General features: G+C 38.1%; 9 protein-coding genes and 1 long non-coding RNA gene across 29 annotated transcripts in view; 6 read left to right on the top strand and 4 right to left on the bottom strand.

The window, feature by feature from the left end:
* LOC108810096 (uncharacterized) overlaps positions 1–2,735 on the bottom strand; it is a 15,370-nt gene extending 12,635 nt beyond the window's left edge. For 10 of the 16 annotated variants that reach the window (XR_008934855.1, XR_008934858.1, XR_008934857.1 and 7 more), the window contains exons 1-9: positions 2,607–2,735; positions 1,863–1,931; positions 1,473–1,698; positions 1,184–1,320; positions 1,019–1,095; positions 863–931; positions 731–780; positions 581–652; positions 1–459 (exon numbers count right to left, since the gene is read on the bottom strand). The exon at positions 1–459 is cut by the window's left edge. This is a non-coding gene — a long non-coding RNA (uncharacterized LOC108810096). Of the gene's footprint in view, positions 460–580; positions 653–730; positions 781–862; positions 932–1,018; positions 1,096–1,183; positions 1,321–1,472; positions 1,832–1,862; positions 1,932–2,606 lie in introns of those variants that run through there. The other 6 variants (XR_001942962.2, XR_001942963.2, XR_001942965.2 and 3 more) reach the window with 4 other exon arrangements.
* A 9,387-nt stretch (positions 2,736–12,122) lies between these two features.
* LOC108847412 (uncharacterized) lies at positions 12,123–13,418 on the top strand. The gene has a single exon (XM_018620655.1). It carries the CDS (start codon positions 12,123–12,125, stop codon positions 13,416–13,418), a length of 1,296 nt encoding a protein of 431 aa, XP_018476157.1.
* A 10,413-nt stretch (positions 13,419–23,831) lies between these two features.
* Positions 23,832–26,022, top strand: LOC108806373 (ABSCISIC ACID-INSENSITIVE 5-like protein 5). Of its 4 annotated transcripts, none has more exons than XM_018578478.2 (5): positions 23,832–23,967; positions 24,227–25,180; positions 25,478–25,549; positions 25,655–25,684; positions 25,799–26,022. In XM_018578478.2, the coding sequence occupies exons 2-5, from the start codon at positions 24,254–24,256 to the stop codon at positions 25,868–25,870; spliced, it is 1,101 nt and encodes a 366-aa protein (XP_018433980.1). In that variant the 5' UTR covers positions 23,832–23,967; positions 24,227–24,253; the 3' UTR covers positions 25,871–26,022. The 4 variants fall into 4 exon arrangements, 3 of the variants coding, with proteins under 3 accessions (XP_018433980.1, XP_018433972.1, XP_018434005.1); XM_018578470.2 differs by having other exon boundaries at positions 24,221–25,180; XR_001942535.2 differs by lacking the exons at positions 23,832–23,967; positions 25,799–26,022 and adding an exon at positions 25,244–25,308 and having other exon boundaries at positions 24,003–25,180; positions 25,655–25,690.
* Positions 26,023–26,820: 798 nt separating this feature from the next.
* On the bottom strand, positions 26,821–28,575 carry LOC108806363 (THO complex subunit 5A). Its single transcript, XM_018578458.2, has 4 exons — positions 28,308–28,575; positions 27,635–28,232; positions 27,285–27,556; positions 26,821–27,190 (listed from the first exon to the last, which is right to left on the bottom strand). Exons 1-4 carry the CDS (start codon positions 28,485–28,487, stop codon positions 26,966–26,968), a joined length of 1,275 nt encoding a protein of 424 aa, XP_018433960.1. The 5' UTR covers positions 28,488–28,575; the 3' UTR covers positions 26,821–26,965.
* A 4,633-nt stretch (positions 28,576–33,208) lies between these two features.
* On the top strand, positions 33,209–36,188 carry LOC108806352 (uncharacterized). Of its 2 annotated transcripts, none has more exons than XM_018578447.2 (11): positions 33,209–33,348; positions 33,436–33,485; positions 33,575–33,654; positions 33,746–34,135; positions 34,237–34,367; positions 34,702–34,820; positions 34,896–35,112; positions 35,177–35,312; positions 35,397–35,491; positions 35,586–35,709; positions 35,900–36,188. In XM_018578447.2, exons 1-11 carry the CDS (start codon positions 33,254–33,256, stop codon positions 35,969–35,971), a joined length of 1,509 nt encoding a protein of 502 aa, XP_018433949.1. In that variant the 5' UTR covers positions 33,209–33,253; the 3' UTR covers positions 35,972–36,188. The 2 variants fall into 2 exon arrangements, with proteins under 2 accessions (XP_018433949.1, XP_056843330.1); XM_056987350.1 differs by having other exon boundaries at positions 35,586–35,713; positions 35,904–36,188.
* Positions 36,189–38,942: 2,754 nt separating this feature from the next.
* Positions 38,943–40,636, top strand: LOC108847420 (uncharacterized protein At3g43530-like). Its single transcript, XM_056990380.1, has 5 exons — positions 38,943–38,952; positions 39,072–39,142; positions 39,270–39,974; positions 40,139–40,207; positions 40,304–40,636. Exons 1-5 carry the CDS (start codon positions 38,943–38,945, stop codon positions 40,634–40,636), a joined length of 1,188 nt encoding a protein of 395 aa, XP_056846360.1.
* Positions 40,637–40,681: 45 nt separating this feature from the next.
* Positions 40,682–41,894, top strand: LOC130497512 (uncharacterized). The gene is made up of 3 exons (XM_056990373.1): positions 40,682–40,970; positions 41,051–41,343; positions 41,616–41,894. Exons 1-3 carry the CDS (start codon positions 40,682–40,684, stop codon positions 41,892–41,894), a joined length of 861 nt encoding a protein of 286 aa, XP_056846353.1.
* Positions 41,895–43,874: 1,980 nt separating this feature from the next.
* Positions 43,875–46,137, bottom strand: LOC108847439 (uncharacterized). Its single transcript, XM_018620684.1, has 4 exons — positions 45,900–46,137; positions 45,373–45,836; positions 44,973–45,317; positions 43,875–44,075 (listed from the first exon to the last, which is right to left on the bottom strand). Exons 1-4 carry the CDS (start codon positions 46,135–46,137, stop codon positions 43,875–43,877), a joined length of 1,248 nt encoding a protein of 415 aa, XP_018476186.1.
* Positions 46,138–51,776: 5,639 nt separating this feature from the next.
* On the top strand, positions 51,777–53,785 carry LOC108813108 (glycine-rich cell wall structural protein). The gene has a single exon (XM_018585598.2). It carries the CDS (start codon positions 51,917–51,919, stop codon positions 53,612–53,614), a length of 1,698 nt encoding a protein of 565 aa, XP_018441100.1. The 5' UTR covers positions 51,777–51,916; the 3' UTR covers positions 53,615–53,785.
* Positions 53,786–65,655: 11,870 nt separating this feature from the next.
* LOC108847361 (meiosis-specific protein ASY2-like) lies at positions 65,656–68,173 on the bottom strand. The gene is made up of 4 exons (XM_018620585.2): positions 67,486–68,173; positions 67,224–67,397; positions 66,577–67,142; positions 65,656–66,501 (listed from the first exon to the last, which is right to left on the bottom strand). Exons 1-4 carry the CDS (start codon positions 68,171–68,173, stop codon positions 65,656–65,658), a joined length of 2,274 nt encoding a protein of 757 aa, XP_018476087.2.
* Between the last annotated feature and the right edge of the window lie 327 nt (positions 68,174–68,500).

Here is a 68,500-nt window from a genome sequence, read left to right as displayed (position 1 = left end):
CCTTCCATCCAAATAATCAAAAAACAGATCTTTCTTAAGCCGTGGGTTATATGTTTCATTTAGGGGCAGCGAAGGGACAATGTTCCCAAAATAAGAATATGACAGAACACTATAAAATTAGTGTCTGTTTAAGATCTTTTTGGGGGTCTGAAGTGGAAAACCAATACATCAAAACAAAAACAATCGATCTTAGGGTTTTGAAAAAACCATAAAATTAAAGGCTTTTTGAAATCTTCTTGTTGTTGATCAAAATCATCAAGACATAAGTAGTTTAAAATAAAGAAAGAAACTCAAGACTGATGGGGAATCTGTAGCATAGAAAGAGTTATTTACCTTACAGGAAAGGTTTGCAAAAAACATTCTGCTGCTATAAAACCCATGTATGTTGTTGTTCCGCCTTTTCAGCTCTTCCCTCTCTCTCTCTCTCTCGTCACACTGTTTCTTCTCGTGTGAAGCTCACTGAAACAGTAGTAAGATACACCATAACCACAAATTATGACCACTAAAATAAAACAAAAAGAATAAACAATGAAATTATTAGCTAAGAAGTTGGAAACAACAAAAATTCGCACTAACTAACCCCTTCATATGCAGTTTCTCAAGAATAGAGATCGCTTCAACTGCAATACACGCCACCATGTTTGGAGGCATCCTACACATATGACAACAAAATTAGAATATCTGCATGAGCATGCATGAGATGAAAATAAATAATGATTAAAATGCTTACGATTGAGCTATAAAGAATTCCAAACATCCCAGAGGCCATATGTCCATGACCTGAAATTATTATAAATGGTTCTTCATGAAAGATACCTTATTAATCTCAACGTGTAATCAGGCTCTCGTACTTAAAGCTTACCAGAATGTAAAAATCTCCTTGACGACCCTTGTGATGTACAGCAGGAATTCGATAACAGCTATGAGCGTACTTTACAGCAGAAAAAAAAAAGAACAGATAAGTAGAGACAAATAAGGAGAAGAGAAACTAAGGACATGTAGAACATGCAAGTCTTACTTGTACACTTGCCACTCGTATAGGTGGGCCGAAATTGCATCCTTTACTATTTGGGTGTGTTCAAGTGTCAGAGCTACCTGAAAAGGAAGAGAAAAAAACGTTTTCAAACTATCACTCTTTTGGTCTAACCCCTATGATTTTATACAGTTTTTTTTTCTACTATACCTCAACTGCATCTGCTACGATCCTATCACTGCCACCACTCATCCTTCATCCAACATAAACTTGACCAAAGCCACCCTAAATGAGTTTCCTCTCGGTCTTATAAACAGGAGAATTTCCAAGTTCCAACTTGTACGTACCTATAAAAAAAATAAAGTCAGTAAATTAATTAGCATAGCTCCCACACCACATACCGACAAAAGATCTAAAGAGTTTCCAAGATGATGAATGAAGGTGGAAAAAATAATATCCTAAAGTTTCGCATGGATGTCATAAGGTTAACAAAAGTTACCCTTTCAGTGACGGGACCCATGCTAGAATCTTCTTCCATGCCTTCGCAGCAATATTCTGATCAGCTGCCTATCCAACTCGGTTTAAAGCAGCAGCTGGACGAACCTCCAAAGGTTCAGGCTCTAAGTCAGTCAACCTGATACCCCTCTTCCCCTACCGGCACCTTTGGCTAAAGCAGCATTCCCATTAACTAACGACATGGCTTGTGATGTGATGTGATGTGAGACCTAATAACACAAGAATAAGAATTTGAGGAGATAACAGAGAAGCTAATGAAAGAGTACAACAAAACATGGGTTTTCTATCGATTCTTAATAGAGAGTTTAGTACCAAAAACCAAACAAATCAGGATCGAATCTAATAGCTTAATAACCCTCACGTGAAGATGTACCTGATGCAGAGGTATGGTGCTGTCATAAGCTACATCAATACGGTTCTGCAAACTCTGCAAGCATTCCTCCTGCAAGTTCCAACCAACAGTAGTAGAAGTTATTAGCACTTAACATATGACAAACACTTAACAGTATTTCAAGCAACAAAAATCCAATGCCAAACTCAGAAAAAAAAACAGAGGAGAGAAAATATACTAAGGCTTAGTAACTGCATCACTACTCTAATAAGTGTATTAGACGAAATATTAAGATCATCCAGAAACCAAAAGCTCAATCGCATTTACATTTATCTCTATGAAACGCCTAGTGATTTGATTTGATTTACCAGATGACTAATTGTAAACGCTTCCACGTTCGAGACCCTAACATAGAGCGAGAAACCCCAAATCAATTGGAACAAATTTAACGAGAACGAAACCCTAAATCAAAAGTACCATCCAACTGTAAAGGAACAAGACATCAATCGACTACAGAGGAACAAGGCAATCAATCGAGAAACCCCAAATCAAAGCGGACGGAATCTAAAGAGAAAGAAACCCTAAATCAAAATTGCCATCGAACTATGAAGGAACAAGAAAATCAATCGAACAAGAAAGATTCACACGAAGCCCTAACATAGAGCGAGAAACCCCAAACCAATCGCGACGGAATCTAAAGAAAACGAAACCCTAGAAACAAAATCGCGATCGAAAATCCTCAGAGAAATTAATGATTTACAGAGAGAGAGAGAGAGAAACACTTACTATGTTAATGAATTGGATCCGTTTGTGTAAAATTTGGAAGAGATCGAAACACTTTCAAAGGTTGAGAGTTCTTCAAAGATTTTTTTTTTCTTTTTTTGATTTAGGAGAAAATGTTTGAGTCGATATCTTCTGAAATCAAACTGCCTTCACCACTTAAACCGAACCGGTTCTTTTCCACGACGTATAGCTTATTACGCCGTCGTTTCCATGTCTCGTAATTTGTTTGGCAATTTCCATTATTTTTCCTTTTTTGTAATTAAAAGTGGAGATAAGAGCTATGTTTTGCCCAAAAACAAATATTTTTGGATAAATATTATTTCAGTTTTTATCTATTTTCTTATTTAGATACAGCCACATCAGAAAGTCTTACAGATTAAATTTTACATGAAATTTATTCAACTACAATTCAACCAATCATTTTCATCATATCAAATTTTCAGAAAATATTATACTTATTTTAAAAGTTTTTCTTAAACTCAACTTCAACAAGATATGATATACAGTCATAAATATTTTCTTAAACTTTCTAAAGAAAATTTTTATCTAAAACTTTTTGAAAAGAAAAATTCAAATAAATTTTTTCAATTTTTTTAAATTATGTTAAATTTTTATTTGAACATTTATTTTATATATCAATAGAACAAAGTATAATTGTTATTTACCTCTTCATGAAACATTTTTTATCATTTTGACATTCGAATACTTGTTTAAAAGTTGTCGGAAAAAAGAATGATATAGGGTTTGATTGAAATATTTTATTCCATAAACGAGAGATTTGCTGTCAAGAAAAAAAGAATGATATAGGAGTTGATTGGAATTAATTGTAGTTTTATATTTGTTGTTGTAAAATTAAACCATTGAGAAGTTTGTGAAATAACTGCTGCGGTGACCGAATACTTGGGTTTTACTGGTGCACATAGTTTTATATATTTCCAAATGCACTAAACTCTACCTTGACAAAATATCTCTACAAAACTCTTTATATCGTCTATCTTCAGGGGGTAACCTCCTTTACTTCATAGATTCGACCAATATGCAGCAAATTCAAGCAATGCTTGATATTGATTTCCTTTTTATTTTGCAAAGAAACATTTTTTGAAATTTTTGAAATTTTTGAAAATAATAAGTAAACGGTGATTTGGCATATTTCTTGGTTAAAAAAATAATATGTGGACATTCTCATGATTTATTGCACCGACTCATATGTAGTATTATATTATTTGTGAATATTTTCCATATCATAAAACCTAAATTTAAAATCACATGTTTTAGATTTATATAGTTATAATTGTTTGAAAGTCTTGAATTTTTAAATTAATAATTATTTTTTCTAGTTATTTTATGTTAATTTCAAAAATCTATTATTTGCTAAGTTAAATGGTATATAATGTTTTTACTTTTGTAAGTCTATCTTATTTGATAGTACGTTCTATTTTATTTTGAAAAACAAGTTTAGGAAATATGGACATTTTTTGAAATAGCAAATTAGTAGAAAATGATTTGTCTATAGTATATATTATTTTGTTAATATATCAATAGCACATAACCTCAACTTTAAAATCACATATTTTAGATTTATATAGTTATAATTGTTAAAAAGTTTTGCATTTTTAAATTAAGTTTTATCTTTTTAGTTATTTTATGTTAATTTTCGAAAATCTATTGTTTGTTAAGTAAACGTATTAATGTTTTTACTTTTGTAAGTTTACCTTATCTGATATTACATTCTATTTTATTTCGAGAAAAAAAATCTAGGTAATATGTACATTTTAAATAGAAAATGATTTGTCATATTTTGATGATTGTTTTAAATCACATAACTCTTAATGGCTTATATCATCATATAGATTTATATATTAAGTTAACTTTTAGTTTTTTACTTTTGTAAATTTACAATACAACTATAGAGTCTTAAAGACTATATATAAATATAACTATACTTGTGAAGTGAAGAACCATGTTAAATAAAGTTACTTGTCATTTAATAGAGACAGCAACATTAGATCAGACTACCATAGTAGAGAGTCTAGAGACCAATGCCAACAACAGTTTACCAAGAAGCATTTTGAATTAGAAAAAGATAACCAAACATGGCAGGGAATTATCACCTATATTACATTATCACTGATCAAATCCGGATAAACTTAAATCGAATAAGACTCTCTAAAAGGAAATGATAAAGATTTATGTTGAGACTTGAGATCTTTCTCTGGGTGTAAGAGAAAGTGCTTCTCACTGTGAGTTGCTGATGTCATTGGCTACTGTTACCATCATCTGATCAGCCTCAAGATCTGCATTCTGCAAAGAGAGATCCGTAGGTCTTATCAAAACTGTAAGCACAAAAACATTTTGGTCAACACAAATGATGGTTGCTTACTTCATTCTTATTTACCGCAAGATTTTGGGCAGTTTGAGGAGCTCCTCTGGATAAATCTCTAAGAGCACCCTAAACATTATCAGTGTTGTCATTCAGACAGAAACATCAATGAATCAAAAGAGCTATAGTAAGCAAGACAGAGCGAGAGTTGATCAATAAGCTCCTCTTGCCTTGTTGGAGCTATTCTGAAGAGGAACGATGAAGTGTTACACGAGTGGTTTGGTATGTGAGATACCAGATAAAAGAGTGTTACACAGATGGTTTGGTTTGTGAAGTACCGGTTTAAGTTAGTTACAAACTGGTGACGTGGCATAGAGAGAAGCTTTGGAGATAAGCTTCACGAAGATTTGAGACTAGCAAGATCGTGACTTGGGAGATAAGTCTTGGAAGATCAACTGATGACGTGATATCAGGAACGAGAGATTGCGTCTCAAATATATAAGGAATGAGAGGCTGGTTGCTTCATTACGGGTTTTAGAGTTTTAGAAAGCGAGTGCTAGAGGTTTGTTCTGCACAGCGCATTAGGGTATTGGAGACAGGGGGAGAGTAGCTCGACCTGTCCTTGGGTAGCTTAAGAATTGGTTCGTGTCAAGTCAAGGTTGACGTTGTGTAAAACGAATTAGACAGATCAGTTGAGATTGTCTAAGCGATTCTTAATAAAACAAGAGGATTTGTTTTGGAAGTTTCCTTTGTTATACTTTGTGGTATCCACCTGAACTTTCATTTGGTATCAGAGCAGGTCACCTCTGTAGACTCCAAAAGTCTACTTACAGGTTGAGATCCTGCGTTCATCATGGAGACCATGAAGGAACTGGTTGCTCTTCATAAACCAGTTATGTTAGATGAAGGTAACTTTGGACATTGGAAAGCGAGAATGCGACACATCATCAGAGGCATAGATGAGGATGCATGGACGGCTGTTGAGCAAGGATGGACTGCCCCTACCATGATTATGGATGATAAGTCTACTGCACCAAAACCAAAAGAGAGGTGGACTGACTCTGAGAAAGCCGCATCCAAGTTCAACTCAAAGGCTCTTACTACTATTTTCTCCTCTGTAGATCTGGATCAGTTCAAGATCATACAAGGCTGTGAATCTGCTAAAGAGGCATGGGACACTCTTATCAATCATTTTGAAGGTAACACGAGTGTTAGACGGACGAGAATTGATCATCTGGCTTCAAAGTTTGAGAACTTACGAATGGAAGATGATGAATCGATTGGGAGCTTTATCACCAAGCTCAGCTCAATTGCTAATGAAGCTTCGGTCCTTGGGAAGAAGTATAATGACAAGAAGCTAGTCAAGAAACTGTTAAGATGTCTTCCTTCTCGATTTGAGGCTTACAAAGCTGTCTTGAAAATTGCTGTTAACACTGATGAGATGAAGTTTGATCAACTCGCTGGTATTCTTAAAGTTCATGATCTGGAACGAGTGGAAGAACTTCCTAAGGGACAGAAAGGAGTTGCCTTTGCTGCTGAGTCCAAGGAAGAAGATCGAGTGAAAAGAATTGAAGACAACATGGTTCTGATTGCTAAGAACTTTAACAAGATGCTGAAAAGGGTTGAGAAAGGACAGAACAGGTCAAGCAATCGTTATCAACCTCGAGATGGAGAAAGATCTTCAAATGGTAATTCTAGGACCGATTCTGGACGAGGGAACAGAAGAAAAGAGCTTCGGTGTCATGAATGCAAAGGCTTTGGACATTTTCGTAATGAGTGCCCTCTTATAAAGAGAAAGGAGCTGAAATGCATAGAGTGCAAAGGGTATGGTCACACGAGAACTGAATGTCCTAACAATCTGAAGAAGGATAAGTCTCTGTTGTGTTTCAGTGACACAGAGTCTGATAGTGACAGTGATGGTGAAGAACTCATTCTGAATTTCGTTACTTGAATTGATGAAGATAACTCCAAAGAAAGCTTATCTAGCTCAGAATCTGACACTGATGAAGAACCTGAACAAGCTAAGGTTGATGAAAATTTTAAAGCTGAGTATAAGTGTCTGTTTGATAAGTTCACTGAGCTTAGTCTTGAAAATCTTCAGTTAATCAAAGACAGAGCTACGCTGAAAGCTCAAGTAAACATTCTGGGATTGGAACTACCTGAGTCGAAAGCTGAGTTATCTGATTCAAGAACTACCGATGATAAGAAGATGGACCTATCGACTTTGGAGAAAACTATCTCTGAGCAGGCTTACAACTTGAAGAATGTTCAGACACAGTTTGATCAAGCCAAACAACTGCTCAGTGATGAATTGGACAAGAATCGTCTGCTGCAAAGAGAACTCAGTGAAAACTACAAAAAACTAAGGATGCTTAACACTGGATCTGATAAGTTAGATCAAATTTTATCAGTTGGACAACCTCCGAAGGTCAACTGGGGTTTAGGCTATCAGGGGACAACATCTCAGACGTCTGATCTCACTGAAGGAGTTAAATTTGTGAAGAGCTCTACGCCTGCAAAACCAACTAAACCAAAGGTTGCCAGTGCTGTAACAACAACTCATGCTCCAAGAAACAGAGGCTATCGAAGCAATGCATGTCTTTTTTGCTGCAAATCAGGACATCGAGTTTCTAATTGCTATTTTCGAAGAGATCAATTTCGACGGGCCTGGAATTTGAGCCGATGCTACATGGAGCCAAGCAGAGTTGGATGTGTATGGGTAGCAAAGATCGATCTTTACCCAAACTTTAGAAACAGAGTGTCAGCTCTGAAGGTTACACTTGAAGAAGACAGAGTGTCAAGCAAATTACCTCAAAGATCTGGCAAGGAAATTATGTGCAACATGGCATCTGTTCAAGAGATTGACTCGACTATTGAAGATTCAGAGTCACACTCAGACTCAGATGTGTTACACTTCAGCAACCTCAATGAGAACAACTTTATGTGCAACATGGCATTCATTCAAGAGATTGACTCAACTGATGAAGATTCAGAGTCACTCTCTGACTCAGATGTGTCACTCCTCAGCAACTTTGATCAGAACGAGCTTACAGAGTGTGTCGGAAATGTGGCTTATACTACTGCTGAGACCACTGACTATCCTGATATCCATTGGTACTTTGATAGCGGATGCTCACGACACATGACTGGTTCGCTTGAATGTCTGGATGAAATGATTGAATTCAAAGGTGGCAAGGTTACATTTGGCGATGGAGGACAAGGAAGAGTTAGAGGAGTTGGAAAGGTGAACCAAGAGAACCTACCTAAGCTCGTGAATGTCTACTATGTTGATGGCTTAAAAGCAAACCTGATCAGCGTTAGTCAGCTCTGCGATGAAGGACTACAAGTCATTTTCTCCAAAACCGAGTGTAAGGCTGTTGATGAAAAAGGCAATGAGGTTCTCAGAGGCTTTCGTTCTGGTAACAACTGTTATATGTGGTGTCCAAACACTCAATGCTTGTCCGCTAAGGAATTGCAGATTGATCTGTGGCACAAGAAGCTTGGTCATATGAACACCCATGGGTTATCCAGATTGGTGCGCGCTGAGGTCGTTAGAGGCGTACCTCCTTTGGAAGATCAGACAGACACCGTGTGTGAAGCCTGCTGTAAAGGTAAGCAGATTAAGGTTCAACACAAACAGGTTACTCAGATTAACTCCAAACGTGTTCTTGAATTAATACATATGGATCTTATGGGTCCGATCTCACCTGAAAGTGTTGCTGGAAAGCGATACATCTTTGTGTTGGTTGATGATTTTTCCAGGTTACTTGGGTGAGGTTTCTGAGAAACAAATCAGACGCATTTGGAAGCTTTCGAATTCTTGCTCTACAACTCAAACAAGAGAAAGGTGGGATCATACAGATTCGAAGTGATCATGGTGGAGAGTTTCAGAATGAACTCTTTGATAAATTCTGTCAAGATCAAGGAATTCAACATCAATATGCTGCACCACGAACCCCTCAGCAAAATGGAGTGGTGGAAAGAAAAAACAGAACATTGCAGGAAATGGCAAGAGTTATGCTAGCTGCAAATCAGGTTCCATCTGGTTTCTGGGCAGAGGCTGTGAATACAGCGTGCTATATCATCAATAGAGTCTATGTGAAGCCTAAAACTAAGACCACTCCATATGAGATCTTCAAAGGGAAGACTCCCAACCTTGCGTACTGTCATGTGTTCGGTTGTCTATGTTACATCCTTAACGACAAAGATCACCTTGGGAAGTTTGATGCTAAGAGTGATGTTGGTATGTTCCTTGGATATTCCACAAACAGCTCATCATACCGTGTGTACAACTCAAGAACTAAGTTGATTGATGACAAGGTCAATGTCGTGTTTGATGATCGAGTTGGGTACTACCAGGACGGTGTGGCACAACGAAATGTGAATGTGACACATGAAATCGCTCATGAGGAAGCTGAAGCTTCAGAACATGAAGAAGTTTCAGATATTGAGGATCAGATTCTTCCACCTACGGTCAAAGTTCACAAAAATCACTCTCCTGACGATGTGATTGGAGGTGTGTTTGATGAAAGAGTGACTCGCAAGAAAGAAATCAACTTCAAAGAGATGGCTAAACTAGCTTGTTTTCTTGTTGAGATGGCTAAGTTTGATTGTTATGTCTCTCTGATAGAACCGAAAAACATTCAGGAAGCTCTTGATGATGAGTTCTGGACTGAGTCGATGCATGAAGAAATGGAACAGTTTGAGCGCCTACAAGTCTGGAGCTTGGTCCCAAACCCTGACGATGGTAATGTGGTTGGTACTCGTTGGCTATACAAGAACAAGACAGACGAGAATGGTAACGTGGTCAGAAATAAATCAAGACTCATTGCTCAAGGCTATTCACAGATTGAGGGCATTGATTTTGATGAAACCTTTGCACCAGTTGCTCGGCTTGAATCAATCCGACTTCTGCTTGGAATGGCTTGCAAACTGCGTATCAAACTCTACCAGATGGATGTTAAGAGTGCTTTCTTAAATGGTGTTCTTCAGGAAGAAGTGTTCGTAGCTCAGCCTAAGGGATTTGAAGACCCACACTTTCCTGATCATGTGTACAAACTCAACAAAGCATTGTATGGCCTAAAACAAGCTCCCAGAGCATGGTATGAAAGACTGACTCAATTCCTTCTAGCTGCTGGTTTCAAACGTGGAGGAGTTGATAAAACATTGTTCGTAGCTGACATTGATGATGATCTACTGGTGGTTCAAGTGTATGTGGATGACATCATATTTGGGAGTACTTCTAAACATCTTGTCAATGAGTTTGTGAAGACTATGACCAAAGAGTTTGAAATGAGTATGGTTGGAGAGCTCAGCTACTTCCTGGGTCTGCAAATTAAGCAAATGAAGGATGGGATCTTCGTTACTCAGAGCACCTATGCAAAGAACTTGGTGAAGCGGTTTGGAATGCAGACTAGCAAAGTGGCTAGAACTCCCATGAGTACCACTACGAAACTGTCACGAGATGAAAATGGCAAAAAAGTAGACGAGAAGTTATACCGAGCTATGATAGGAAGTTTGCTCTACCTTACAGCCAGCAGACCAGATTTGTGTCTCAGTGTGGGAATCTGTGCTCGTTATCAAGCCTCTCTTAGAGAGTCTCATTTGAATGCTGTCAAGCGTGTGATCAAATATGTGAAAGGTACTCTCGACCTTGGGTTGCATTATTCTTTTGAAACTAATGTGAATCTTGCAGGGTACTGTGATGCTGATTGGGCAGGATGTGTTGACGATCGACGAAGCACTTCTGGTGGATGTTTCTTCCTCGGGAATAACATGATCTCTTGGCATAGTAAGAAACAAAACTGTGTGTCTCTTTCCACTGCTGAGGCGGAATACATTGCTCTAGGAAGTTGTTGCACACAGCTCTTGTGGATGAGACAAATGCTGGTAGACTACAATATCATTTCTGAACCTATGATTGTTCACTGTGATAACATTGAGTGCTATTAACCTGACAAAGAATCCAGTTCAACACTCCAGAACCAAGCATGTTGATCTTAGACACCACTTTGTGAGAGAATTAGTTGAGTTAAAGATTGTTGTGGTAGAGCACGTGTCCACTGAGAATCAGTTAGCTGGTATATTTACAAAGCCCTTTGATTTCAATACATTCCTAGGCCTCAGAAAGGCTTTGGGAATTGTTGATATCACTGCCTGAACTGATCATGACCAGAGAGATAGAAAACTGCTTGTTGAAAAAGTCACTACCTTTGTATCATCATGTTTGTCAAAACCTTGTTTCAGCAAGTTGCTAGTGGAAGACTTGGAGTATGCTCACACATCATACTAGTGGTGTAACCCAATGGAGAAGGGCACTCGTCTTGGATCAGGATGCCACAACATTCTAGTTCTAAGCTCGATCACTGTCCGGATTGGGAGCTGTGTGAATCTAAGTCATGTGCTACATAAGAAAATGAGTGTGTTACACTTCAGAAGGCCTTATGTGACGAGTACTCGTTGTGGGTCAGGGTGTCACAACACTTTGTATCTGTGACGATCACTGCTCTGATAAGGCAGATTCATACTTGTCGAGTCACTCCTCGTGGGACTGGGTGTCACAACACTTTGCTCCTGGTGATGGTAGGTGCCTTGATGTGTCACTGAATTTGTTGGTTCGTGAAAACAAAACAAAAGAATTCTATGTGTGAAGTTGTGCTGAGTCTCATTGATGTTGGAGTGGTGAACTCATGAAAGTGTTTCTAAGAAGTGACTAGTGTGGCGTGTGAAAAGACTCAGAGTTAACCTCTGGTGATCTGGTGTGTGACAGCTACTCGGCTGAGAAACAGCTACATGCTGGAGCTGAAACATTGACTATCTTTCATCTGTCTTACCATTGTGACTTTGACAACTTGCGTTCTCATCTCTACTCTCTCTGGTCAATCTTTTGAGTGGTCATATATAGTATTGGCTGCTCTGTGTGTATTTAAAAGGTGCTCAAAGTGAAACTGTGCTTTGCTACTCAAGGTTTGCTCTCTTAATCTCTCTACAAAAGTGTCTCGTCTTGGTAATAAGAGTACTGCATATTAAAGAATTTGTGATTCAGGTTAAATGGACTTTCAAGTCTCTCCTTAAACATGGGCTGATTTTATTTGGGCCCATTTGTGCTTAACTAATGAATTGCTTTAAGTGTGATAAGGAGATCTCTCTGTGTGGCACACTTCCCATTGTCGAGACACTTCCACTTCGTAACTCTCAACATGCATCCGGCGAGAAGAAGTGAGCGACTCAAAGCTACCAGTGATCCTCCGGTCAAATCATCGGCTGCTTTCAAATCTACTCCGGTTGGTTCATCGAGTTCCCGGAAAAACTCCCGAAAACGCTTCCGTCGCCGCACTCGATGTACTCCACCGCCGGAGCCTTCTGAACCAGATGCGGTATCACTCTCTGAGGGGAACTCCTCTGACAGCGACGCTGAACCCGTCGAGAACCCTGATCCCGTGCATGCAAGTGAAGAAAACGAGCCGCCTCTCGAATTGATCCCCAAAGAAGCTCGATACGCCGTGAGTCGGGATGCGTTTCAAGCTAGGGCCAGGGTGAATCCGGAGCGACTCAGGCCATCTAAGCGACCGTTCAATCCACTTTTCTCATCAAAAGCTGCTAATGAACGATTTCATGCTTTGCAATTGAGGACGTTTCTTGAGCAACAGAGTATGCCGCTTGACAATGAGGATCTTCAAGATGTCAAGGAAGTGGTTGTCAGGTCCGGTCTGATCTACACTCTCACTGATGTTGATTCGTTCTTACCTAGCTTGATCCGTGAGTTCATTGCCAATCTTGTGGATGCTAAGAAGCGAGATGGTGGAGTTGCTGTGTATGTTCGTGGATCACTTGTTGATTTCTCTCCAAGTTGGCTTGAGGAAAATATTGATGATGTGTGTAGCTTTCTCTCTGAGGGTCGTGTCTTAAGATGGGAAGACATGAGTTCCAAGTTTCTCACTAAGCTGAATCAAGTTCTCTACAAGCTGGTCTGCACAAACTGGATACCCACTACTAGCTACACTGCAATGAACCCTGAGCGTCTAAGGTTTGTGTACATGCTTCATCACCACAAGAGATTCAACTTCGGTAAACTGGTGTACAATCAAATCATCTCGATGGCTGAAGGCATTAAGACAGAGAAGACTCGTCGCATCATCTTCCCAACACTGATTCAGTGTGTCCTGCCTCCAGATGGAGGTGATGATGACTACATTGGTTTCCCGAAACCAGTGGTTAAAGACATAAAGGCCGGAAGAGGCAATGGAACTGGTTCACATCCTCCAAATCTTGAAAAAGATATTGCTCGTACTATCGCAAGCTTGAAAGCTGTTCATTTGCGTCTTAAGAGTAAGATATTATGGGGGTTGTGGGTAGATTATGTGAAAGCTGTTCACTTGGTTTTCATTTGTTTTTATCCCATGTGGCTCTCTGCAGGGGGAGATTATGGAGATTGGCAAGCTGAAGGAAGTGCAGCTGCGGGTGATCATCAGGACATGGAGGAAGACGAACACTAAGTTGTGTTGTGTGTCTGCTTTGTAGTTGGTTTTTGCTTGCTTGTGTGCAAGTCGTTGTGCCTTATTATCTTTGTATGTGCTTTGTGTCGTTAAACTCTCTTACTTATGCACTCTAAGATGTGAACTCGGATATGTTATCCTAATTTTCAGATGATAATCAAGGATAGTATTTGGTTGTGTGCTAAGTAATTGCTTGACTAATCTGTGTATGACTTATGGTAGTATGAAGTACTCTTCATTTGTCTAACAGGTTGCAGAGGTGTCACATTGAGATAAAAAGGGGGAGAATGTAAGCTCCAAGATCGGAGCTATTCTGAAGAGGAACGATGAAGTGTTACACGAGTGGTTTGGTATGTGAGATACCAGATAAAAGAGTGTTACACAGATGGTTTGGTTTGTGAAGTACCGGTTTAAGTTAGTTACAAACTGGTGACGTGGCATAGAGAGAAGCTTTGGAGATAAGCTTCGCGAAGATTTGAGACTAGCAAGATCGTGACTTGGGAGATAAGTCTTGGAAGATCAACTGATGACGTGATATCAGGAACGAGAGATTGCGTCTCAAATATATAAGGAATGAGGGCTGGTTGCTTCATTACGGGTTTTAGAGTTTTAGAAAGCGAGTGCTAGAGGTTTGTTCTGCACAGCGCATTAGGGTATTGGAGACAGGGGGAGAGTAGCTCGACCTGTCCTTGGGTAGCTTAAGAATTGGTTCGTGTCAAGTCAAGGTTGGCGTTGTGTAAAACGAATTAGACAGATCAGTTGAGATTGTCTAAGCGATTCTTAATAAAACAAGAGGATTTGTTTTGGAAGTTTCCTTTGTTATACTTTGTGGTATCCACCTGAACTTTCAGGAGCAGATGGTAAGATAGATGTTTCCCCTCTCAATATATTGCCCTCAGTGCTTTCTTTGGTTAACTCAGGACCCTGTTGTCTTTCACAGTGGTTTTCATGTCTGGATATATGCATAACCGTTCTCAACTGTTTTAGCTAACTAAGTTTGTATTTTTCTAGTTAGAAGAGCTTAAAGGTGTTGGCAGTGGTAAAACATTGATGACTCAGAAGGATGTTCCAGAAAAATCTAGTTGATATCGAGCCAAGGCAGAAAGTAAAAGAGGCGATGATCCATGCTTGGAGATCATATGAGAAGTATGCTTTGGGAAAAGATGAGCTTCAGGTATAAATTTGCTATAATCCAAAATGTTATTCAATACATAATCTAGTGACGATGTGCTCTACAAATCTAAATTAATCATGTCATTTGGTGCCTCCTCTTCCGATGTTTATGTTGAGATTGTTTTCTTCCTTGCTCTACAAAACAAACTTTTGGTCTGAAGTGATTCTTGTTTGTTTCTTTGTCAGCCTCGGACTAAAGATGGCACTGATAGCTTTGGTGGCCTCGGAGCAACTATGATAGATTTTTTAGATACTCACTATATAATGGGTCTAGATGAGCAGTTTCAAAAAGCCAGAGAGTGAGTGACTAACTGCAGGCTCTTCATGATATTGTCTTACGTGTCCATCTTTGCCAATCTTTATTTGCTTATTGTCTTTTATTTGCGGGTGGATTGCAAGTTCATTGGATTTTGACAAGGACTATGACGCCAGTATGTTTGAGACAACCATAAGGTTGCTGCTAGTGAGAGATAGTATTTTTAATAGATTAAAAGAGGAGATATACCTGCATTAGTACTGTTTCAATAGTGAAAAAAGCATGTGCTGCTAAAGATTTGATTTGTTTGTTAACTTGCGTCTCTCAGGTAGAGAAGGTTATAACAGAACTAAATAAGAACTTTCCTGCGGATGATTTACTCCCTATCTATATAAATCCTGATAATGGCAATCCATCCTACTCCACCATAACGTTTGGTGCTATGGGAGACAGGTAATTTCCTCAACCAAATACTTTTGGGTTTTGTGACCTTGACTTTGCTTTGTGACAGTTGCAAATATTTTGGTCTTGTAGCTTTTACGAGTACTTGCTCAAAGTTTGGGTGCAAGGGAACAAAACCTCAGAAGTGAAGCTCTATACCTACGAATATCGGTCACCCATTTTTCAAATCATTTGTTGGTCTAGTGGCAACATCGGAAGGCTTCTGACTGTACTGGCCCAACCTAGGTTTGGAATTCAGAAAAGCATCCGATTATTTTTTAAACTCGCTTCTGGTTTTAGATTTCCTAGGATTGGCTCTGTCTTTATGTTTTTTTTATTACAGTTCTGGTTTATAGCTTTTCTCTTTTATTCGGTAGTGGAGTTCAAAACATCTCATATACTCCCTCTGTTTTTAATTGTAAGTAGTTTTGGTTAAAAGCACAAATATTTAGGAGTTGTTATTTTTTAAAACAAAATTATTTAATCAATCAATTCAACCAATTATTAAAAACATAGCATTATTTCATTGGTCATACAATATCCAATAAATGAAAAGTTACATTGAAATATGTAAACTACTTACATTGTAAAACAAACTATTTTTGCTAAAACTACCTACATTTAAAGACAGAGGGAGTATATTAATAGATGAACATTAAACTCGCTTCTGGTCTTAGATTCCCTAGGATCGGCTCTGTTTTTATGTTTTTTTGTTACAGTTCTGGTTTATAGCTTTTATCTTTTATTCGGTAGTGGAGTCCAAAACATCTCATATATATTAATAGATGAACATTTGAATAATTATAACATGTAATTTGTACTAATTAAAAAAACATCATGTTGAATTATCAAATAATTGGAATGTTAATTTTATTTATGTGGCTGTTTGATTTGTATGCACACGCCAATTTATTACATAATAGTAACTGATTTTCTTAGTTATTTAATATATATTTATTATTTTATTATTTCATAATATGCATAAAACATAAAATAAGTAATAAATATAAAATATTTATTCGCACAAGGCATGGATCTTAACCTAAGTATGTATTTCTTTAATAATTTTAAATATTAAACATTTTCTAAATCTCAAGCGGAACAAAAGAACGACATGAGAATAAACTCCAAAATCAATATTTATATCGTGCAATAACCAAAATGAAAAAACGAAAAAATTGAAGAAAAATATTGAACATAGATAGGATTGGCATGTGCAAGTAAATTTCTCGTAACCATAAGTAACTTTTAAATTGCTAAATCATGATATGAAATATAGCTGTCATAGTTTCTTTGTAAATAAATAGTAGACATGAGATTCTTTGGTCTAAATGTTAGGTTTTTATACGATAAGTGATTTTTGATCTAAAATATTTTTTAAAATAAGATTAGCTCATCGGTAAACAAATTATGTAATTAACAAAAATGTTAAAAAAATTGTTTAAGTGCTAAAATTATTAAGTTGATGAAGAATATAAATTTTGTTTTTTCATACAAAATTTTTTAAATAACTTTTATATAAATTCATCATGCACAAGGTGTATGTCTTATACTAATTGTATTACTAATGCACTCGATTGATTGTGGAAGCCACTTTGGTCCAGTGGTTTGACCAAAAATTCTTTAATGCTTCTACATTATGAAATATGAGTTTTAATTTTCGAAAAAGACGGAATTACGCAAATTAAGGAAGAAAAATCTTTCAAGAGATTTGCAGCATGCCGCAAGAGGTACCGTCAAACCTGGATCTCATAAGGCGGCCCAGGTGATGCAGTCAGGCGTGAATCCTCATACGATAGATAGAATTGTCGATTGTAATATCGTGTGTAATATATCTCATAGTTGTAACAGCATAATTTGCAGTATTAGAAAAAAGTGCACTGGATTGAAAAATGCATTTGGCAAGATTTGATTTCTTTCTTATATGTCATCGGTCCACTTACTTCTTTAGTACTCTGATTAAAAACATATATACAAGGAGAAAAGGAAAAGGTAGTTGTAAGGAAAATACGTGTCGCATTACCGCTGTCCACAATCAACGATAATAGTAAAGGAACCAACATCGACTAGACACATGTGAAGTCAAATCTTAGCCGTTGAATGTCGCAGTAACGTGGACGGATGTTATTTCCCTTGACATCAGGCTTTGTTTGTGGGAAGATGTCAGAAACCAAAGAGTCTTCTTACCTCTTTTCATTTGTCCACGTCTCTAGTTTCCAGAGAGCCCCACTTACCATTATCAAACCACCTACCCTATTATATATTTTGTCTATAAGAATTGAATACAAGGACAATAATACTCTCAATTCACTAATTATAGTATTTTTCTTCTTGAAGGTTATCATCATTGACCAAGTAGTCTCGGTTACATTAATACTATTAAAACAGAAATATTGACATTTTGATATAGGTATAATCTAACTTTTTTAATAGTATTGATTAAACATTTCTATTAATCATTTAAAATAAATATTATACAAAAACATAAATATAACTAAAATCACACAAATATAAAGTTAAATTTCTAAAAAATAAAATAAATATCTACCCTTTTAAATTAAAAATAAATTAAAAATCTAGTTGCTAAGGATAGATCAGAATCTAGTTGCTAAATTAAAAATAAAGACAACAGTGTCCAAATGTAAAAACAAAATAACCCTATTCTCTTACCTAGTATCATTTTCTTTCTCTGTTTTTGTTTTAAATGACATTTTGATACTCTTTTTGATGAGATTTTAAATTTATTGTTCATTATGAGAAAAATGGTTATATACAAAAGGTTTCAAAGAATATGAAGGATCTAATAAATGATCTTCAAATCCAAGTAATTCCCTCCGGTATGTGTGCTGAACCAACATTGCATTTTTTGTTTTAAATGACATTTTGATACTTTTTCTCCGTTTTTGTTTTAAATGACATTTTAATACTGTTGTTTTTTTTAATGAGATTTTTAATTTATTTATCAATATGAGAAAAATGGTTATATACAAAAAGTTTCAAAGAATATGAAGGATCTAATAAATGATCTTCAAATCCAAGTAATTCCCTCAGGTATGTGTGTTGAGCCAGCATTGCATCAAACCAATAAGCTGTGGCTTCTCATAATACCTTGTAGAAAGAAGGAAGAATTGATGGATTACCCATAAGGGAGGCTCATATTTGTAAAGTGTCCATGGAGTGACATAACAAGTGAAAGACATACAATTAGTGTTGGGTTTGGACGATAATATCCTTACCGTTTGACACAAAGATCATGCCTTTAGAGACAGCACTGGCTCAATGTCAGATGGTAGGTTACTATATTGCAGCATAGACCTGCTTTTAAAACAGCTGAAGGCCACTTTTTCTGATTTTTATGAATCAATATTTTTTTTCCAACAATCAATCTCATTATATAAAATATTAAAATATATAAACAAATATCTGAAACTAAATTAAATTTTGTATATTATATAAACATATATCCACAACTAAATTGAATTTTATGATAATTTTCACTCACATGAAAGATCTGATCTCTAACAAATATTATAACAACAAACAAAAACTTTAGAGGATAATGAACATGTTATCAAGTACCTAATCAATCATGTTTTGAAAATTTTTATTAGATAGAAAATAATATAGTTTAGTTGTTGATAAATTTCAATTGATTGCAAGATCTTAATATTTCGAAATCTGTAGTTCTCTCTAAATTTTAATATTAATGTTAAATTAATTGTTAATGGTTAACTTAAATGTTAGAAATTGCACTAGTGAAATAACCTTATTTGTTATAGATACATAATTTGTTAGCAGATACATTGTTCGATGTATGGTTTGTTAATTGACATATTGTTTAGTATATATTTTCTTAGATGATACTTAATACAATAATATATCAAAACATGTAATTTGTTAAGATAGTAATAAACACTGATACACATTGATACATTGGTACACTCTTTTTCCCATTCCTTCAATTCCCTTACCCCTGTTACTGACACCATTTTTAAAATTCTTAAATCTTCATCTTTACTCATTCATCGATATCAAAATATGTGACACCTAACAAAACATATATTGCATACAAATCATGTATCTGATAACAAATCATTTAACAAACAACGTATCTACCCATACCAAGTATCAAACCATTTGTCAGCAAAACAAACCAATAATTAAAAAAATGTATAAGCTGAAAAACTATTTATCAGCTATACAAATCATGTATCAACATCATATTAATTATTTATCAATCTTTAGTATCAAACTATGTATCAGCTAACAAAACATGTATCATGTACACAAATCGTGTATCAATTAATGACAAACATGTTGTATCAGCTAACAAAACATGTAGCATATATCAAATCGTTTGCCAGATAACAAAATGATTTATAGAATAAATATATCAGATAAATTGATATTCACTCATGACAAAAAAACGCTCAAGCAAAAAATAAGAAGTAAAAGAAAAAAGTTTACCAGCAGTAGAAGCATGTCACGAGCTTGAAATTTCTCTGTTTTGATTTTGATATTAAATTATTACTAGATCATCTTTTTGGACATGAACAATTTTATTTTAAAACATTCATAAAGTGAGATTACTGTAAAGAAAAATTGTAAAATGCTGAGAATGAACAGAAGAAAAAAAAGAGTTTGGAGAAGAATGAGATTACGAAGGGAAAGAGAAGAGAGAGAGTTAGTAGAGAGTTACAGTGAAATCTGACACAACTACTTGTAGGACTGTAATTCTAGAGGTAAGGACATAAGAGGAAAGGAACAGTTGGGTTCAATTGGGAGGATAAGTCTCTAATTAGGTTACCTCATATGGGTATAGGTGCCAATTTTCTCTAGAAAGAATCCTCTGCCATATAGTTTTATCAATAAACTTGGAGAGATGCGCGATCGAACAAGCCACCCGTTGTCTTTTGTTTCAATATACCTAAAGTTTTTCAAAAATAAAACAAAATATACAAAATGACTATATTTACCCTCTATCTACTACATTTTATGTGTTTACTAGACATAATAGTCAATTAATGAAAAAGGAAATAAAATATATTGTGCAAAATACTTTCATTTGTGAATTTTCTTACAATGAATATAAAAAGTAGAGTTATTCTTGGATTCACCTTCTAGGGTAAACATTTAGGTTCACCAACCAATAAGATTGTGTTCTTTTATATTTATATCTTTTAAAAATATATTTTCAAGTTATATTATGTTTTTAAAATAAAAATTAAAAATTAAATAAAAATCGTACTAATTGCAAAAAAATATTATTTTAAAAATATTTTTGACGTCATCAGCCAAATATTAAACCCTAAATAATAAACTCTTAGGTAAACCCTAAACCTTTGAATAAATCATAAACCTTTGGATAAATTCTAAATCATTGGGTTTATGATTTATCCAAGGGTTTAGGATTTACCCAAGGATTTATGGTTTATGATTTAGGGTTTATAGTTTAATTTTTTGTTGACTGTGTTAAAAAAAAATTCAAAGATTTAAGATTTAAAATTCAAAATTTTAAGAATTACATATGAAATTATCACACTAATTTCTCTAACACATATTAATTTTTTTCTTCGTATATGTCTTCTCAAGCCTCTTCTTATTTTTTTCATTATCATTTCATCCTTCTTATCACATTTTACATGCACTGCTAATATGTTCCTATATTTTTTACAGACTTTTTTTTGCCAAATATCTCTATTTCTATCTAAGTAATAACTCAAACCTTTAAATCAATGAACCAAAAACTCATCTTAAAAAAACCCTTTTCAATCATCACTTTACCATATCTACTAATTTTTATAACGTTTCTTATATTATATAGTTTATAAATAGAAAAAACTAATTGATCAAACATTGTTGATCTTTCTATAATTTCAACAATTATTATAAGTAATTATTTGTAGTATTATAAAAATAATTTGGCCAGTGATGTTAATTTGTTTTGGACTTACTTTTTATTTTTTAGATCTAACTAAAATAATAAAAGCTAGAAATCATCGATAAATATCTCTATTTCAATGATTTCTAGCTTTTATTATTTTATAAGTCACTATTTGTAGTATTATAATAATTTTCTAAGACCTTAATAATGATTAACATGTAATCAAAAATAAAAATTAAATGACTTCAGTTTTAATAATATATTTTTAAAATTTTATAAAAGATTCATATGCTTTTATAAATACTTTTAAAATCCTGATAATTTGATTTTGTAAGAGGTAATAAATATTTTTTTAATAAAATTTATTAATGATTTATAAAGCACGTGTATACTTAATAAGATTTTAATAGTTATTATAACTTTATATAAAAATATAACTCACTATGTAAAATAAAATATTATTATATTTATTTTATCTAAATTTTCATTCATTATTTATATAGTTTATAAATATTAAATTTAATTGAAAAATATTATAAATATTTCTATAGTTTCAACAATTAGTTACCATAAATATTTGGAAAATGTTGTTGATTGATTCTAGTATCAATGCTAGCGGAGACAGACCAAGCCGCATAGAGCAGTCCAATAAGCTGGCAAATCGACAAATCTTCTAGTATCAATGCTAGCAGAGAAAACAACAATCTTTCAAGCCTTTTGTGCTAGCTCGCAGTGAATTTACTGTTATTAAACTTGATAGTTTATAATTTTAAAATCTATTCACTAAACATATTTTAAATTGTGAACTTGTGATTTTAGAATGATTTAACTGAGTTTATTAGTTAAAAGAAGAAAAATTGAAATTTCATAATTGTAGGTAAGTTATAAAAGGATTTTAAAAAATCATATTAAATTCTATAATTTATACAAAATCATCTAATTAAAATTTATTAAAAACCATTTCAATTAAACTCTAGATTTAATACACCCTTCTAAAAATAGTAGATATGTGAAGTATCACCTGTTGAAGTCCCGTTGGAAAGTATATATATATTCTCCAAATGAGAATTAATTTACATGGTCTAGATGTCACTCTTTAGAATGTAGTTGTCTATCAATCCAAAACCTCAGAATTATTTTTTGGACACAGTATTCGAAAAAACCTGTTCCAATTGAAATAAAAGCCTTCTGATTGGAGATTATGATGTTAAGAATTGTACCTAGTTTAAAGCTTTTCTGGTCCATATTCAGCCAATCAAAGTTTTATACTTTTTATTAACTTTACACCTTTACAAGTCTATTTATTTTCCTCTGGTTACATCAATTTTGTGATCCATAAATCATGGCTTTTGTTCAGTTGTGGCTACCAATTTGTAGCTTTTTTTCTTTCTAAAGCTACAATTAATATTTAGTTAGGGTCAATTTGTTGAATAATAAAAAAATTTAAAATTATGAAACTAACCTTACGTAGAGAGATAAAAGAAGAAAAAGAAGTGAGAAAAGGAAAGTAATAAGAGAAATTACCAAAAATACCATTTTCATAGTACCACTTTTCATGTTTACACTAACCATTTTTACCACTATTTTTAACGAAGGGTTTAGATTTGAAGGTTTAGGATTTAGAGTTTAGATTTGATGTTTTAGGGTTTAAGGTATATAGTTTAGGGTTTAGAGTTGAGGATTTAGGGTTTAGAGTTGAGGATTTAGGGTTTATAGTTTAGACTTTAGGGTTTAGGATATTGAATTTAGAGTATATTGTTTAGAGTTTAGGGTTTAGAGTTGAAGATTTTGGGTTTAGGGTTTAGAATTGGAGGTTTAGGATTTAGAATGTGGGATTAGAATTTTGAAAAGCATATAAAAACAAAGATATAAGAGTCTTTACCATTTTAATAAATAAGATATTTTTGAAAATGTGTATTTAGTGGTGGTAAAGATGAATAATGGTATCTTGAAAATGGTATTTTTGAAAATTCTCCAAGTAATAAAGGATGCTTAGTTTGTTAATTACATTTTTTTTTATACATTCAAATCTATTCAATTAAAATAGAATCATGTATATGTCTGACAAAAAAATAAAATCATGTCTATTTGAAAAATGTTTGGTTTAATGATATATTTTATTTATTTAATACACTATTACATCAAATTAAATTAATATTAAACAAAAATATGATTACAAAAAACTTTACAAAAACTAAACAGTTCAAAAAAAAAATTAGACAAAAGTTAAGACTCAAACATTCCACAAAAAAAAATCACAGCAACCTTTTAAAAATTTAACGATCAGAACAATCACAACTAACCAGAACCTACATATTCTAGTTTTGGTGTATAAATGTAAAAATTTAATAAAAATATGGAAAATATTAAAGTTCTACCCAATTAATTGAATAAAAATGCAAAAGCCCCATACCTCCAGAGTTGAAGATACTGAATCCATGACTGTATATGCAAAAAAAAAAAAAAGAATCCATGACCGTATATGCAAAAAAAAAAGGAAAGAAAAGAATTACATCAAGTCAGAACAAAATAAACAATGCATAAAAGCTAAAAAGTGATAGTGACGCGAAACTAGTATTTTGTACTATTTAATTTACAAATGTTAGTATTTTTTTTCTTTTGTCAAACAAATGTTAGTATATATTTATATGGTTAGGAGACAGAGAGACACTTGGCCGAGCAGACAAAGAAACTACTCACACCAAAAGAAGCAACATCAAACAGTTTTTTTTTCTTTTTCATTAGTTTTTGAGCAACGACGACGAAGTACACGGATTAATCCAAAAAGGTTACAGGTAACATTTACTCTCTACTTGTGGATAAGTAAGTACCACACCATTAAGCTCGAGGCTTGCTCATCTTCTCTTAATTATTTCCATTTATATCTCCACATTAATTTTGATAAATCACTAATCTAGCCTATAATTTTGATTCTGATGCTATCAGCTCTATCAAAATCTCGTGGAATCTGTTAGTGTATTTATTTTCTCTAGATCTTCTCTGTGTGTTCTGATCTGATTCTGTGAAATGCATGATTTTGATGACAAGGGTTAGTGGGAAGCAGATTCTTGAGCAAGTAAGATGAATTTCAAGAACAACAACAACATGGGGAACGAACCACCAGGAGGCGGAGGAGCGTTGACCAGACAAGGTTCGATATACTCGTTGACATTCGACGAGTTTCAGAGCAGTTTAGGTAAAGATTTTGGGTCAATGAACATGGATGAGCTGTTAAAGAACATATGGACTGCTGAAGAAACACAAGCCATGTCTGTTGCTGCTTCAACTAGTGGTGTCATTCCACTTGCTCTTGGAAGCCAAGAGGGTCTTCTGCCGTTGCAGAGGCAAGGCTCCTTGACTCTGCCCCGAACCCTTAGCACCAAAACGGTTGATCAAGTGTGGAAAGATCTCAGTGGAACAAACTTGACTCAGTCTCAGTCTCAGACGTTAGGTGAAGTAACTCTAGAGGAGTTCTTGGTACGTGCTGGCGTTGTGAGAGAGGAAGCTCAGATTGCTGCAAAAGATGTTAACGTGGGTTTCTCTGTCCAGGCTTCTCCTCAAGTTGTTCCCGGTTTGATGGGGAATCTTGGTGCCGAGACTGTGAATCATACACAAGTTCAAGGTTCTAGTTTGCCTCTGAATGTAAATGGAGCTAGATCTACATACCAGCAACAGCCAATCATGCCAAAGCAACCTGGTTTTGGGTACGGAGCACAAGTTGGTCCTGGGATAAGAGGTGGTCTTATGGGACTAGGGGATCAGTCTCTAACGAACAATATGGGCTTAGTCCAAGGCGTTGTTGGTGCTGTGTCTCCCGTTACGCCACTGTCAGCAGATGGGATAGGGAAGAGTAATGGTGATTCTTCATCGCTCTCTCCGTCTCCTTACATGTTTAATGGTGGTGTGAGGGGTAGAAAGAGTGGTGCTGTAGAGAAAGTTGTTGAGAGGAGGCAAAGGAGAATGATAAAGAACCGAGAATCAGCTGCTAGGTCACGGGCCAGGAAACAGGTAAAGCGTTTTAAATCTACATCTTTTAGTTAAGTGTCTTGTCTAATACAGTGTAGTAAACAGAATCATTGCTAACGTTCGGGGTGACACGGAGGTTGTATTTGAGGGTTCAAGTTCATCAGGAAGTTGTAGTGACTCCATTTTTTGTTTTTTTTGGTCTTTCTTTTAAATCTTTTGGGGGAAGCTAAAGCGTGATTGGTCCTACCAAAGCATTCAAAATATCAGGGAGTCGAAATGTTGTGAATGGCACTCTAGTATATCTCATAAGCTTCTCAGTAGTGCTTGTTTGCTTTGTAGGCTTATACCGTGGAACTTGAAGCTGAAGTTGCTAAGCTAAAGGAAGAGAATGAAGAGTTACAAAGAAAGCAGGTTTTCACAAACCATATATAATCATAGAGCATCACATCTCTTCAAATGATACATCATACATTCATTGATTCTAGTTTCTCACTGTAGCCCTTGTGTGTTCTACAGGCAAAGATTATGGAAATTCAAAAGAATCAGGTAATTATTCTTAAACTCATAGCTCTGTTTCACACTAATACCGCATTTATTAGTCTCTAAACCCCACATTTCATAACTAAACTTACAAACTCGGTTGTTTCCCATGCTGTGTAGGAGATGGAGATGATGAATATTCAAGGAGGTGCAAAGAAAAGGCTGAGGAGGACAGAGTCAGGACCTTGGTGAATCATACTTAGTTTCTGTAGATAAATAATCCCATGTGTTTAGTTTGAAGACAAAAGAGAGAGAGTTGCATTGTTTATTTTGTAAGCTCTTTCCATATGTGTTCTCTTATACATACACAAAGTTATCATAATCTCTTACTTTAATCAGACCAAGACGCTCTCAGTCTTTCTCTTCATTACAACTTCAAAATGTAGTTCTTATTTTGGGAGATACTAATTTAGTTTTAAATAAACTCTAGAAAAAACTAAAGATTTGTCAGTTTCTTGTCAGAAACTATAAGATTATTCTTAGGAGGAGGAGGCAACTGCAAATACAAAGACACACAATACTTAACGTGTATGCATATCGGATTTACAAATACGGAGGCCTTATAAGCAGAGGCCTTCACCGTTTATGAGCATCGTGTCCCTTGACCATCCTTCATCCCCTCGGTCATGACTTGGTTCTTAACCAAGGCGCACCCCGTCTAGGCCATCCCTTCGACCATCCCATTTCCGTCCAACCACAAGCTTCATCACTTGGTCTGTCGAAGGCCGAGGCATACGATGCAACCATGGTTTGACTTTGAACCAAACGTTAACCATGCAAGTGTCCATAACCAGTCATGAACTATTTTAAATCGTGTTCTCATAACATCAACCAGTCATCAAACCAACCCTTATTTCCGAATGTTGATTATATGGTAGGTTCTCTTATGATCACCATAACAAGCTTGAACACTTTCTATTTGACAATCTATAGTTTCATGTTCTAAAAGCAAAATTCATTAATGTTAGTGGTCTCAAAAAGTGATTCTGTTGTGCAATGTTCTAGCTGTACCAGATATATCAGGATAGAGTAGAGGTGAAAAGGATTTGATCCACTTCATTGACTAGAGTTTAGGAGATAAGGATTACTACTTAGCGCCAATAAGTTGTCGGAATCTTGATCCCACTGACCAAACACCTACATCTGCTAATATGCTACATTCATTCTGTTTGATTGTTCCTGTTGTGTGGCATTACAGTCTAACAATGTGCGAAGAGCTACAAATACCATGAAAGTCTTCAAATACAGAGAATCAAAACATTTATAAGACATACAGAATCATGTGACTCACATACCCCCTTTTTTCTGAGACCGTATCCTTCTTAGAACAGTCTGCACATTGTGCTGATCGGATACAGAAGCTGTATCACTGTTTTGAGTATCCTTGCCAGTTACAAACGGTGACATTTCAGGTAAAACTTCGATCCCAGCCAAATGTTGTGCCCACTTATATGGCCTCGATGTTGTGCTCTCATCAAAGGCATGATCATCACCAAGAATGAGCTTGGTAGACTGAGTAACAAGCCAACAAAAGAAAGTGGGTACGAATGGTTTCAAGAAAATAGTCGGTCGGTATAAAATTAGATCTGAGCGTATATATATGTACCTGATGAGGAGGCTCAAGCCCAGCATCGTCTGGAAACAAGTTGCACAGGATATTTTTCTCTAGTCCATCCTGAGACTCTTCAATGCCAACACATACAACATTCAACTTCAACAAGTACTCAAACTTGAGCATAACAAGCTTACGTGACTTCGGATCTGGAGTCTCATCCTCATAAACGTGGAGGACAAGTTTAAGAGGATGGACTGCTTCATCTGAACTCTCTGTCCTGGGTCGCTTCCTTTGCCTTTTTCCATTATCATCATCAGAGCTCTCTACAACATTGAAAAATACATAATAAACACACTACATTCACTTCTTTACATTAACCAAAGTCTCTCACAGTTCCTAACCTGCTTGCTGCTTAGCATAACTCTGAGCATCCTTAAGACTCCCAGACACCTCGACATCTATCCTCTCTTCAAAAGCTTCCTTCTGAGCCATGAACTTTGAATAAACGACGTAAAGCGGCGGAGGAAGAAGCTCAGCTAGATCATGATACCTAAGCTTCTTGGGACTGGGCAAACACAGCTGGCTCTGTACTGGCAAAGACGCTTTCTTGAGAGACTTGAGAAGCAACGGAAGAGTGGACAGGAACTTGCTACGCTCCGCGTTAGCTTCCAGCAAAGACTTCTTACGTTGTTCCAACTCAGCTCGAAGCTTGCACACCTCTTTCCTCTGATGGAGCTCAAAGTTGAGTCTTTTAAGCATCAGATCATGGTTTGAGAGGGATTGAGATTTGATTGGTTGGGGAGCGTCTGTGAAGAAGTCTTGTTCGGATATGAGATCGATGTTGGGGTACTTGGATTTGAATTCTCTGGAGGATGTGGTGGCTTTGAGGTAATGGCTCTTCTCGTACATGAGATTGTGAAGCTGCAATGCAGTCAAATCAATTGGAGACTCCGTCTCTGTTTTCACTCTCTCTTCTTCAATCAGAATCGCACGATTCGCCTACGAAATTGAATTAATTGAGATTATTAATGGCAGAAAGGGAAGAAAAAGCAAAACCCTAGTAAGGTTACGAACCTGACGGAGGTTGATGAAGTTGAGAAACATCTGGGTGAGGAGTTCGCGATTCTCGGATTTGGGGGTTCCCTGTTTCTTGATGGAGAGCATCCTCGCGATGATTTCTTCGATGGAGGATTTGCTTTCTCGGAGTAGCTCTAGCGGCGGTTTCTGGGAAGCAGCCATCGTGTCTTTTGCCATCTCCGATTGCGTTATTCCACTCTTCGGAGATGCTTTAAGACAGCGGTTCCTCTTTCTCCATCAGATTTATAATTTAGCCCTTCAAAAAATTATAAGATTTTGTTATATAAAATTGGGCAATTATCTTAAATAGCCATTTTTAAATTTTTGTCATAAAAATAGTTTTTCAAAAATAAAATGATCAAAATGATTTTTTCCTGTTTTGAAAATTTTAATTTTAATTTTTACTTTTTAAAAACTAGGTGGTTTATCCGTACATGCATGCATAATTTTATTTGAAATATTTATTAATTCAAAATTATAATAATAAGTTATTTTTATGTTATCAAAATATTGTGTTGGAATTTTGAAAATACTCATATATTTGAAATATTTTAGAAAATAAATTTATATAAATATTTTTGATTGAACAATATCTAATTGTAAATTGTTTTATATTTCAATTTTTAACTTTTAAAAAATATTATTTTCAGATAACAACACAATATATATATATATATTATCTTTTTGACAATATTAATTTATAATCTAATATAACATATAAATATAATATTATTAACGTAAATTTCGTTTTTAATTATATAATAAATTATATAAAAAATCATTAAAGGTAACAACGAAATTAACGGCTCTAATTTTTAACATGAGAGCTTTGTTACGAATAATCACTTCGCAAATAACTTTGGGCAAATCTCTAAAATAGCATTTTTTAAGTTTTTGTCACAAAAATAGCACTCAAAATAATAAAATGACCAAAATAGCACCTTTTTGTTTTGAAAATTTTAATTTTTAATTTTAATTTTTAAAAATTTGAATACATTCCTAAAACCCCACCCCTTAACTATAAACCCTAAGTCTTAGATTAATTAACCCAAGGGTTATAAATGCATTTTTACCCTTTAATAAAATTTATTTTTGTCATTTTCCTCCTTGTGATGCTATTTTTGTGACAAAAACTTGGTTTGATGCTATTTTTGTCTTTTTCTCAATAACTTTTATAATAATTTTTAAAAATATTATTTTCAGATAACAACACAATATGTATGATTTTTGACAATATTAATTTATAATCTAATATAACATATAAATATAGTATTATTAACTTGAATTTTTAAAATTTAAAAATATTATTTTCAGATAACAACTTAATATATGTAAGAATTAACTTTTATTTTTGACAATATTAATTTATAATGTAATATAACATATAGATAATTTAAGTTAAATTAAAATTCGTTTTTAACTTCAACTTTTTTAAAAAATATTACTTTCAGATAATAACACAATATATATAAGAATTATCTTTATATTTTTGACAATATTAATTTATAATCTAATATAACATATAAGTATAATATTATTAACATAAATTTCGTTTCTAATTATATAATAAATTATATATAAAATCATTAAGGGTAATAGCGACATTAACCGCTCTAACTTTTAACGTGAGAGCTCCGTTGTGAAAAATCACTTCACAAACAATAATACGAGAGAAACACAGATACCATTTTAACATAGCCAAATTAAAAATTAAAAATCAATGTCTCCTCTCTTTCATCTTCTATTTTGTCTATATAAACACTATGCCATGCTTCTTCATCCATACACCTTCTCAACTTCATCCTTCTTAATTCATACACCTTCTTCATCCATACTCCATATACCTCCTCTCACTCACCATGAAACCTTCTATCGAAACTATCATCAATGCTATGAAGGAGGCAATCACTTGTGGTTCAATCCCCACAAACAAAGCCAAGACGGTGCAAGCTCACAGTGCGATAGTGGATGCGTTGAAGGCCAATAAGGGGAAAAAAGGGAAGCTTCCTAAGGGGACTATCAAGCATGAGGAGTGGGTTTCTGGTGACAGTTCTGTGAACAAGAAGCCCTCTTCTTCCTTTTCATACCTGAAAAGGACAACTGCGGCAATAAGAAAAAGTGACAAAGAGCTATCATTGAGAACGGAGAACAACCAGGGGGAGGAGAATCACGGGGATGTGTACATACCTCAGACCCTTTAGGACTGGGAGCGTGAGCAGTGAAGTATCAAGAAGAAGAAGAAGAAGAAGAGGTCTAGTGATGTTCTGTTTCTGTAGCTAGTTTATAATGCTAGGTGTGTTGTCAGTTTATATATTTTATTAAAATATATATGTTTATTATTGTATTAAATTTTGAAAATACTAACAAAAATATTTTTGATTTTGAAATCTTATATTTTTGTTACCACTTTTTGTACACTTATTTTTACTTATATTTTGCTCATATTTTCCATTTATTTTCCATTATTTATATTTTCCATTACATATATTTTTTTTCATTTATACTATTTAAACATAAATAATAAATAATTTACTTACAAAAAGTAATAGTAGGATCAATACATTTACTATTAGATTGAAATAATAATAATATATATTCTCATTAAAATAATATGATTAATATAAGTTCGTTTTATTTTAATATATATTTTTAGATTTTAGATAATTATTATTTAATATTAATTTTAATAATTTTAGCTGATAAAAAATGAAAATTAGTTTTTTATTTGTTGTTAATTTATGTTTTATTCATTAAGGGTATGAATGATATTGACCATTCTTTAATTTTAAAATATATTTTTAGATTTTGGATAATTCTTATCATTATTAATTTTATTTACTTATGTAATAAAAAATAAATTCTTTTTTATTTTGTAGGTAGTTTATATATTTATCTATTAAGATATAAACAATATTAATCACTCTAATTTTTTTATTTTAAAATATATTTTTATATTTTGGATAATTCTTATCATTATTAATTTTAATCAATTACCTAATCATGAAATTAAATTTCGTTTTTATTTTATGGATAATTTATATGTTTATTCATTAAGGGTATAAATGATATTAACCAGTCTAACTCTTAACGTGAGAGTTCCGTTGCGAAAAATCACTTCGCAAATAATAGTATAGATATAGATTTGAACACATTCTTAAAACCCTACCTCTTAACTTTAAACCATAAGTCTTAGATTAATTAACCAAATGATTATAAATTTATATTTACTCTTCAATAAAATCTGTTTTTGTCATTTTCTTCCTTAGGATACTATTTTGTGAAAATAAACTGAAAAATTTATCTAAGAGAATTTTGACGTCAAATCCCTTAGGTGACCCGGTTTCCAAAATTCTATAATAACCCCATATTTTCTGCTTTTTATTTTAAATTAAATTTAAATAAAAGCAGTAAAAAATCTATAACCCTAAAAGTTCATCTTATTTACGAACCTACCCAGTTAAATTTGAATACATATTTATAAATCCAAAATCCGACCCAGATCGATTTGAATTTTTTAATATTTAAATTTAATTTTATTAGTTATACTAGTTATATTAGTTGTACATAGTTGAACAAGTTGTACACTTAAACTAGTTGTATAGTTGTATTAGTTGTGCAGTTGAACATGTTGTATAATTTTATTAGTTACCACTGACAAAGAAAGTGAAACTTCTCACTCCGATGGACAATATTAGCAAACAAATCTGAACGAAACTTTCGAGGTTGTAATGTCCAACAAGACCAAACTGCAAATCCGTCTAGATTTTAAATGAAATAATGTTTTATTAGTTAAGTATAACTAATACCATTAGAACGTATATAACTTGCATATGGTGATATTTGTTTTCAACATATAAATGATGCTATGTAAAATGATGATGTAAAACCAATAAGATATATTGGTCTAGTCTTCTTTCACTTGCATATATCAAATGCATGAATAGTTTCCATAATATTTGTTTTGGATAATGATTTGCTTATAAGTTGTATTAGTTATAATAGTTATATTATTTAATAGAAAAATACATCTTCATCTTTTTACTCCCGAAGCTAAAGAAAACAATTGAAAAGCTGGAAAATTCGAAGTAAAAAGAAATTTAGTAGAGTATACTGCATAATATGATGTTAAAAAATCATAAGTTCGAAAATGATGCATAAACATTCGTGTTTGGTGTCTGGATTACAAGACTAATATCCAACTCGTACACTCTTTTAGTGTTTAGATTACAATATATTAAATGTTAAAAAATATGAAATAATTCTATTGTGAATATAAAAAAACAATATAATGGTTGGTTCTTATTTATATAAAATATTTATACATATACATTATTAATTTAAAACTTTAATGGACCAAATTTTTATAGATAATTTTTCTTTAAAATTATTATCTTATTATTTTATCGATCTATGTCATATTTTAAACATGTCTAACTTGAAATTGGAGAAATTTATTATTTATAGTGTTTATTAGTTTATCGAGTATTAATTTACAAAATTTCTACTTTAATTTTATTACTAGATTCTGACTTGCCCTTTTAGAAAACATGTATATTTTTGTTAAATTTTTTTTTGAAAATTTAGTTTTTATATTTGAATTTTCTTTGTAATCATATTTGTATTTAATATTAATTTACAATTTGATATAAAAATCCCTTAGATAAATAAAATCTATCAATTCCTGTTTTAATGGAATAGAAGATATATATTTAGTTTTGAACCAAAATAATAAAACGATGTAAAGAAAAAAAAAACACAATTCCAAAACGGCGGCGTTTCGGTAGAAGCAATTACACAATTCCCTCAACGGAGGCGCTTAAACTAGCTCAAGCGGCGGCCGACAAGAAGAAAAAACACTAGCTCAAGCGGCGGTTTCGCTGACCTCGCTCTGACCTTATCTCATAATAATAGAGTTAGGGGTTTTGATACCTATTCCTGAAAGAATGGGGGTGGTCGGAAGTGAAGAAGCAGAAGAAGAAGAAGGTGCATCAATCAAAGCTCTTGGCTCTCTCTTCAAGCTTACTCAAATCCATCTATGGTATATATCTCTCTTTACACGTTATTAGAGAAGTTCGAGCTTTTCTCTTCTTCTGATTCTCTCTCTCTCGTCTGTTTGAATACTCAGGGAAGATGGGTCGACAGATACTCGTTTGGTTCCTCTCTTCCATGAACACAGTATGTCTTTACTCTTACCTTACTGGGTCAGTTTTAGTCTCTACTACAATGATTGTTGATTGATTTTTTCTTTTTCTTTTTGGGTAAAGAAAACAGGTCTGAGGACGTGGGATTGATACAAGAGATGAAAGCTCTGGGTCTTCCTGTTGCTTTTCAGACTAATAAGGAGGTAGCTTTGTCTCTATCTATCAAAAGTTCTTGCTTTTTTAAATTAAAAAAGTTTGTGTTTACATGCTGAAGATTTCAACAATGTCATGCAGTGGAAGAACAGAACAAGGTCTATCCCCCAAAAGAAAAGAATCAAGGATCGATCAGACCAGGTTAATGTTGATGTTGCATCCCCTCTGAGTTTGTTGGTATCTGATTGCTCTTCAGTTCATGCTGAGGTTGATGGACCCTGTGTGGAAAACGAAAACGATCAAGTTGTTTGCTTGGGAGATGGAGATAGAGATTATTTGTTGACATCTGAGGCAACAGTTTCTCAGAGCTACGAACTCGGTGCTGAGCATGGCTCTAGTGAATGGAAAGTTTACTGGGACTCTTTCTATGGACGAAGTTACTTTTACAACGTTAACTCACAAGAGTCCACATGGCAGCCACCTCTTGGGATGGAGCATCTTGTAGCTTATAGCCATGAATTGCCTATAGAGGTGAATGAGATGGAGGCCTACCTTTTATTTTATCATTCTTGTGAAATTTCAGGAGATTTTGTTTAGTTACTGTTTTTTTTTTTTTTTTTTTTGGAATTAAGGTAACAGAGAAGCCATGTGATGACCTGCTCAGAACTGTACCTGTCGATGGTGTTCCCCCTGAACAGGCTGACGATCTTGGTGGAGTTTGTCAAATTCAATGTGAAACAGAAGCTCTAGAAGAAGTTATCAGGTATTGCAATTCAACATAATGCGGTCTTTCTTCCTTCTGTTTATTCTTTTCGTAGTAGCCATTGATCAATACGTTGCTGTACTAAATAGAATGTCTCAATCTTACTGAGTGTAGTACTAAGCATTGATATGAAAACTTGGGTTGCAATACTGAGGCATGATTACAAGAAGAGTTGTTTTGGTACAAATTTAGTTTAAGAGTGTTTTTTTTTTGTCATGCTCTTGTTTGAAGCCAACATTTAGTTATGTTGCAATATTACATATCTATGAAAAAAATTAAATATTTAGTTGTGCCTCTTTAACAACAGCTTTCTAACATTTCACTGTGTTTCCAGTTTGAATGATACAAACCAAGAAGAGGGAAACGATGCATCTGTTGTAAAATCAACTAAGAAGGCTAAAAAGAAGACAAGAAGAAGTCGAGCCAAGAAGATATTCTCATGTTCGAACACAGGTTTGTTACATAACTTTGAATTCTTATAACTGCATCTGGTTTGTTGTGAAAATCTTAAAACTCTTCTATGAGCAGGTGTTCCTGACGAATATTCTGATGTCCTTGGTAAGTATTGGTGCCAACGATATCTCCTCTTCTCCAGATTTGATGAAGGCATCAAAATGGACGAGGAAGGATGGTTTTCTGTCACTCCTGAAGCTATAGCTAAGCATCATGCCACTCGGTGTAGCGGAGGCGTAGTCATTGACTGTTTTACAGGAGTTGGTGGAAATGCTATTCAGTTCGCTTCAAGGTAACTTGATATACACACCTTTTTTTTTCACAAAGATTCTATCTGATGTGTTGTGCCGTTTTAGGAGTCATCATGTAATTGCAATTGATTTGGATCCAAAGAAACTTGATTTGGCAAAGCATAACGCTGCCATATATGGCGTTGCTGATAAAATCGACTTTGTGAAGGGAGACTTCTTTGACTTGGCTCATTACTTGAAGGTTTCTTTCTTCAACTCGTCTCATTTTTCTTTTGGTTTTAAAAGTTTTTTCTTTGACTTGGCTCATAACTTGTACATTGTGCAGGCAGGCACTGTCTTCCTATCGCCTCCATGGGGAGGCCCTGATTATCTTAAAGCGAGTACGTACGACATGAAGACAATGCTGAGACCTCGTGATGGGTATATCTCATGGTTATATACTATGTGTTTTTTTGAGATCTTAATCTCTTTCCATGATAAGTAATATTTCCTCACTGTACCTTCAATGATGCAGAGACGCTCTATTTACTGCGGCAATGGACATTGCATCGACTGTCATTATGTTTCTTCCTAGAAATGTTGATATTAACCAATTGGCAGAGCTCGCCTTATCAACATCTCCTCCATGGTCACTTGAGGCAAGTCATTTTTTCTTATAGCTTTTTCAGAATAAAAATATATTTTTTTGTTTTAGAAAGGCATTCCAATATGGATTCTGAGCATGGTTCTTTTACATTGAAGAAGAATAAATGTTATTTGGTATATATATGGCCGAATATTTCAGCTCTTAGTAACATATGTCTAACAGGCAAGCTCCAATGTTTTCAGGTAGAAAAGAACTACTTAAATGGGAAGCTGAAGGCAATAACAGCATACTACTTCAGACAAGATGGTTGTTAGAACTAGAAATAAGACAGACCTTTCTCACCCATTCAATGCATGAATGCCACATGTTTCTGCATTTGTGTCAGCTTGTGGAATTCAAGTGAATAACAATGGATTTAGAATCATAGTTTTATGCGTTTGTATATAAAGCGTGTTTTGTATGGGTTATTACTCCGCCTCTCATAACACATTTCTTCAAACTGTAAACTTGTGAACTTCTGCAAGAAACATCTACTGTTACTGTCCATAACATCTGCTGAGCTAGAGCGGCCAATGTGGATGTATCAGATAATATATATTAGTCAACTGGAATCGGATCTGAACCAGTCAACTGGAACCAGATTGAAACTTTCAAATAATCCTAAAAGTTTCTATATTTCTATATCTGGAATAAAAAAATCGCAACCAAACCAAAAGTTGAATGGGTATGAAAAAAATATATATATATATTTAAAAATTATTTGAAGTACCTAAAATTATCCAAAAGTATTAAAATAATTTAATCCAACTATCCAAAATAATCCAATCCGAGATTTATATCTGAACTATCCTAATTATTCGATATTTTATTCAAAATAACTGATATTTCATCTGAATTATTCAAAATAACCAAACCAAAACTAAACACGACCCGTATTTTTTGTTGTTAGGAAGTTCATAACTTTACTATCCAAACCGATCTGATTTGATCCATACAAAAACTGATAGTTCCTTAGTAGATTCTAAAATTGCATACCCAAACCAACAAAAGCCAAAATAATTAACCCAAACCAAATTGATATCTGAAACGCCCAAACTGATTCTTAAAAGCATTTCACATCAAACCGAACCGAACTGAACTGGTAACCAAATTATTTTCAAAAGAATTTCACACCAAACCAAACTCAAAACAAAAAGTGAATGGAAACTAAAATTTTTGGTTCGGCTAAATCCGCTGGGATTTGTTGTTATTCTATTGTATTCTATGTACTTTATATGGGTTATTTATATCTTTGTCTATCCTTTTTCAAAGTTTGAGAGTGCTATAGTTGAAAAATATTTAAGTTTCTGTTTCGAGATTGCATTTGAAGCATGAAGGTTTTGTTTATTATTGAGTTAGAACACTTGTTCTTTTTTTTTTTTCTTTTGAGGATTTTATGTTTTGACAATTGCATTTGAAATTTGATCATAAAATAAATTTACTTCTGAATTTTAAATTATGTTGCTTTATTTTCAAAGTTCAATTAATGTTTCATGCATTAATATATTTGTTAGTCAATTGTATTAAATTTTTATGTCTCCTTTCTCCTAACGTCAAATTCTAATCATCCCACTAATCTTTTTGTTAAAACAAACTAGGCCTGCTCGGTTTTCTGAAACCCAACAGAACCGTCAGTTTTTGGACTAATGTATATATTTTTTTTCTTTTCACGAATGTATATTTGTTTTAAGTCTTTTACTTTTGATTTATCTTGTTTATTTGCCAAGATGTCAGTGTTAGTTATAATTTTTGTTTGTTTGTGTGTCTTAGAGTGTTACAATATTAGTGTAGTGCTATAAATAATTCTTTTACGACCGTTTAAGGTTCATTATGGCACTTAACTTGCTTATAAAGACATTAGCTCACTATGTTTGTAAAGTTGTGATTGTATTTTAGTCTCCTTCGGTTTATTAAATAGAACATCTACACTTGTAAATATAGTATAATTATATTTCGCTTAAAGATTCATCTCCAAATCTGGAACCTCGGTACATCTTTTTCCACTTCTTTATCTCATCCTCTCTCTCTTTTCCTTCCCCCTGATAACCTTCCAACTATCTTTCACCTCCCACTTAGCCACCTCCTTTATATGTCGATGGAATCCATTACTGTTGTTTTCTCGATCGTACAACTTCTGACCAAAATTCAAATATTTTAATAATCCTCTCTTTCCCAATCGGAACATCACCACAAGCTCAGCCAATTGTTCTTGCTACCGAAAAGAGAGCTAAACTTTATTCTCGATTGCCCTAGTACCTCCTATGTTCATTCTATTTTACCCCACCAATTAAAAACATTATAATTTTTATTATATTTTAATAAAAAACATGGTGAAAATCGGTATTGCCCTTAATGAAACCAAGTATTTAGAAGATCCAACCTAACTATTTGACCTGATCCACTATAACCCAGATGACCCGCGTGTTACTATCCCTTCCCCCTTTGTCGTCTCGTTTTCAACTTCTCATTTTATCTCAACTCCTCTCCTCCTCCGAAAACCCTAGAACCTACGAAGATGATGAAGTCCACCGCGTTCACCGCTTCTTCTCTGGTCTTCCCTTAATCCCTCTTGTCTTTTCTTTCACTGATTTCATAATTTCCCCAACCCAAACCCGTCTGTAACCCTAGATTCGACCAAAACAATCGACAAAATTAATCGAATCAACTGCTCCTGCTCTCTTACGTCGTATTCCATTCTCCCTCTTCTTACGGAACCCTAGACTTTGTCTTCTATCTTCTCTTTTCGTTCTAGTCTCTTCCGTGTAAAAAGGTATGTTCATTCTCCAATTTTTGATTGATTTTGCTGTGGGTCTGAAAGGATTGTGGTTGAAAAGGTCCGGTTGAAAATCGGTTAGGTTCAGATTTTTTTCAGAATTTAAATATGAATTTGAGATTAAGAATGACGGTGTTATATTTGGGTTTAATTGTGTGAACTGAATATAGAAATTTTTTTGTTGGTGATAGAGATTGGTTTGGTTTAAGGTTTGAGATAAAGTGTAGTGATGATTGTCGATTATGACCATAACTTAGACTAACTGTACTGGTGATAGAATGTTTGATATGTGAAACCGAATATAGTGATTGAATGTTTGTGATTTAGTGATCGAGTTATTAATTGCTTGGAGTTTTATTATTGAACGAGTGCTTTTTAGATTACAAACTAATGACTGTGACGATTTTGTTTGAATGTTTGGTGATTTATTTTGGCATTAACTGAATGTTTGTTGTTTTTTGATAATCAAAGTAATGACAGGCTGTAAGAAGCGTGTACAGAAGAAGCAAAATAAGAACAACAAAAAGAAATCCGCAAGAGAAGAGCTGAAGAGCTGCATGTAGAAGAGCTTTCAACCGGGAATGATAGTGATGATCTGTCAGCACACGGAATTGAGTCTAATCATCTGTCTGCACACGAGAATGAGACTGATCATCAGTCTGCGTCATCTCAGGTAAATTATTCTCAAAAATATTGTTTATTGGTGTATTACTGGTATGACTATTACTACTGGGACAAAAATTATATGACTTAATCTACGTAGTAAATAAGTGCAAATATAATTTTTATCTGGTTTACAGGAATGTCAACCACTGCCACCTGATGAGCTATACTTCAAGAACACCGAGTTCACCAAGACATGTAAAATACAGAGCAAGTGCCATGTGAGGGAGACGGTGAAAATCCTGAAGAAGGCTAAGTTTAAGCCTGAGCGGGAGTGGTTTAAAAACCACCCTCAGTTTTGTCATTTTTTCCACATGCACGATGAACCAAACTTGAAGCTGCTGGGTATGTGGATGCTTTTACTGTGCACTGTTCCTTTAGACGAGTCAGAGGACATAGCTTGGTTTTCTGTTAATGGCGTGCCCATTCGGTATTCAATGAGAGAGCATGCTCTCATCTCGGGATTGGACTGCCATGAATACCCGGCTAAGTATAAGAAGATTGGAAGCTTTGCGTTTGTAGACAGGCATTTCAGTTCACATAAGGAAATAACATTGATATCTGTGAGAGAGAAGTTGGTGAGTATGAGTCCGTGTGGGGAGCGACTCAAGATGGCGGTGCTTTACTTCTTAGGCGCGAATATCAGTGTGAAGGGAAGGTATAATGCCCCTTTTGACTCTTTCATATTAAGAGTCGTTAATGGTGTGGAGGTTTGTAAAACCTTTCCTTGGGGTCGCTTGATGTTTGATGATGCTATCAGGTCCATCACTCACGTGATGAAGCATCTGAAAGGGAAACCTAAGCAGACTGTCAACTTTCCCGGGTTCATAATTCCTTTGGAGGTAAATTTTACTTTTTCTTGTGATTTTTTTCTTTCGAGAATCAGCTTTGAGTGATTTATTTTGACAATCAAGTCCTGGCATTTGAGTGTATTCCAGCTCTGAAATCACGATTTAGAGACGGTGTAGAAGGCTGTATGAGTAAGTGTCCGAGAATGTGTAAAAAGCGGTTCCAAAGTAACAACATGAAGGGTTATCCTCTTGAGGATTTGTACAACACACTTGGACAAACTAAGGTATGTGTTGAATATTTTTTTTTGTTTTTTTTAAAGTAAATGGAATGAAATATGTGTTTGATATTGTTTTGGTATAAATTTTCAAGTTATTAATAGTTTTCTTGTCCTACGGTTGATGAAGAACCTCTCATGGCACGCATAATGGATGGGGAGCCAGACTATGGAAATGAAGATGGCTTGAGTAGTTTGTGGAGCACATGGCTGACTGTTAAGGAGAAGCCTATCTTTTGGCAAGAACTCTATGAGTTAGATGTGGCTGCAAGGGAGTTTCCTAAGAAGAAAGACAAAGGAAAATTGAATGAAGAAACATCCTCCTCTAATCATAGAGTGGAGGACGTTCTGAAAGGTCTTGAAGAGAGGTTAATGACTGGTTTGAGTGAAGTGTGTGTGAAGGTGGAGAAAATGGACAAGAGACTTGGTGTCATGTAAAAAAGCCATGTTGTTTTAAAAAGGAGGGCTAAGAGGATGAAAGCAATGGAGAAGAGGGTTAAGGAAATTGAAAATTGTCAATTTCATTTAAAAAAGAGGGCTAGGAAGCAGAAGGCGATGGAAGAGAGGCTTGATGACATTGAGAAAGAAATGAAGAAGCATGAGAGAGAGAAGGAGAACAATGATGGTTTCGACTACCAAACCATGAAATTTGACTGGAATGGGGGGCGTTATGACAGCAATGGAGTGGACGCAACAATCCAAAAACCTGAAGATGCTGATATTGTTGAAAATATAGAGGTGGTAGAAGAACTAGAAGGTCAGAGAGGTCAAGGTCAGAAGATATATGAGAAAGAGAGTGAAGAAGAGGTCACAAGGAAGATAAAAGTTCTGAGGAAGAGAACAAACCTGAAGCTGAAGTTCAAGTTGAAGAGATTCAGAAAGAAGATAAAAGTTCTGAAGAAGAGAAAGAACCGGAGCCTGAAACAGAAGCTGAAGAAGACAAAGAAGGTGAAGCCGTGACTCATGAAGAGAAAGAACCGGAGTCTGAAGCAGAAGCTGAAGAAGACAAAGAAAGTGAAGCTGTGACTCATGAAAAGAAAGAACCTGAGCCTGAAGCAGAAGCTGAAGAAGACAAAGAACAAGAAGATAAGGAGGCTGAGAAAGAAAAATTATCTGAGAAAGAACCAGATGAGGTTCAAGAAGAGGTTGAGATGAATGAATCCAATGAGATTGAAGAGGAGGCTTAAACTGAGGCTGGAGTTGATGTTGAAACCAATGAAGTTCAGCAGTGGTTGAGCTGAACCACGACAATGAGATTGAAGAAGAGGTTGAAATAGAGAAGGAGGCTGAGAAACTAGAGAAGGGGGCTGAGAAGGAACCCAAGGAAACTCCTACACCACCACGTGGTAGGACTAAGACAACCACGAGGAGATCATCAGAGAAGTTGATACCACGTACGAGATTGGTTCTTTCGTAGGATGAAGAGGCTGATAAATACACAGAGAAAGAGAAACAACAACGGTGGAGTCTTTCACTTTGCAAGAGCAATGATGGAACTTCTGCCGTAGATGAGCCAACTGAAGAAGCTCTTGTTGTAGATGAGGGAGCTCCTGCTGTTGATGAGACGGATGAGGAAGCTCCTGTTGTAGATGAGGGAGCTCCTACTGTTGATGAGACGGATGAGGGAGCTCCTACTGTGGATAAGGGAACTGAGGGAGCTGAGGGAGCTCCTGATCGTATTAGGGGAGAAGCATAGGTCTAAAACAATGGCAGTGAGGAAGAGTGCTCCTAAGACGAGGGGTAGACCGAGAAAGTCTACTGACCCAAAGTAGTTTACAACGCCAGAACAGACAACAAAGACAAGTGCACCATCACGGTGGATTTCCTCTTCTTTCACTGAAGCTGACACCGACAAGATTGAAGGGCGCATGAAGAAGCCTAGAACTGAGGTTTAGTGAACTTATGTAGGATGCTATGTTTAATATTTATCTCGGCTTTGTTGTGAACTTATGTAGGATGCTATGTTTTTTTTGCTTTTGGTTTGTAAAATTTGAATGCTATGTGTTGGAAAACTTATGTAGGATGCTTTTTGTTGTGTGATTGTCTTGAAGCAGGGTTGATCTAATTGAAGACAAGGCAATCCATGTCCTAAGAAAGCAAATTTGTACTACTATGTTTATTAGGTATTACTAAAACAAAAAAATTGTCAACACTTCATGAAATAAAAAAAATAAACCTAAGACACATGTCTAAAACGTGTAACACATTGTCAACACTTTGTAAAATAAAAAATAAAATATATATATATATATATACACATGTCTAAAACGTGTAAACGATAATATTAAACAAACATGTTTGAATACTAAAGTGATATTTATCTTACTTTTTAGTAGTACTCAAGGTAGTAGTAATATTTCACTTTTCATAGTAATATTTTTGCAAATTATAACATTTTTAGTAATACAACGACATTAAATTAAATTAATTAGTAATACCAATATTTTTAGGAAAAAATTACCTTTAGAGTCACATTTTGACTTTACCATAACATAATAAGACACTTTCCACTTGCGAGACACATTTTATCAGTTGAATGTCTATATTACCCTGCAACTCAACACCTCTCTCGTAGTAGGATTTTCTTCTTAAACTGAATATTTTTCTGCATTATTTATTAAAATTTTAATTTGATTTCGGGTTCCAAATCTGTAATTCAAAATTAATTTTGGTTTCCAACTCTCTGCCTCATCTTCCCTGAGCCACCGACTATGAGCCGTCGTCCTCCCGGAGCCACCGTTGTCCCTGTTTCGCAACCATCGTCTTCCCTGTTTCGCGACCATCGTCTCTGAGCCACCGAGTCCACAACTATGTGAAACTCCATGAATCCAAGCTCAGTTAAGCTCTCAAAGAAGCATCAGAAGATGGGCTTCTCGTCAAATCTCAAGACATTGAAGAAGACAAACGGTTGAGAAGCTTCGGACCCGTCGTCTCTTCGATCCAATCCATCCAACCTCCACATCCGATTTACTTGATCCGACATTGATATGGCTAAAACCAGTCTTAATTGTAGTTATAAAAAGAAGATGAAGATTAAGAACCCTAGTTTTCAAGTAATCTCCAGTTTGACCCAATCTTTCACTTCGTTCGTCCATGAACGTTCTGGGCTTATACTCTGCAACAAAGCTATTGTCTTTATTCCTTGTGACCGCCATTGACGAGCTATGTTGGCCGAATCTTTTCATCTAAACCTGTAATTGAAGAGAAACCTTCTGATTAGGGATCCGCGAATCCTCTCAGTGGATTCCAGGAAGTCAATTGACAAGCCTCATCATCACAACGATTCTATTTGGGTGTTTCTTCAAGAGGGAGTCTTTCTTCCGAAGATGTTAGAGAAGTTACTTTGGGTGATTTAGGATCGAAGTGTATCCGTTATGGATCAGCTAGAGCTGATTCCGAGATGTTAAGCATGTCTCAGGATCTGTACCCTATATTACGGTAAGTTTGGACATTACAATCTTATCTTATTTGTCATCTAGACACCTCTCTATTTGTGTGTCTGTTTGAAATTGTCATCCTTATAAACCTTTGTCATCATGCAAGTTTCATTACTCTTATGTTGCAGTCTAACAATATTTGATTTCTTTTTTTGAAAAATGTGTCTCAGATCCCAGCCTCTTATGGAGGAAGAAAATTATCTTTGATGCAACTCCTCTATTGTCAAAAATTACGCCACTCAATACTGCATCTCTGCAGACTTCAACCCCAACTCTCCTGTCCACGCCACCCATAACAGCAGCTTCCACATCCACACTTCGCAAACCCCTAGCAGCCACATCCACACCTCGTTTTTGCTGGTAACGACATCCACATGCCCCTTGTCCACAAAAACACCATCCACACTTCCAAAATCCCAGACAACCACATCCACAAACCCCTGTCCACAAGACCTAAACAATACACACTTAGCAATGGTGATAGCTCTTGAAAAAACGGCAACGATGGTGGACAGTGGCAGCCGTGGAAGAAATGCTGTTGCGATAGAAGATTAGCAACAACAGTGTTATTTTACAAGAAAAACCAGATTTATGAAAATAAAATTGATCTAAATAAAGAAATAGTAGAAGAAACGAAGAAGGAAAAAAAAAAAGAGTAAGAGATCGGAAAAGTAAAAATTAAAAAAAAAATTGCAGAAGAAAAGATAAAGGAAAAATAAGAAGAAGGATGATGCATGGTGAGGGCAAAATCATCATAATTGCGTTTGGGAGTCCGTGAATGTGTCCCTCAAGTGACTTGTGTCATAATATGTAAAGAAAAAGAAAAAAAGTGTCTTATAATGTAAACAAGACAGTTTTAGTTTGTATATAACACATTGGCAGAAAAAAATTCAAAAATCATGTATTTTCTGAAATTTCATCTCATGATGGCCTTCCCCCATCAAGACATTAACTAGGAAGTATAAGGATGTTTTCTATTGAAATGAGAAGTTTTCTACCAACTTGAAATTTTAAGAGTATTTTATGTCTATTTTGACAAATAAACACATGCATGGACATATATAATGACGTAATATACGAGATACATCTTTTAAAAATAAATAAGAAGAAGAAAATTAAATTCTTAAAAACATGCATAACACATAGTAATACAGAGTATTTTTTGGTAGTTCAGGGTAGTACAAAGAAGTTCCTAGTAGTCCATATTACACATAGTAGTTCTAGCAGTACTAGTAGTTCACATTACACATAGTAGTTCCAGTAGTTCCTAGTAGTTCAGAGTTACCTACTAGTTCAAAGCACAAGAGTCCCATGCTACTCCGCGGTTGCAGAAGTACTTGCACACTCAAAATACTCATACAAACGTCTGCCTCTCCTTCCTCTGCTCCTTCCCCTTCCCCTTCCCCTTCCTCGCCCTCTTCCTCTCCACGAGATTCTCTGGCTAATGGAAACCTTTGCTTCTGAGTGGGTCCTTTCTTATCATATAATGGAGGAAGAACTTTCAGTGCTCGAAATTCATCTGGTATAACCCATTCAGACTGATGTGGCACATGATAAATCATCCTATAGTATGCCAACGCCCAAAGCTCCACCGTATAGTATTTCGAACAAAAGTCTTGTAGATGGAGGTCGTTTACAATGCCCAAGAACTTGGCAGCAGCTGCTGCACGAGGGGATTTTGTCTGTATCAAAACACCTGCAGCTGCACATTTGTCTTGCCAAATCAACCGTATAAACCTTTCCGTCACTACCATTGACATTGTACTCAAGGTGGAAGCTGTTTATCTCAACCACATCTAAACACCTCGCTTCCAAACATCTTTTTGACAACTCCTTTTTCACTGTAGGCACAAGCTTCTCTGTGGCTGGTATTTGAGCTGCCTTCTTCCTATGTTTGTTAAACCATTCCGCCATTTTCTTAATGATAACATCAATCATCGGTAGCATGAAGTATTTCCTCGCTTCCCGAAGAACACTATTGATAGATTCTGCTGCATTGGTGGTGTCAACATTGTATCTGTCTCCTTCAAAGTAACATATTGCCCATTTTCCCACTTCAACACTCTTCTCCAGATACTCGGCAGCAGAAGGATACTTTCTAGAAAAAGCAACATAGAGAACATCGAACTCAGCCACTCTATAAGCATGTGCACATTCCCTAAACTTGCTTGCACAAACGTTTTTGTTGTTGAATACATGTCCTTTCACATTTTGAGACAAATGTCAGATACGATACCTATGTGCGGCCGTCGGGAACACCTCACGTATTGACTTGACCAAGCTCCCATTTCTATCTGAAAGAAACACCAAGCCTTCTACATCTGATATCACTGATCTCAAATTATTCATAAACCACGTCCAACTTTCATCTTTCTCACCAACAACTACACCAAATGCAATAGGGTAATGGTGATGATCATGATCTTGAGCCGTCGCAACAAGTATAAGTCCACCATAAACATGCTTAAGATGTGTTCCATCCACAATGATAACTTTTCTCATCGCTACGAACCCTTCTATGGAAGCTCCAAATGCAAAAAATAGATATTTAACTATTTTCGCCCCATCCACTTCAGCATAACTTACTGAGTCAGGATTCTTCAACTTAAGCATGCGCATATAGATATAGAAAAACTCTCTTCTGGAGTACCTCACACTTCATTAGCAGCCATCATTTTTCCTATCCATGATGTGGATATGATACATCAACACCAACCTTGCGGGTAACCATACTGATCAGATCATTCGGTTTTGGTGTGTCATATCAACCGGCATATTCTTCACCCAAAACAGATGCAACAACCTGTGGTGTGCCTCTCCTTCTATTTCTAAGGGTACTTGTAGTTACCACTGAGCATGTATGAGACTTGATGTAAGTTCTAACCGTACAAAGATCTGAATTCTTAATCTTTGCTACACGCAAATACCACTTGCAACCTTCTTTGCCTCCTCGACATCTTGCCACAAATCTCCCAATATCAGACTTAATTGTGTCATACTCAAAACCATTCTTATGCGCACTCCTCTGAACTAGAACTTGCATAGCTGTCTTAGTTCGGAATTCTTGACCCTTAACCAAATCGAGACCATCATCCCATTCTTCTTCTACTACTGTTGTGGCTTCAACTCCCGCTCTTGCAGCTTCAACTTCCATTCCGACTTCTGTTACTTCATACCCATGCTCTAAATTCTCATGCATCTCAAAGTCTTCGTGTTGTTCAGCTGTGTAAAGCGTGACCATGCCATCCATCTCATGATCCTGATCTGTTCCATGTTGCTGAGTCTCATCTTCCTCAGTCTCATCTTCCTCAGTCTCATCTTCCTCGGTATCAGTATCCTCTCCATCAGAAATACCAACATAGCTATCATCAGTTCCATCATCATCTCCTCAAAGCGGCATACCACCATATGTATCATCCATGTCACTGCTGATCTCCACATGTAAAACACTTCTCCATTTATCATGATTTACTTGCATGAGATAACCCAAAACGTCTTCATCACACCAAATATATGATGGCTTTTTCGAATACAATACCAATGGGAAGTAACTAATCTTCACCATCCCATCTCCATTTGCCTTAATCTTTCTGCATATACACTCGATCAATTCTGAATATGTAACATCTTCCACATATGTTTTCATCACTAGAGTGTGAATTTGATTTTCTCCCGAGATCCACTTTATCTCAGCCTCATCCTTGATGTAACTTCCTCCATAGTCAAAACATATGGTTATAATAGGAGAAGCCATATAATTCCCTGAAAAAAAATAAAATTATGATTAGTTAACCATTTAAAGAATCTAAGTTGTCTTAGATCTTAGGTACATAGTCGATCTAGTAATACAAGTAATACACGCATCACTTTAGTAATACCAGTAGTTCCAGTAGTTCTTATAAATTTTTGCTTTTGTCGATTTAACACTTTTAATTGACCAAGAGGGTGTTATACAACCCACAATATCGTCTACCACTATTGTAATGCATTATTATGGTTTAAAACTGTGCAAAATAAGAATAAATATACAAAATTGCCCCTAAACATCCCTTTTCATAACAATATACCTAAAACATCCGTTTTTACCTAAAACTTTAGTTTCTCATCCGTTTTTTTAACTAATAACGTGTTACACAACTCACATTATCGTCTAACACCATTTTCATGTTTTTTTCTTTCAAAACCGTGTTAAAAATAGAGAACAATACAAGAATCTTCTTCAAACATTTTTTTCATTTTTCTTTGAAAACTCTCACGATTTTTACAACAATACGTTGATATATTTCGTTACTCATAACACATAGAACATATGTAGTATATTATTATGAAAATTTTGTGAAAAATGTATAAATTTACCTCAAAAAAACTTTAAAATCGCCAATTTCACTTAGAAGGGGAGAAGAAGTTCGATGGTGGTTGGGGAAAAGGGAACAAGATGGGAGAAAGGAGACAAGAGGGACAGTTGTGGGAAGGAGAGAGGTGAATTGGTGTGGGGTCCGCCTGTTAGGTGTGTCCATTAAGTTGGGACTTTATGAGGGAAGCGAGGTCCGCTTTTAAATTTAAAAAATTGAAGATATTGCGTGGAAACCGCATGAGATAATAATATAATATTAAGGGTAATAAGGAGAAGAAAAATATGAAAAAATATAATGGAGTAGTTAGAATTTTGGTAGGATAATGAGAATAGTTTTTTTCCAAGTGGGTCAATGGAGAATACTTTCCAAGAGAGCTGTTGTGGATCCAATGCTACCTTAATAAAATCCATTTGCCGAAAAAGCTCACTGAACCATCACTTTCTTCTTCTCTCTGATTCGATTTGCTCTCATTTTCTCTGTCAGCAACAAATCACAGATTGTAGCCTTCTCACTTCTTTCCATTCGAATTGTCTCTGCTATTACTCTTACATACACAAAAGTACTCTTCCAATGTTTCTCGTTTAGCATATAGGATATTATCTTCTCCCTGACAAAGATATATGTCTCTTGTTATTGTTGGGGTCAAAAACGGTAATTTCGAAATCAACTTCTGAGATTGCATCTCTTACGGAAACTTTCTTCGGATAACTTCGAGAAAGTTCCTAAGTAGAAAATTCCCCAACAACAACTGCATCAGAACGCAAACAATCTAAAGTTGGAACGAACAATCCAACTCGACCGAGGGCGAGATGGACGAACCAAATCCAACTCGTCATCAGACGAGTAGGATCGACCTCCAACTTTCTATTAGGCGAGTAGGAATGACCAATCCAACCGCCCAATAGCGAGTTGGATGCCCCACATTTGAATCGCCGTCAGGAGACTTGTATCAGTCCTCATCAACTAAACCTTAGCTTCTCTTTCGATCCTTGATTGAACTGTCTCTTGTTCCGTCTTGATTGAAGTTACCGTTGAAATTTACGATAAAAATCGAGAAGACTTGTTTTCTCGTATAAACGTTTAAATTGACCGTATAAAACAGCAACAATTAACTTAACAACTTGGTTGCCTCACCTATATGGTTGATTTGAATTATTTCTTAAAACCACGTACCAAATGTAATCTATGGATGGAAAGGAATGGTAGGAGACATGGAGAAGCTCCAAAGCCGCTTACTGTGATGATCAGGATGATTGATAGAGTGGTGTGTAATAGATTCCTATCAATTAGTAGAAGTGGCGACAAGAGTATGGAGGGGGGTTTACAGTACTGGTTCTTGATGAGATCAGAATTATGAAAATTGTATGGAGGGTTTGCAGTATTGGTGCTAAACAAGGAGGGGAGGTTTGAAATCAGTAGGAGTGAGAGCTGATTAAAATCCAATAGGAGTGAGTGCTGGCTTCTAGTAGGAGTGAGAGCTAGAAATGATTATTTGAGGAAGAAGTGTTTGAAATCAGTAGGAGTGAGAGCTGATAAAATCCAGTAGGAGTGAGTGCTGGCTTCTAGTAGGAGTGAGAGCTAGAAGAGATTATTTGAGAAAGAAGAGTTGAAGACAAGATTTTATTTGTTTTACAATAGAAGTGGCTTGTTTGTTCAAAGCCTAGTATATGAGTAAGGAATAAGAGTTTTATTTTACAGTTGAGTAGAAAATGATGCATTGTAAAATGTAATAAGGTTTTTTGAATATGAATTTAACATTCATTCAAAAAAAAATCTTTTGAAAAAAATGTAAAACCACCTAAGACGAAAAACGGCCTGAAAATGTCTAAAACGCGGCTAAGAGGCCACTTACGAAAAATTGAGCCCAACGTTACTATGACGGTATAACTATTATTTGTAGGAAAAGATAAATTTCATGTTTCAAAGGATAACCGGAAGATCGAGAAACATGGAATATTTCCAAAAAGCAGTAAACTCAACCTAGGGGCAGAAAAAGAAAGTACGACCGACCTAGAAGACATATATAAGGGAAACTAAAGCAAAAAGTGCCAGGATCAAAATATTTGATTTAGAGAATTCTTGTTAGCTGAGAAGAACTTAGTTATTAGGTGGATAGACCAGAGAGAACATATTTAGAAATTTTTCAAGTTTGGTCTTTGATTCTCTTTGTTAGAAATTCTCTGTTCATCCTGTTTCCGGTGAAAACATGTAACTTTGTTTTTAACAATCAATAAAACACCTGTGCAACTTACTATCGATACTCTATTATATATTTCTTTTTCGTATTCGTGTGTTTACGCAGATAATCCGGAACCTCTGAGAATGTTAGGGTTTCTTAATTCTCCTTTTTATTGGAAATCGACAATGCAAATTTCGGTTCTCACAGTTTGGCGCTAGAAGGAGGGGGAAGTCGGATTTTCTAACTCAAAGTTCACCAAACAATTAAGAAACAGTATGCCTAACATAACAGGCAGCGACATCAATCATCTCCTTCAAGGACAACGATCTCCTTGTTGTCGAGTTGACGATCCAGAGTATCGATGTCGCAAGGAACACCCTCGAGAGAATGGAATTAAATCTATCAAAAATCGAGACTGGAAGCTCGGCTGATATCATCTTCAAAAACACCCTCGAGAGAATGGAATTCAATCTATCCAAAATTGCGGAAAATCCAAGCCCATGTGTAGGACTCTCAGAGGAAGGTACTATGTACCTTCTAGTATGCAAAATTACATTTGCAATTATTTATACTTTATACATATTTTATATTTTTTTTACCCCGGTAAAAAAAGTTCTGAATTAATTTCACGAGCAGAGGATCTCACCGGAAAGATGCCCAGAACCAGAGACAAGAACAAGACGGAGGTGGAGAGCTAGGAACGACAGAGGAGCAAACCAGGAGGAAGAAAGGAGACGGAGTAAGCCTTCGTTGTGGCGCTTTCACGCGTTGGCCGACACCGGAACAACAATTTAATTGACTAGAGAGGATGAGGAGAAAGATAGGATTAGGAGAGAGAGGATCTATTGTGGATTTACATAACAAGATGTGTTATTCATTCTTCCTTTAACATGATAATAAATTAATGCCCAAGAGAATCATGTTGATAAAACCCCTCATATGAATTTTTTGGTTCAGTCTGATGTTCTCGTTAGAGTTTCTGTATCTTGTAGTTCGGAAAAGTTATCTATTTCAGTACACAAACCGTGACTGAAATAAACCAGAATTCTGATCTCAAATACTCTCAACTGTTTGAGAGAATTAGTTTCGAAATTCATTTCCATCCAATATATTTCACAATATATACATACAGAAAAAATATAATGAAAAATATTTATGAAAACGTTTTCCTTTAAGAACGCAGTTTAATGTTTGTAGTGTGAAACCTTGCGTGCCACGCATTGCATATAAGAGACATCCTTTTGTCCTTGTAAGTTTTAACTAAGAGATAAAAATCCATAAAATGAAAAAGCGACACTATAAATGGCATGATGGTTTCTGAAAGTGCGTATTGGCAAGGGGTGAAACAAGGCACGTATAATATTCCACTAACTAAAAGCCACTGATACATAAATAGAGCAAAATAGTGTATGAAATTTCTATAAGTGATCATCATTATCAGCTTTAATGAATATGTTAGTGCTTGTAGAGGACTATATTGCGTATTCATGTCGACCAAGGAGCCTCTAGACGCGTTTACGAGTCTTGAGTGCGTTTTCACTATATCATGAACATCAGACATATTAGAGGACGCGTGTTTGTGTCTGTTCATGGAGGTTCTCTATAAATAGGGCTTCTCGCTATGGTATACTCAAATAAGTAGTTCTCATCGAGCTTATATTGTTTTGGAATCTATCTTAATTGATTGAGTTCGTGTGTGTATATTAACTTTATTAAGAGAGTGAGAGAAAGAGAGAAAAGAGAGACTATGGGGGTGTTTTTGAGAAGGGGCTGGATAGTGGCGTGTGTGTTTATGTTACTGATGTCGATTCAAGTGTTGGGAAAATTATCTAGCATAGATGATCATGCCAAAGGCAAAAACCGACATCACAATAACAAAAGAGACGGTGCTGGTGGAGGTGGAGGTGGAGGTGCTGGAGGTAGTATTGGAGCAGGAGGTGGTGTTGGCGGTGGTATTGGAGTTGGAGGAGGCATAGGTGGTGGTGGTAGTGCTGGTGGAGGAGGTGGTATTGGATCCGGAGGAGGAGTTGGAAGTGGCAGTACTGGTGGTAGTGGAGGAAGCTGTGCTGGTGGTCATGGTGGTGGTGGACATGGTAGTGTTGGTGGTGGACGTGGTAGTGGTGGTGGTGGTGCTGGTGCTGGTGGAGGTGTAGGTGGAGGTGGTGGCGTAGGAGTTGGAGGGGGATTTGGTGGTGGTGTAGGTGGAGGCGCTGGTGGAGGTGGAGGCGCTGGTGGAGGTGGAGGCGGCAATGTTGGTGCAGGAGGACGTGGTGGTGGACGGGGTAGTGGAGGATCTGGTGGTGCTGCAGGTGGAAGTATTGGCGGTGGAGGTGGTGTTGGAGGAGGTGTTGGTGGTTCAGTTGGAGGTGGTGCTGGAGGAGGTGTTGGTGGTTCGGTTGGAGGTGGTGGTGGTGCCGGAGGTGGAGTAGGTGGTGGTGCTGCAGGTGGAAGTATTGGCGGTGGAGGTGGTGTTGGAGGAGGTGTTGGTGGTTCAGTTGGAGGTGGTGCTGGAGGAGGTGTTGGTGGTTCGGTTGGAGGTGGTGGTGGTGGTGGTGTCGGAGGTGGAGTAGGTGGTGGTGCTGGAGGTGGAGTAGGTGCTGGTGCTGGTGGCTTTGGTGGAGGTGGTGTTGGAGGTGGTGTTGGAGGTGGAGCAGGTGGCTTTGGTGGAGGTGGTGCTGGAGGTGCAGTAGGTGGTGGTGCAAGTGGTGGTGCTGGAGGTGCAGTAGGTGGTGGTGCAAGTGGTGGTGCTGGAGGTGGTGTTGGAGGTGGAGTAGGTGGTGGTGCTGGAGGTGGAGGTGGTGTTGGAGGTGGAGTAGGTGGTGGTGTTGGAGGTGGTGCTGGTGGTGCTATAGGAGGGGGTGTTGGCGGAGGTACAGGTGGCAGTATTGGTGGAGGAGGTCGTGGTGGTGGACGTGGTAGCGGAGGAGCTGGCGGTAGTGTAGGAGCTGGAGGAGGAATTGGTGGTGGAGTTGGTGGAGGAGGCCGTGGTAGCGGTGGAGCTGGCGGTGGAGGAGGACTTGGTGGTGGTGGTGCTGGCGGTGGTGTAGGAGCAGGAGGAGGAGTTGGCGGTGGTGCCGGTGGTGGAGTTGGAGGTGGTGCAGGTGGCAGAGTAGGCGCTGGTGGTAGTGCCAGTGGTGGAGTTGGAGGTGGTGCAGGTGGTGGAGGCGGTCTTGGCAGTGGTGTTGGAGGTGGTGGAGGTGGAGGACTTGGCGGCGGTGGTGGTATAGGTGGTGGTGGAGTAGTGGGAGGTGGTGTAGGAGGCGGAGCTGGGGGAGGGGTTGGAGCAGGAGGAGGAGCTGGGGGAGGAGTTGGAGCAGGAGCAGGAGCTGGTGGTGGTGGTCTAGGGGGTGGAGGAGGAGTCAGCGGTGGTGTAGGAGGCGGAGCAAATGTTGGTGTAGGAGTTGGAGCTGGAGGCGGTGCAGGAGGAGGTAACCGAAGACATTAAGTTGGAAAGGGTAGTGAGCGTTAACAATTTGGTACTCCATGCACGTACTTCTATGCATGTTTAATATTAGTAATGAATAAAACAAGCCTGTAAAGGAAATCGACTGATGTAGTCCTTTCGACTTGGCAATGGATCAAAAGCATATATATAGACTAGTCCACTTATCGATAATGTCTATACTCGTGTGATCTTTGAACGATAGTTTTTTTAAAACGCATCGTTAAATATATTTGCGACGTCCGGCCTGCAAATATTCAAGACTCCAGCAAAAAAATTTTTTAGGTCTTTTATTTAGTAATAAAAACAATGAAGAGAAAAAAAAGAATGCAGCTGGAGAGATTCGAACAAGACACCAAGAACATAATAGGTGTAGTGCTAAACAACTAGGCTACTGGAAATTTCAAAATTAAAAGGCCGAAATAATACATTATTAAAATGGGCGGAATCACATGTTTCTATGGCTTGTACTCAGGACTGCTGTTAGCAAAAAAAAAAAAGATGACGGTGTGACATCCCAAAACTCAGACCTAAAACGTTTTTGTGGCTTAAAAGAGAAAAGCCCACCATGCAGTCCATTAGTCCTAAAACCTAGGATTTCCCTTGTGTTTTTTTTTAAGAATATCAGCCTCCACCTCCAATTCCTCTTATCAGAAATTTTAGAGCGAAGCCCTGCAAAGATTACCGGAGCCAAGAAAACCCTAGCTGTCAGCTCCTTTCTCTCTCCACCGCCGTCTTTCTCCTCTCTCTGTCTCTCTTCTCTCTCCCTTCCGCCCGGATCTCTTTCTCCTTGCCGTGAGCAACCGTGAGTGGTGGTTGTTGGGCCCAAATATGGCCCGCTAGCTGACAATAGAACCAAAGCAAGTATTGGGCCGAGACAAAGCCCAACGCGTATCGGAGACCTGAGCTAAGGTTTACTACGGAGCCGGAGGCTGGAAGCTAAAAGCAATCTTCGAAGAAGTCTCGATGAAGAGGAAGCTCATATCACAACAGAAGGAGCACAGGACCCGGTCAAAGGGGAAGCTGTTGCGGATTCCTCAATAAACGGAGAGGATCTCGGAGATCAGTTGAAGACAATCAAAGGAGGTCCAAGGCTATTTAAATAGAAGGTCAGGACTAAGGACGGGATCAATCATTCAACCCGTATTCTATTCGATACTCTGAAAACATTCTCATTCACATCACATTTTTATCATCTTTGTAATCACATAAAGGATCATTCTTTGTAATCACTCTTTATCAAAATCATCAATACAAATCGAAGTTCATTCAACAAGTTATTACGGGATTCAGCCCGCGTTATCTTTCCCTAACCTATCCTAAACCTTAAACCTGATCTAAAATCCAGGTGGTGAGTTTAATCCCTCACAATTGGCGCCGTCTGTGGGGAAGAAACAATCGAATCCCTTACCCTAACTTGAGGATGAATCCTACCGATCAGACAACAAATCCGTCTGACCTTAACCTCCCGATTCAGAGCGATGGCTCACCGAACGATGGAGGCTCTAGTCTCGTAACCACGGAGCCTCGACGTGGCGACCACCGATCTGGGCAACAGCCTCTGGCTAGCGCTCGAACTAGCCAGACTGCAGCCGGAACTACTAACCCGAGATCATCAAGTGGAACCGCCTCCGGGCTTCCAGTCACCAAGAATCCTCAGCAGCAAGCCACTCCGAATCAAACGGAGGCTCAGCTCTCTTAGATTCGCCAGATGATGATGCAATTAGTAGACAAAGCTCAGGAAAGTGAGGGTACGATGCATCAGCTAGCTGTTCGCCAGCAACGGTTCGAAGAGATAACTAGATCTCTAAACACAACAACCCAACCACCGCAACGTCAAGCTCCGGGGGTCACCTTCCGAGATCGATTGACCGATCCCTCATTCCCCCGAGGACGTTTAGACTTTTCTCCTGATAGCACTGCTCCGGAAGGACGGGGATCTGCTTTCCAGACACCTCATACTGGGACAGCTCCCGTGTTTAACCCGCCTATCATTAGCGCTATGGGAAGTAACGTAGCGACAACCAGTTCCACACCCAGTCAGGTCGCTGACCGGAGCACTCGCTTACCTCCTCCGCCGCCTGATTTTAGGTCCGGAGCAGGAGTATCCTTCCCATCTGGGGGCAGAACATCAGCTTCGGTTTATCAAACCAGAAGCTCAACCCCGAATGGGGACGAGTATCAAAGGATAGACTCCGATAACCCAAGAGCTGGTGAGCGACTTAGCCCACCAACTGCATGGGAGGATGAGCCAACACGATTCCGTCAGGAACCTGCCCGTCGGGTACCTAATAACGACCCAAATGTCATTCCCTTAGAGGGACCTGAGGCTATCCGTAGATATATGGAACGAACTCACGCAGCTCTCCAAAAATTGGGAGCTCAAGTCCATAAAGCTACGAGCTCAGCTCCCGAAATCGATAGCTTGATCGAAAAAACCCGTGGAACTTCATTCACTGACAGAATTGCCAGCTCCTACATAAGAGATACCCGAAAAATCAGAATTCCCGAGTATGATGGGACCTCTGACCCAAAGGCCTATTTGAGAGCTTTCCGATTGGCTATCGTGAAAGCCCATTTTACACAGGAAGAATGTGAAGCAGGTTACTGCAGGACATTCGCCGAAAACTAGGTCGGAACAGCCCTTGAGTGGTTCTCTGGTCTCGAACCAGCCTCGATAGATAGTTTCGATCAGTTAACTAGCGCCTTCATGAAGCAGTATTCGATCCATATCCTGAAGCAAGCCTCTGAGGCCGACCTTTGGAAGGTCAGACAAGGAATGGGGGACTCACTACGAGTCTACATCGAGAAATTCAGGGCAGTAAGAACTAAGCTCTCGAATCCCAACGACCTAGTCGCCATCGAGGCTCTTAGGAGAGGTCTGTTCTATAAATCGAAGTTCTGGTCGGAGCTATCGATGATGCTCTTCATAAAGCCACCAGATACATTACTTTGGAGGAGGAGACAGCTGCACTGGATAAACTCCACAAGAAGCCTCAGAATCACTAAAAAGGTGAATCCTCTGAGGCAAAGTGACCTCATAAAAGGGGGAACCTCCGAAACAACCAAACTCAGGGAGAACATTCCTATGCAATCGAGGAAGACAAGGAAGAGAAACCTGTCGCCGCAGCAAACAAAACTCCCTGGTCAAAAGGCTTTGATAAAAACAAACATTGCTCTTATCATGATCGAGAAGGGCACTCAACTGAAGAATGTTGGGACCTCCAACGACAACTGGCAGCTAAATTCACAGCCGGAGAAATAAAGGGAGTGGACCTTAAAAAGCCACCACCTTATCAGAAAAGAGGTCCCAGAGACACCTCTCCAAAGCGCGAGAGGTCACCTGAGAAGGAGACCGATTCGCCACCTCCAGCTCCCAAGAAAAGAGTCGATATGATTCTTGGAAAATTCCCCCAAGGAAAAAGTTTACAAGTCGAAGCTCTCTTGAGCAAACCGTCCCCTCAATCGAGCCCCGACTCGAGGGTGGACTGTATCCTTGGAGGATCAGATATATGTCAAGACTCCGTCAACTCCATTAAGAATCATGTACGGAAGGCTGTGTCTAACACTGGACTTAAGCCTCCTAACCCCGAGTCCAATACTAAGATTTCTTTCTGGGAAAGCGAGACCTCAAACCTTGACAGACCTCACGATGATGCGTTGATTGTCACCCTGAACATCGCAGGATACGAGGTCCCTAAACTCATGATAGACACAGGAAGCTCTGTTGACCTTATCTTCTATAACACCCTAAAAGGGATGGAAATAGACCACTACGAAATTATTGGCCAAAAAGCTAATCTCATAGGCTTCTCTGGAAAAACAGCTACCTCATTGGGGACTATCAAGCTCCCAATCATAGCTGGCGGAATAATGAAAATGACCAACTTAGTAGTCATCGACAGACCTTCCCCGTTCCATGCGATCTTGAGAAGACCCTGGATTCACAAGATGAAGGGAGTAGCCTCGACTTATCATCAATGTGTGAAATTCCCAACACCTGAAGGGATAACTACCGTACACGGTAGCCAGAAGATATCCAGGATCTGCTACTTGGGAGGATTCGAAATCCTCAAAAAGTCCCCCCAATAGCAATTACAGATCCAGGAGGGTCGCGAAATGCAACAAAATATTCGAGGTCCTCCCAAGAACCTCACCGAAAAAGTTTGCATTGACGACTCAAATCCTGAAAGACAGGTGAGCATTGGATCTTAGCTACCTCTTGAGACAAAAAAGAAGCTCATCGACTTCCTGAAAAGCAATGTCAAAACCTTTGCATGGTCCACCAATGACATGAAAGGCATGGATCCGAACGTCACCACCCATAAACTATAAGTAGACCCCACTTTCAAACCGATCAAACAAAAGCGTCGCAAGCTAGGCCTCAAAAAATCTCAAGATGTTAACGACGAAGTTGACCGACTTACGAAAGCTGGGTCCATTCGAGAGGTACACTACCCTGACTGGTTAGCTAACCCGGTAGTTGTAAAGAAGAAAAACGGGAAGTGGAGAATCTGTGTAGACTTCACCGACCTAAACAAGGCTTGTCCTAAAGACAGCTTCCCGTTACCTCACATCGACCGCCTGGTTGAAGCAACAGCTGGCCATCGACTCCTATCCTTCATGGATGCCTTCTCAGGATACAACCAAATCATGATGGATCCTGAGGATCAGGAGAAAACTGCATTCATAACCGAACGAGGAACCTATTGTTACAAGGTTATGCCATTCGGATTAAAGAACGCAGGAGCTACCTATCAGAGGCTAGTTAATAAGATGTTTGCTGGGCAATTTGGAAAAACCATGGAGGTCTATATTGACGATATGCTAGTCAAATCTTCAGCTGGAGAAGACCATATCTCCCACTTAAGGGAATGCTTCGATATCCTCAATAAATACGATATGAAGCTCAATCCCACTAAATGTATCTTCGGGGTACCCTCAGGCGAGTTCCTAGGCTATCTCGTAACCGAAAGAGGCATTGAAGCCAACCCGCAGCAGATAGCAACCTTCCTAGAAATGTCGTCACCTAAGACAACCAGAGAGGTACAGAGATTGACCGGACGAATCGCAGCATTAAACCGATTCATATCCAAGTCCACCGATAAGTGCCTCCCATTCTACAAACTTCTAAGAAATAATAAGAAGTTCTTATGGGACGAGAAATGTGAGGAAGCCTTCAAACAATTGAAAGCTTACCTATCTGAACCTCCGATCCTATCCAAACCTGTAGTAGGAGAGCCACTGTACATGTACCTCGCCGTATCGACTGCTGCAGTTAGCGGTGTCCTAGTACGAGAAGAACAAAACGAACAAAGGCCTGTCTATTACACCAGCAAGAGTTTAATAGATGCCGAAACAAGGTACCCTGTAATGGAAAAATTAGCGCTAGCAGTCGTAACAGCTGCCAGAAAATTACAACCTTACTTCCAGTCGCACTCAATCGTCGTAATGACCTCACAGCCATTACGAATGATATTGCACAGCCCTAGCCAGTCAGGGCGATTGGCTAAATGGGCCATAGAGCTCAGTGAATACGACATTGAGTATAGACCTTGAGCAGCAGCGAAGGCTCAGGTCCTTGCCGACTTTGTCATTGAGCTAGCATCCGAGCAATTAGACTCCGAAATAGAATCTCCAAAGTGGAGCCTGTATGTCGACGGAGCCTCATCAAAACAGGGCTCCGCTGTCGGTCTAAGGCTGACTTCTTCAGCAGGAGAAACCATTGAGCAGTCATATAGGCTCGGATTCAATGCCTCAAACAACGAAGCTGAATATGAAGCACTAATCGCAGGGTTGAAACTCGTCCTAAGCCTCAGAATTCGAGAGCTAATTGCTTATAGTGATTCACAGCTAGTAGCTAGCCAGTCTCACGGAGAATATGAAACGAGGGACGAAAGAATGGGGGCATATCTCGAAGTCGTCCAGAACCTCACTAGGCAGTTCGACAAATTCGAGTTAACAAGGATCCCACGAGGAGAGAACTCATCAGCAGATGCGTTGGCTGCTTTAGCCTCCACATCGGACCCCCTCGTAAAATGGATCATACCCGTAGAAGGAATCGAAAAACCAAGCATCGACATAGCTACTAAAGCTGAGATAGACAGCAAGCTAAAAGATCAACCCGAAGGTACCTGCCCTGAAACAGTAGCTACCCAAGTTCTCACAACATTCTGGTTCCCAAAAGCCAAAATACGTAGCTCTAAAAAGCATACCTCCGGAAACACAATCCAAAACACGGAAGGTATTCCCCGAAATTCAGATTCCTTGGAGCCTAATCTCACGAATACCTCCGGGGGCACCAACTCAGACCCACTCGTCTGCAGAGTTAAAACCAGAAGCTATTCAGCTCTCAAAAATTCATCTGGGGGAACCATCCAGACCCCGGAGATTAATGAAGAAATAGGAGGTATTCCTCGGAATTTAGACTCCCTGGAGCCTAATCCTACGAATACCTCCGAGGGCACCACGACACCAGGTCCCGAACAGGAACCTCCCTCGCCTCTTCATAACAAAGTCGTAGGAAGAGAAGATTGGAGAATACCAATCACGCAATACATCCTCGAAGGAAAGACTCCACCCAATAAATGGGAGGCTCGGAAGCTCAAAGCATTAAGCGCGAGATACTGCATAATCGAGTATGTCCTCCACAAGCGAAGCATTTCCGGACCTTACCTAAAATGTGTCCATGGCCTCGTTGCTATGAGACTCATGAAGGAAATGCACGACGGCTCCTTCGGGAACCACTCTGGAGGAAGAGTTCTGGCCATCAGAATCAAAAGACATGGCTATTTCTGGCCTACCATTATTGCAGACTGTGAGGTCTACTCCTCTTCATGCGACAAGTGCCAGAGGCATGCACCGATTATACACCAACCTGCGGAGAAGCTATCCAACATATCCGCCCCTTACCCATTTATGAGGTGGTCCATGGATATCGTAGAACCACTAGTAGCGTCAGGAAGTGGAAAGAAGAAGCTACGCTTCCTCTTAGTCCTAACAGACTATTTCACGAAATGGATAGAGGCTGAAGCTTTCCAACAGGTAACCAGAGTCGAGGTCGAACGATTCGTGTGGAAAGAAATCGTGTGTAGACACGGCGTCCCATATGAAATCGTAACCGATAATGGAGGACAGTTCATATCCCACGACTTCAAAATATTTTGTGACAAATGGAATATTCGCCTGACCTTCTCAACACCTCGACGACCTCAAGGAAACGGCCAGGCAAAGGCTGCTAATAAATCAGTATTAGCAAACCTCAAGAAACGCTCGGAACCCAGAAGGAACTCTGGTCAGAAAAGTTACATGAAGTATTTTGGGCATGTCGAACCACCCCACGAAAGGCTACAAAAGAAACCCCTTTCTCATTAGCCTACGGGATGGAAGTTGTCGTCCCAGCTGAAACCATTGCTGGTAGCCTCCGCCGGAAACTCTGTACATCTGATCCCGCAGGTAATGATCAACTCTTAACGGATAGTCTCGATCTAATCGAGGAAAGACGGGACCGAGCTCTGATTCGCATTCAAAACTATCAGCAAGCAATGGCACGACAGTACAACTCCAAAGTCAGGCCCCGACAGTTCGCTGTAGGCGACCTAGTACTTAGGAAAGTTTTCGAAGGAACCAAGGAACCAGATGCTGGAAAATTAGAGACCAACTGGGAAGGTCCCTATCAGATCATCCATGTGGTACGACCTGGCGTTTACAAGCTCCGAAAGGTGCAACAGCTGGCCATCGACTCCTATCCTTCATGGATGCCTTCTCAGGATACAACCAAATCATGATGGATCCTGAGGATCAGGAGAAAACTGCATTCATAACCGAACGAGGAACCTATTGTTACAAGGTTATGCCATTCGGATTAAAGAACGCAAGAGCTACCTATCAGAAGCTAGTTAATAAGATGTTTGCTGGGCAACTTGGAAAAACCATGAAGGTCTATATTGACGATATGCTAGTCAAATCTTCAGCTGGAGAAGACCATATCTCCCACTTAAGGGAATGCTTCGATATCCTCAATAAATACGATATGAAGCTCAATCCCACTAAATGTACCTTCGGGGTACCCTCAGGCGAGTTCCTAGGCTATCTCGTAATCGAAAGAGGCATTGAAGCCAACCCGCAGCAGATAGCAACCTTCCTAGAAATGTCGTCACCTAAGACAACCAGAGAGGTACAGAGATTGACCGGACGAATCGCAGCATTAAACCGATTCATATCCAAGTCCACCGATAAGTGCCTCCCATTCTACAAACTTCTAAGAAATAATAAGAAGTTCTTATGGGACGAGAAATGTGAGGAAGCCTTCAAACAATTGAAAGCTTACCTATCTGAACTTCCGATCCTATCCAAACCTGTAGTAGGAGAGCCACTGTACCTGTACCTCGCCGTATCGACTGCTGCAGTTAGCGGTGTCCTAGTACGAGAGGAACAAAATGAACAAAGGCCTGTCTATTACACCAGCAAGAGTTTAATAGATGCCGAAACAAGGTACCCTGCAATGGAAAAATTAGCGCCAGCAGTCGTAACAGCTGCCAGAAAATTACAACCTTACTTCCACTCGCACTCAATCGTCGTAATGACCTCACAACCATTACGAATGATATTGCACAGCCCTAGCCAGTCAGGGCGATTGGCTAAATGGGCCATAGAGCTCAGTGAATACGACATTGAGTATAGACCTCGAGCAGCAGCGAAGGCTCAAGTCCTTGCCGACTTTGTCATTGAGCTAGCATCCGAGCAATTAGACTCCGAAATAGAATCTCCAAAGTGGAGCATGTATGTCGACGGAGCCTCATCAAAACAGGGCTCTGGTGTCGGTCTAAGGCTGACTTATTCAGCAGGAGAAACCATTGAGCAGTCATATAGGCTCGGATTCAACGCCTCAAACAACGAAGCTGAATATGAAGCACTAATCGCAGGGTTGAAACTCGCACTAAGCCTCGGAATTCGAGAGCTAAACGCTTATAGTGATTCATAGCTAGTAGCTAGCCAGTCTCACGGAGAATATGAAACGAGGGACGAAAGAATGGGGGCATATCTCGAAGTCGTCCAGAACCTCACTAGGCAGTTCGACAAATTCGAGTTAACAAGGATCCCACGAGGAGAGAACTCCTCAGCAGATGCGTTGGCTGCTTTAGCCTCCACATCGGACCTCCTCGTAAAACGGATCATACCCGTAGAAGGAATCGAAAAACCAAGCATCGACATAGCTACTAAAGCTGAGATAGACAGCAAGCTAAAAGAGCAACCCGAAGGTACCTACCTGAAACGGTAGCTATCCAAGTTCTCACAACATTCTGGTTCCCAAAAGCCAAAATACATAGCTCTAAAAAGCATACCTCCGGAAACACAATCCAAAACACGGAAGGTATTCCCCGAAATTCAGACTCCTTGGAGCCTAATCTCACGAATACCTCCGGGGGCACCAACTTAGACCCACTCGTCTGCAGAGTTAAAACCAGAAGCTATTCAGCTCTCAAAAATTCATCTGGGGGAACCATCCAGACCCCGGAGATTAATGAAGAAATAGGAGGTATTCCTCGGAATTTAGACTCCCTGGAGCCTAATCCTACGAATACTTCCGGGGGCACCACGACACCAGGTCCCGAACAGGAACCTCCCTCGCCTCTTCATAACAAAGTCGTAGGAAGAGAAGATTGGAGAATACCAATCACGCAATACATCCTCGAAGGAAAGACTCCACCCAATATATGGGAGGCTCGAAAGCTCAAAGCATTAAGCGCGAGATACTGCATAATCGAGTCTGTCCTCCACAAGCGAAGCGTTTCCGGACCTTACCTAAAATGTGTCCATGGCCTCGTTGCTATGAGACTCATGAAGGAAATGCATGACGGCTCCTGCGGGAACCACTCTGGAGGAAGAGCTCTGGCCATCAGAATCAAAAGACAGGGCTATTTCTGGCTTACCATTATTGCAGACTGTGAGGTCTACTCCTCTTCATGCGACAAGTGCCAGAGGCATGCACCGATTATACACCAACCTGCGGAGAAGCTATCCAACATATCCGCCCCTTACCCATTTATGAGGTGGTCCATGGACATCGTAGGACCACTAGTAGAGTCAGGAAGTGGAAAGAAGAAGCTAGGCTTCCTCTTAGTCCTAACAGACTATTTCACGAAATGGATAGAGGCTGAAGCTTTCCAACAGCTAACCAGAGTCGAGGTCGAACGATTCGTGTGGAAATAAATCGTGTGTAGACACGGCGTCCCATATGAAATCGTAACCGAGAATGGAGGACAGTTCATATCCCACGACTTCAAAATATTTTGTGACAAATGGAATATTCGCCTGACCTTCTCAACACCTCGACGACCTCAAGGAAACGGCCAGGCGGAGGCTGCTAATAAATCAGTATTAGCAAACCTCAAGAAACGCTCTGAACCCAGAAGGAACTCTGGTCAGAAAAGTTACCTGAAGTATTTTGGGCATGTCGAACCACCCCACGAAAGGCTACAACAGAAACCCCTTTCTCCTTAGCCTACGGGATGGAAGCTGTCGTCCCAGCTGAAACCATTGCTGGTAGCCTCCGCCGGGAACTCTGTACATCTGATCCCGCAGCTAATGATCAACTCCTAACGGACAGTCTTGATCTAATCGAGGAAAGACGGGACCGAGCTCTGATTCGCATTCAAAACTATCAGCAAGCAATGGTACGACAGTACAACTCCAAAGTCAGGCCCCGACAGTTCGCTGTAGGCGACCTAGTACTTAGGAAAGTTTTCGAAGGAACCAAGGAACCAGATGCTGGAAAATTAGGGACCAACTGGGAAGGTCCCTATCAGATCATCCATGTGGTACGACCTGGCGTTTACAAACTCCGAAAGGTGTGAACCGGGGTACCTGAAATCAGATCGTGGAACGCCACGAATCTTAAGAGATATTATCATTAGGTACCTAAAATTCCTGAACTACGTTAGGCTTGATCCCTTGACTGGGTACGTAGGCAACTCCGTCATGAGTGCAGCCCCAACCTCATTTCAACACTTTGTTCACCACAACCAAAGAGGGCATATGTCTGATTAAAATCACATAACTCAAGCAGCAAAACGTATGATCATTATAATACAGCAATTGTATGATTATTATAATACCATGTATCCAGTTATCAATAAAGCAATTATCCTCGATGTCTCAATTCTTTAACAACACAGGTCCCTACAAACACGGACCTAGTGTCCTAAAACCCTCCAGGTCAGCCCAGGTCCCCATGAACCTGAACCTAAGGTTTTAAAATCCTTAGAAACTACCAAGGTCTTAAAATCTTTCAAGCAAAATCAAGCTTGATAAGCCTAAACCTAAGGTCTTAAAATCCTTAGAAACTACCAAGGTCTTAAAATCCTTCAAACAAAGTCAGGTCTCCACCGACCTCAACCTAAGGTCTTAAAATCCTTAGAAACCATCAAGGTCTTAAAATCCTTCGAACAAGGTCAGGTCACCTCGGACCTAAACCTAGAATCTCGAAATCCTTAACAAAATACAAAGGTCTTAAAACCCTTATCAAATTTCGAAAGGTCTTAAAATCCTAAGCAAGTTCCAATGGGTCTTAAAATCCCGTAAACAAATCTCGACCTAAGGAAGTTCCAAGAACCTCCACCTAAGGTACCCGAGTTAAACTCAGGTTCCTAAAAACCTTAAGCTAATCTCGATACTTCAGGAACCCCTCTTAAGGGGGCAAAAATGATCCAAGTCTCCAAGACTTATCATGAAATCAGAAATCTAATTCGGAGGATTCACTAAACCTCTTAATTAGTAACCGAAGCACATTCCCTATTAAAACTCTTAACCAAATTCGAGTTCATCAAAAAAAAAATGACTAAGTCAAATCGAAAGACTTGAAACGAAACCGAAAACCAAGTTTTGATAAATAAAAGGTTTAAAGGCCTCCTCAGGCCAACAAAAGTTCAAAAAGACCTTAACGTAAACAAATATTTAAAAGCCTCCTCAGGCCATAAGTCTTAATAACAAAAGAGACAGAAGCCCATTGGGCAGAAGTTTTGAAACATAAAGAGCATCGGCTCTTAACCTTCCTTGGATCCAGGATCAGCTTCATCATCCTTATCCTCCTCGATAGGATCACCCTCCTTGGCAGAAACCTCCACTTCAACATTCTGGTCGACACCTCCCGGGGTCGTCTCAACTGGGACTAGATCAGGAGATACCAAACCCAAGTTAGAACCATATTCTCCAGAAAATGCCGGATTAAACATATTGATCTCAAAAGTACCTGAGCTCTCGGAGAATTGAGGAATGGGGAGCTTGCTGACTGAGAAATCAGAAACTTGAGCCTTCTCATACGCAGCAGCAGCTTCCGGGATCAAAACCATCAAACGGTGATACTCCTCTTCAGCATTCTCAATTTCCTTAGACAAAAGATCCTTCAGAAGTTCGGTGTTCGCCTGAAGCTCCTGAGCATAGATCAGGGCATCGGTCTCATCCTTCTTCTTGACAAACTTCTCCTTCACAGAGGTCAGGATCTTGTTGTAAGCCTCAGGTACCTCCTTCTTACCTTTCCTGACAGCTAGCTTAACTTCAGCTTCTTTGTTCCTTTGGCTGACCTGAGATGAGACGATCATCTCTTGAACCTGATGCTCAGCTACCCTGCGAGCAGCCTCTAACTCATTGATCTTCCTGTTCTTCACCCGAATATCGATAGCCTCACTTTCGATCTTCCCCTGCTGAGTATCAGCCTTCAAACCGAGCCTCCCGACCTCAGCTTCAAGCTCAGAAACTCGAGCACGAGCTAGGTCGAGCTCCATCTTGGTAGTCTTGAATAACTCAGTAGCCTGAGCTAAATCTCCAGCACTAGGAGCACCATGCACGGTCTCCTCGAACCTCAGCTGAGCTCTGTTGATGGCTCCAGCTAACTAAAAAAAAAGGAAAAACTAAAATTCAGAAAATATCGACTTAAAGACAAACCAAGAAAAAACAAGACTACATACCTGACCCATGTGGTGAGCTATCTCAACGTATTCTTCCTTGTTGGTCAGACCGTTGATTGAAGGCATGGAGCATCCCACCATCTTCATATGCCTCATGATGGTTGCCAAACCCCAAGGGTCATCCAAGATCGATCCCGGTTTAGAATGGGTAAAGTTCCAGCCAACGGTCCCTCCCCGCGAAGACGAGGAGGAAGACCTGGTGGGCCTATCTCCCAAATCAGTCCGAAACCTCTTGTTTCTCGGAGGTTCGACCTCAGAGGGATCTCTAGCAGCTTGAGGGTTAACATCAACTGGCGGGATCTCAGGACGAGGAACAACATCTTGAGCTCTGGTTTCAACTGGGTTAACATCCCTAACAGGAACAGAGGACCCATCGTCAAGGACCTCCTTCAGCGAGCTAAGGAAGGCTCCTCCTTGGGTCTTGTCGCTGCCTCGCGAAGCACTGGCAGCTGCAGCAGGTTTGCTCCTGGAACAGAAAGAAAGCCTCATCTTGGGAGCTTGAGTCTTTTCAGTTTCAGAAGTACTAGCTCCAGTCGAAAGATCTACCACGAAAGGACCTTCAGAAACTAAAAAAAGGAAAGTTTTTTTAGTTATCTCCAAAAGCAAATCTAGAAATGAAAAATAGATAAGCGAAATCTGAAAAATACCTTCTAAATCTTCAGCTGGAATTGGGTCAGGGAACCTGGCGTTGTATTGCTCTGGGAACCTAGCAGATCCGATGCGAAAAATAGTAAAAGACGCCCAAGTATTGGGACTTTGATATAGCTTCCGAAAAATAGCTCTAGACAGCTTATCAGTAAGCTTAGGAGGATCCTCGATATCTGCACAAGAAATCAAGGGTTCAGCAAACAACAATAATCTGATATAAGCAAGGCACGTTCCTAAAAATCCTAACCAGATATATCGGACCAAATGCCGAGAGAGCACGACCCACTGGAACTGTCGTGGGGTCAATCGTGACGTAGAAATATTTTTTCCTCCAATCATCATCACTATCGGAGGACTTAAAAAGACCAAACCTAGGACGACAAGGAAGGTAGTAGGTACCGCTGCCACCATCCTTACTAGAGCTCTCCTTGATCGTATAAAGGCTCATCAATTCAGTCAGTCCAACAGCAACCCCCTCTTCCTTAGCCCTGGTGTTGAAACCATTTATCACCCGGATAACTGAGGGACAAAGCTGAGAGAGGACCAGTTGGTAATGGTCAAGAAGATCTAACAAGAGGTCTGGAAGCGGAAACCGGAGGTGGCATTTAGAGATATACTTCTCATGAATGCAAAACCAACCCTCCGGGGCAGTTTCGGGGATTTCGTCGGAGGAACAAACCCTGGCCAACTCCTTTTGACCGAAATCTTGAACCATGAGGTTAACGACCTCTTGGATCTTCAATGAAGAAGGCGAGTGAGGTCCCAGAGAGGCGCTCCCGCCAGAAACATCCTTCTTCTTCACCCGCTTGGAGACCCTCCCCGCGATTGAGTCTTTGGCTTCCTTCTTGTCTCTTTTCATTTTCTCACCGATCTCCTGTTTAACCTTCATTAAACGTTTGCCGGAGGCAGAAATTCCGGTCTCGCCGGAACCTTCTTTCGGAGGATCCATTAAAAAGAGAGGTAAGGAGAATCGAAAGGATTGAAAGGGGAAAAGGTGGAACAAGCTAACTAGATCTCTTAGGAACTAAGAATTCTAGGAGGATCAATGGTGAATCGAAGGATGAAAGTAAAATAAAATAAAAGCAAACGTAGTAAAATAAAGGAGTGGAGGAGAAGTTACCTTGAAAACCGAGTGGAGGCGTGGAGAATATGGACAGCGGCAGTTAATGCTAGCTACTTTATATCTTGTCAAGTCTCGAGAATCGGAGCAAATATTTCAAAACTTCTTTCATCCAAGCCGTTGATTTCATCAAAAGAAATCTCAACCGTTAATTCA

This window comes from Raphanus sativus, chromosome 1 (assembly GCF_000801105.2).
Source record: "Raphanus sativus cultivar WK10039 chromosome 1, ASM80110v3, whole genome shotgun sequence".
NCBI lineage: Eukaryota > Viridiplantae > Streptophyta > Magnoliopsida > Brassicales > Brassicaceae > Raphanus > Raphanus sativus.
Note: the sequence above shows the minus strand (reverse complement) of the source record. Positions and strands in the feature narration are given on the sequence as shown.

Excerpts from the sequence above, each read along its gene's own strand:
- LOC108847412 (XM_018620655.1), top strand. The coding sequence starts at position 12,123 with ATGCATCCGGCGAGAAGAAGTGAGCGACTCAAAGCTACCAGTGATCCT.
- LOC108806373 (XM_018578478.2), top strand. The coding sequence starts at position 24,254 with ATGAATTTCAAGAACAACAACAACATGGGGAACGAACCACCAGGAGGC. Across the intron at positions 25,181-25,477 it reads GGTCACGGGCCAGGAAACAG|GCTTATACCGTGGAACTTGA; the intron begins GTAAAGCGTTTT and ends TTTGCTTTGTAG. Across the intron at positions 25,550-25,654 it reads AAGAGTTACAAAGAAAGCAG|GCAAAGATTATGGAAATTCA; the intron begins GTTTTCACAAAC and ends TGTGTTCTACAG.
- LOC108806363 (XM_018578458.2), bottom strand. The coding sequence starts at position 28,487 with ATGGCAAAAGACACGATGGCTGCTTCCCAGAAACCGCCGCTAGAGCTA. Across the intron at positions 28,233-28,307 it reads ACTTCATCAACCTCCGTCAG|GCGAATCGTGCGATTCTGAT; the intron begins GTTCGTAACCTT and ends TCAATTTCGTAG. Across the intron at positions 27,191-27,284 it reads GGCTTGAGCCTCCTCATCAG|TCTACCAAGCTCATTCTTGG; the intron begins GTACATATATAT and ends CTTGTTACTCAG.
- LOC108806352 (XM_018578447.2), top strand. The coding sequence starts at position 33,254 with ATGGGGGTGGTCGGAAGTGAAGAAGCAGAAGAAGAAGAAGGTGCATCA. Across the intron at positions 33,486-33,574 it reads TCCTCTCTTCCATGAACACA|AAAACAGGTCTGAGGACGTG; the intron begins GTATGTCTTTAC and ends TTTTGGGTAAAG. Across the intron at positions 35,113-35,176 it reads GCTATTCAGTTCGCTTCAAG|GAGTCATCATGTAATTGCAA; the intron begins GTAACTTGATAT and ends GTGCCGTTTTAG.
- LOC108847420 (XM_056990380.1), top strand. Across the intron at positions 39,143-39,269 it reads ATCAGTCTGCGTCATCTCAG|GAATGTCAACCACTGCCACC; the intron begins GTAAATTATTCT and ends TCTGGTTTACAG. Across the intron at positions 40,208-40,303 it reads ACACACTTGGACAAACTAAG|TTTTCTTGTCCTACGGTTGA; the intron begins GTATGTGTTGAA and ends AGTTATTAATAG.
- LOC130497512 (XM_056990373.1), top strand. The coding sequence starts at position 40,682 with ATGGAGAAGAGGGTTAAGGAAATTGAAAATTGTCAATTTCATTTAAAA. Across the intron at positions 40,971-41,050 it reads AGAAGGTCAGAGAGGTCAAG|CTGAAGTTCAAGTTGAAGAG; the intron begins GTCAGAAGATAT and ends ACAAACCTGAAG. Across the intron at positions 41,344-41,615 it reads CAGATGAGGTTCAAGAAGAG|GATGAAGAGGCTGATAAATA; the intron begins GTTGAGATGAAT and ends GTTCTTTCGTAG.
- LOC108847439 (XM_018620684.1), bottom strand. The coding sequence starts at position 46,137 with ATGAGAAAAGTTATCATTGTGGATGGAACACATCTTAAGCATGTTTAT. Across the intron at positions 45,837-45,899 it reads GAGCTTGGTCAAGTCAATAC|GACATGTATTCAACAACAAA; the intron begins GTGAGGTGTTCC and ends AAAATGTGAAAG. Across the intron at positions 44,076-44,972 it reads TGAGTATTTTGAGTGTGCAA|GGGTTTGTGGATGTGGTTGT; the intron begins GTACTTCTGCAA and ends TCTTGTGGACAG.
- LOC108813108 (XM_018585598.2), top strand. The coding sequence starts at position 51,917 with ATGGGGGTGTTTTTGAGAAGGGGCTGGATAGTGGCGTGTGTGTTTATG.
- LOC108847361 (XM_018620585.2), bottom strand. The coding sequence starts at position 68,173 with ATGGATCCTCCGAAAGAAGGTTCCGGCGAGACCGGAATTTCTGCCTCC. Across the intron at positions 67,398-67,485 it reads TCGTGCTCTCTCGGCATTTG|ATATCGAGGATCCTCCTAAG; the intron begins GTCCGATATATC and ends TTTCTTGTGCAG. Across the intron at positions 67,143-67,223 it reads TCCAGCTGAAGATTTAGAAG|TTTCTGAAGGTCCTTTCGTG; the intron begins GTATTTTTCAGA and ends TCCTTTTTTTAG.